The 72,089-nt window shown below is 42.1% G+C and overlaps 1 long non-coding RNA gene across 1 annotated transcript; it reads left to right on the top strand.

The window, feature by feature from the left end:
* The first annotated feature begins 45,911 nt into the window (after positions 1-45,911).
* Positions 45,912-63,894, top strand: LOC117519043. Its single transcript, XR_004563150.1, has 3 exons — positions 45,912-45,922; positions 58,167-58,173; positions 63,816-63,894. It is a non-coding gene; the product is annotated as an uncharacterized LOC117519043 (long non-coding RNA).
* The last annotated feature ends 8,195 nt before the right edge of the window (positions 63,895-72,089 follow it).

The following is a 72,089-nucleotide window of genomic DNA, read 5'->3' as shown; positions in this document are numbered from 1 at the left end:
ATATATATATATATATATATATATATATATATATATAAATATATATATATATATATATATATATATATATAAATATATATATATATATATATATATATATATATATATATATAATATTTTGCGTGGGTTTCCTCCGGGTGCTCCGGTTTCCTCCCACATCCAAAGACATGCGGGTTAGGTGGATTGGAGTCTTTAAATTGTCCGTAGTGTGTGTGTGTGGGTTGGTCTGTGTTTGTTTGTCTGTTTGTGGTCCTGCGACAGACTGGTGTCCTGTCCTGGGTGTACCCCGCCTCACGCCCTATGACTGCTGGGATAGGCTCCAGCCCCCCGCGACCTATAACTGGATTAAGCGGTAGAAGATGAATGAATAAATCAATCAATCAATCAACTTTTTTCTTATATAGCGCCAAATCACAACAAACAGTTGCCCCAAGGCGCTCCATATTGTAAGGCAAGGCCATACAATAATTATGAAAAACCCCAACGGTCAAAACGACCCCCTATGAGCAAGCACTTGGCCACAGTGGGAAGGAAAAACTCCCTTTTAACAGGAAGAAACCTCCAGCAGAACCAGGCTCAGGGAGGGGCAGTCTTCTGCTGAGACTGGTTGGGGCTGAGGGAAAGAACCAGGAAAAAGACATGCCGAGAAGGGGGGCAGAGATCGATCACTAATGATTAAACGCAGAGTGATGCATACGGAGCAAAAAGAGAAAGAAACAGTGCATCATGGGAACCCCCCCACAGTCTACGTCTAAAGCAACATAACCAAGGGATGGTCCAGGGTCACCCGATCCAGCCCTAACTATAAGCCTTAGCGAAAAGGAAAGTTTTAAGCCTAATCTTAAAAGTAGAGAGGGTATCTGTCTCCCTGATCTGAATTGGGAGCTGGTTCCACAGGAGAGGAGCCTGAAAGCTGAAGGCTCTGCCTCCCATTCTACTCTTACAAACCCTAGGAACTACAAGTAAGCCCGCAGTCTGAGAGCGAAGCGCTCTAATGGGGTAATATGGTACTACGAGGTCCCTAAGATAAGATGGGACCTGATTATTCAAAACCTTATAAGTAAGAAGAAGAATTTTAAATTCTATTCTAGAATTAACAGGAAGCCAATGAAGAGAGGCCAACACGGGTGAGATGTGCTCTCTCCTGCTAGTCCCCGTCAGTACTCTAGCTGCAGCATTCTGAACCAACTGAAGGCTTTTTAGGGAACTTTTAGGACAACCTGATAATAATGAATTACAGTAGTCCAGCCTAGAGGAAATAAATGCATGAATTAGTTTTTCAGCATCACTCTGAGACAAGACCTTTCTGATTTTAGAGATATTGCGTAAATGCAAAAAGGCAGTCCTACATATTTGTTTAATATGCGCTTTGAATGACATATCCTGATCAAAAATGACTCCAAGATTTCTCACAGTATTACTAGAGATCAGGGAAATGCCATCCAGAGTAACGATCTGGTTAGACACCATGCTTCTAAGATTTGTGGGGCCAAGTACAATAACTTCAGTTTTATCTGAGTTTAAAAGCAGGAAATTAGAGGTCATCCATGTCTTTATGTCTGTAAGACAATCCTGCAGTTTAGCTAATTGGTGTGTATCCTCTGGCTTCATGGATAGATAAAGCTGGGTATCATCTGCATAACATTGAAAATTTAAGCAATACCGTCTAATAATACTGCCTAAGGGAAGCATGTATAAAGTGAATAAAATTGGTCCTAGCACAGAACCTTGTGGAACTCCATAATTAACTTTAGTCTGTGAAGAAGATTCCCCATTTACATAAACAAACTGTAATCTATGATCAGTTAGCTGTTTTACAACTACCCTCTCAAGAATCTTTGAGAGAAAAGGAAGGTTGGAGATTGGCCTATAATTAGCTAAGATAGCTGGGTCAAGTGATGGCTTTTTAAGTAATGGTTTAATTACTGCCACCTTAAAGGCCTGTGGTACATAACCAACTAACAAAGATAGATTGATCATATTTAAGATTGAAGCATTAAATAATGGTAGGACTTCCTTGAGCAGCCTGGCAGGAATGGGGTCTAATAAACATGTTGATGGTTTGGATGAAGTAACTAATGAAAATAACTCAGACAGGACAATTGGAGAGAAAGAGTCTAACCAAATACCGGCATCACTGAAAGCAGCCAAAGATAACGATACATCTTTGGGATGGTTATGAGTAATTTTTTCTCTAATAGTCAAAATTTTGTTAGCAAAGAAAGTCATGAAGTCATTACTAGTTAAAGTTAATGGAATACTCAGCTCAATAGAGCTCTGACTCTTTGTCAGCCTGGCTACAGTGCTGAAAAGAAACCTGGGGTTGTTCTTATTTTCTTCAATTAGTGATGAGTAGAAAGATGTCCTAGCTTTACGGAGGGCTTTTTTATAGAGCAACAAACTCTTTTTCCAGGCTAAGTGAAGATCTTCTAAATTAGTGAGACGCCATTTCCTCTCCAACTTACGGGTTATCTGCTTTAAGCTACGAGTTTGTGAGTTATACCACGGAGTCAGACACTTCTGATTTAAAGCTCTCTTTTTCAGAGGAGCTACAGCATCCAAAGTTGTCTTCAATGAGGATGTAAAACTATTGACGAGATACTCTAACTCCCTTACAGAGTTTAGGTAGCTACTCTGCTCTGTGTTGGTATATGACATTAGAGAACATAAAGAAGGAATCATATCCTTAAACCTAGTTACAGTGCTTTCTGAAAGACTTCTAGTGTAATGAAACTTATTCCCCACTGCAGGGTAGTCCATCAGGGTAAATGTAAATGTTATTAAAAAATGATCAGACAGAAGGGAGTTTTCAGGGAATACTGTTAAGTCTTCTATTTCCATACCATAAGTCAGAACAAGATCTAAAATATGATTAAAGTGGTGGGTGGACTCATTTACTTTTTGAGCAAAGCCGATAGAGTCTAATAATAGATTAAATGCAGTGTTGAGGCTGTCATTCTCAGCATCTGTGTGGATGTTAAAATCGCCCACTATAATTATCTTATCTGAGCTAAGCACTAAGTCAGACAAAAGGTCTGAAAATTCACAGAGAAACTCACAGTAACGACCAGGTGGACGATAGATAATAACAAATAAAACTGGTTTTTGGGACTTCCAATTTGGATGGACAAGACTAAGAGACAAGCTTTCAAATGAATTAAAGCTCTGTCTAGGTTTTTGATTAATTAATAAGCTGGAATGGAAGATTGCTGCTAATCCTCCGCCCCGGCCCGTGCTACGAGCATTCTGACAGTTAGTGTGACTCGGGGGTGTTGACTCATTTAAACTAACATATTCATCCTGCTGTAACCAGGTTTCTGTTAGGCAGAATAAATCAATATGTTGATCAATTATTATATCATTTACCAACAGGGACTTAGAAGAGAGAGACCTAATGTTTAATAGACCACATTTAACTGTTTTAGTCTGTGGTGCAATTGAAGGTGCTATATTATTTTTTCTTTTTGAATTTTTATGCTTAAATAGATTTTTGCTGGTTATTGGTGGTCTGGGAGCAGGCACCGTCTCTACGGGGATGGGGTAATGAGGGGATGGCAGGGGGAGAGAAGCTGCAGAGAGGTGTATAAGACCACAGCTCTGCCTCCTGGTCCCAACGCTAGACAGTCACAGTTTGGAGGATCCAAAAAAAAAATTGGCCAGATTTCAGAAATGAGAGCTGCTCCCTCTAAAGTGGGATGGATGCCGTCTCTCCTAACAAGACCAGGTTTTCCCCAGAAGCTTTGCCAATTATCAATGAAGCCCACCTCATTTTTTGGACACCACTCAGACAGCCAGCAATTCAAGGAGAACATGCGGCTAAACATGTCACTCCCGGTCTGATTGGGGAGGGGCCCAGAGAAAACAACAGAGTCCGACATTGTTTTTGCAAAGTTACACACCGATTTAATGTTAATTTTAGTGACCTCCGATTGGCGTAACCGAGTGTCATTACTGCCGACGTGAATTACAATCTTACCAAATTTACGCTTAGCCTTAGCCAGCAATTTCAAATGTCCTTCGATGTCGCCTGCTCTGGCCCCCGGAAGACAATTGACAATGGTTGCTGGTGTCGCTAACTTCACATTTCTCAAAACAGAGTCGCCAATAACCAGAGTTTGATCCTCGGCGAGTGTATCGTCGAGTGGGGAAAAACGGTTAGAGATGTGAACGGGTTGACGGTGTACACGGGGCTTCTGTTTAGGGCTACGCTTCCTCCTCACAGTCACCCAGTCAGCCTGCCTTCCCGACTGCACGGGATCTGCCAGGGGGGAACTAACGGCGGATAAGCTACCTTGGTCCGCACCGACTACAGGGGCCTGGCTAGCTGTAGAATTTTCCACGGTGCGGAGCCGAGCCTCCAATTCGCCCAGCCTGGCCTCCAAAGCTACGAATAAGCTGCACTTATTACAAGTACCGTTACTGCTAAAGGAGGCCGAGGAATAACTAAACATTTCACACCCAGAGCAGAAAAGTATGGGAGAGACAGGAGAAGCCGCCATGCTAAACCGGCTAAGAGGTAGTAGCTGCTCTAAGCTAGCGGATTCCCAAAAACACACAAAGTGAATAATGTGCAAATAATCCAGAGGTGATTCAGCAGAAGGAGTGCCCCAATCAAGGCACCAAACAGGCCATGAAGCAGCACAGGCAACGCACGACAACAGCGAACGCACGACAACGGTGCTAAAATAAAAAAAAAAAAGAAAAAAAAAAGCGTTAGCTTGCCAACGCTAATGAAAGTTAGCTGATAAAAGTGCTCCGTCGCGATGTTTCGACCGTTAGAGGTCTTCCTTAGGCGTTGGAGCACAGTAAAAAAGTTAAAAAAAAAAGTAAAAAGGTAAAAAGGTAAAAAAGTCTTGAAAAAGACTGTTAGTTCAAGTCCAAAGCAGCAGGTAGCAGTCTCTGTGTAAACAGTCCCAACAGAGAGCCAAAATTCTGATGCAATCTCACTCCGAAGACCAAGTCAGCTAACAACAGCTAACAATATATATATATATATATATATGTATATATATATATATATATATATATATATATATATGTGTGTGTGTATGTATGTATGTATGTATATACAGTAGGGTAAAAAAGTATTTAGTCAGTCCCTGACTGTGCAAGTTCTGCTGCTTAGAAAAATGAGAGAGGTCTGTAATTTTCATCATAGGTACAGTTCAACTATGAGAGACAAAATGAGAAAAAAAAAAATCCAGGACATCACATTGTAGGATTTTTAAAGAATTTATTTGTAAATTATGGTGGAAAATAAGTATTTGGTCACCCACAAACAAGCAAGATTTCTGGCTCTCACAGACCTCGAACTGCTTCTTAAAGAAGCTCTTCTTCCTCCACCTGTTACCTTTATTAATGGCACCTGTTGGAACTCGTTATCTGTATAAAAACCACCTATCCACAGTCTCAAACAGTCAGACTCCAAACTCAACCATGGCCAAGGCCAAAGAGCTGTCGAAGGACACCAGGAAGAAAATTGTAGATGTGCACCAGACTGGGAAGAGTGAAGCTACAACAGTCAAGCAGGTTGGTGTGAATAAATCAACTGTGGGAGCAATTGTACAAAAATGGAAGACATACAAGACCATTGATAATCTCCCTCAATCTGGGGCTCCACGCAAGATGTCATCCAGTGGGGTCAAAATGATCCCAAGAACGGTGAACAAAAATCCCAGAACTACACGGAGGGACCTAATGAATGACCTGCAGAGAGCTGGGACCAAAGTAAGAAAGGCTACACACTACGCAGAGAGGGACTCAAATCCTGTCCCCCTGCTTAAGCCAGTACATGTCCGGGCCTGTCTGAAGGTTGCCAGAGAGCATATGGATGATCCAGAAGAGGATTGGGAGAATATCATGTGGTCACATGAAACCAAAATAGAACTTTTTAGTAAAAACTCAACTAGTCGTGTTTGGAGGAAGACAAATGCTGAGTTGCATTCCAAGAACACCATACCTACTGTGAAGTATGGGGGTGGAAACATCATGGTTTGGGGCTGTTTTTCTGCAAAGGGGACAGGACGACTGATCTGTGTTAAGGGAAGAATGAGCGGGGCCATGTATCATGAGATTTTAAGCCAAAACCTCCTTCCATCAGTGAGAGCATTGAAGATGCAACGTGGCTGGGTCTTCCAGCATGGCAATGATCCCAAACACACTACTCAGGCAACAAAGGAGTGACTCCGTAAAAAGCATTTCAAGGTCCTGGTGTGGCCGAGCCAATCTCCGGACCTCAACCCCATAGAAAATTTGTGGAGGGAGTTGAAAGTCCTTGCCCAGCGAAAGCCCCAAAACATCACTGCTCTAGAGGAGATCTGCATGGAGGAGTGGGCCAAAATACCAGCTACAGTGTGCAAACCTGGTGAAGACTTACAGGAAACATTTGACCTCTGTCATTACCAACAAATATTATGTTACAAAGTATTGAGTTGAACTTTTGTTATTGACCAAATACTTATTTTTCACCATAATTTACAAATAAATCCTTTAAAAATCCTACAATGTGATTTACGGGAATTTTTTTTTTTGTACCTATGATGGAAATTACAGACCTCTGTCATCTTTCTAAGTAGGAGAACTTGCACAATCAGGGACTGACTAAATACTTTTTTACCCCACTGTGTGTGTGTGTGTGTGTGTGTGTGTATATATATATATATATATATATGTATACAAGTATACACATATGTATGTGTGTGTATGTGTGCGTGTGTGTGTATTAGCGCAAACCAGCAATAGTCATGTACCTGTTCACAAATGTAATACAAACAGCAATCCTTTCTCCTTTAACTGACCACACAGGAGAGATTAAAAAGTATTACATGTTACTGTCCACCTATTTGTTGACAACAAACAGCCATGGGGAGTGGCGTTTGGTTCAGATTTTCTTTGCCTCTGGGAACTGACATTGATGTAACTCAAGAACTTGCAGCAGGTGGTGCTGTTGTTCATCCTTTGTTTGGATCTGATTCTAATCCTGAATAAGTGCAACTCCTCGCTCAGCAAAATCATTAACAGCAGCGTTAATCAGGACCTGCTGTGACAGCTGGAATGGTGGGTCACCCTCCCAATCTGTGAGGTCCTTGATGAAGAAGTCCATGTTGACATTAAATGCCTCAAAAATGCAACCTGATGCAGATGGAACAAAATCTGCCACTAATGAACTAATGTATCCCTTCCATAACTCAAAATGTCAATATCAATGTCAATGTCAATAAATGTTAATATTTTTCAAATCTCCTGAAATTTCACCCAATTTATTTTTCCCCTAAAGGAACCCAAAAAAAAAAAAAAGAAGAAAAAATGACTTCAACTTTTTCACCTTGGGTGGTATGTGTGTTTCTCAAGACCTCTATTACATCCCCTGGCAATAATTATGGAATCACCGGCCTCAGAGGATGATCATTCAGTTGTTTAATTTTGTAGAAAAAAAGCAGATCACAGACATCACACAAAACTAAAGTAATTTCAAATGGCAACTTTCTGGCTTTAAGAAACACTATAAGAAATCAAGAAAAAAAATTGTGGCAGTCAGTAACGGTTACTTTTTTAGACCAAGCAGAAGGAAAAAAATATGGACTCACTCAATTCTGAGGAATAAATTATGGAATCACCCTGTAAATTTTCATCCCCAAAATTAACACCTGCATCAAATCAGATCTGCTCGTTAGTCTGCATCTAAAAAGGAGTGATCACAACTTGGAGAGCTGTTGCACCAAGTGGACTGACATGAATCATGGCTCCAACACGAGAGATGTCAATTGAAACAAAGGAGAGGATTATCAAACTCTTAAAAGAGGATAAATCATCACGCAATGTTGCAAAAGATGTTGGTTGTTCACAGTCAGCTGTGTCTAAACTCTGGACCAAATACAAACAACATGGGAAGATTGTTAAAGGCAAACATACTGGTAGACCAAGGAAGACATCAAAGCGTCAAGACAGAAAACTTAAAGCAATATGTCTCAAAAATCGAAAATACACAACAAAACAAATGAGGAACGAATGGGAGGAAACTGGAGTCAACGTCTGTGACCGAACTGTAAGAAACCGCCTAAAGGAAATGGGATTTACATACAGAAAAGCTAAACAAAAGCCATCATTAACACCTAAACAGAAAAAAACAAGGTTACAATGGGCTAAGGAAAAGCAATCGTGGACTGTGGATGACTGGATGAAAGTCATATTCAGTGATGAATCTCGAATCTGCATTGGGCAAGGTGATGATGCTGGAACTTTTGTTTGGTGCCGTTCCAATGAGATTTATAAAGATGACTGCCTGAAGAGAACATGTAAATTTCCACAGTCATTGATGATATGGGGCTGCATGTCAGGTAAAGGCACTTGGGAGATGGCTGTCATTACATCATCAATAAATGCACAAGTTTATGTTGATATTTTGGACACTTTTCTTATCCCATCAATTGAAAGGATGTTTGGGGATGATGAAATCATTTTTCAAGATGATAATGCATCTTGCCATAGAGCAAAAACTGTGAAAACATTCCTTGCAAAAAGACACATAGGGTCAATGTCATGGCCTGCAAATAGTCCGGATCTTAATCCAATTGAAAATCTTTGGTGGAAGTTGAAGAAAATGGTCCATGACAAGCCTCCAACCTGCAAAGCTGATCTGGCAACAGCAATCAGAGAAAGTTGGAGCCAGATTGATGAAGAGTACTGTTTGTCACTCATTAAGTCCATGCCTCAGAGACTGCAAGCTGTTATAAAAGCCAGAGGTGGTGCAACAAAATACTAGTGATGTGTTGGAGCGTTCTTTTGTTTTTCATGATTCCATAATTTTTTCCTCAGAATTGAGTGATTCCATATTTTTTTCCCTCTGCTTGGTCTAAAAAAGTAACTGTTACTGACTGCCACAATTTCTTTTCCTGATTTCTTATAGTGTTTCTTAAAGCCAGAAAGTTGCCATTTGAAATGACTTTAGTTTTGTGTCATGTCTGTGATCTGCTTTTTTTCTACAAAATTAAACAACTGAATGAACATCCTCCAAGGCCGGTGATTCCATAATTTTTGCCAGGGATTGTAGAGGCCTGGGAGTTTGAGGGTTCACCACAGTATCTTGGCTGTTCCTAGGACTGCACTCTTCTGGACAGAGACCTATGAAATTGTGCCTGGAATCTGCTGGAGCCTCTCTTCCAATTTGGGGGTTACAGATCCTCATGCTCCCATTACCACTGGGACCATATATATATATGTGTGTGTATATATACTCAACAAAAATATAAACGCAACACTTTTGGTTTTGCTCCCATTTTGTATGAGATGAACTCAAAGATCTAAAACTTTTTCCACATACACAATATCACCATTTCCTTCAAATATTGTTCACAAACCAGTCTAAATCTGTGATAGTGAGCACTTCTCCTTTGCTGAGATAATCCATCCCACCTCACAGGTGTGCCATATCAAGATGATGATTAGACACCATGATTAGTGCACAGGTGTGCCTTAGACTGCCCACAATAAAAGGCCACTCTGAAAGGTGCAGTTTTATCACACAGCACAATGCCACAGATGTCGCAAGATTTGAGGGAGCGTGCAATTGGCATGCTGACAGCAGGAATGTCAACCAAAGCTGTTGCTCGTGTATTGAATGTTCATTTCTCTACCATAAGCCGTCTCCAAAGGTGTTTCAGAGAATTTGGCAGTACATCCAACCAGCCTCACAACCGCAGACTACGTGTAACCACACCAGACCAGGACCTCCACATCCAGCATGCTCACCTCCAAGATCATCTGAGACCAGCCACTCGGACAGCTGCTGAAACAATCGGTTTGCATAACCAAAGAATTTCTGCACAAACTGTCAGAAACCGTCTCAGGGAAGCTCAACTGCATGCTCGTCGTCCTCATCGGGGTCTCGACCTGACTCCAGTTCGTCGTCGTAACCGACTTGAGTGGGCAAATGCTCACATTCGCTGGTGTTTGGCACGTTGGAGAGGTGTTCTCTTCACGGATGATGCAAAGGAGATGTGTTGCACTGCATGAGGCAAATGGTGGTCACACCAGATACTGACTGGTATCCCCCCCCCATGAAACAAAACTGCACCTTTCAGAGTGGCCTTTTATTGTGGGCAGTCTAAGGCACACCTGTGCACTAATCATGGTGTCTAATCAGCATCTTGATATGGCACACCTGTGAGGTGGGATGGATTATCTCAGCAAAGGAGAAGTGCTCACTATCACAGATTTAGACTGGTTTGTGAACAATATTTGAGGGAAATGGTGATATTGTGTATGTGGAAAAAGTTTTAGATCTTTGAGTTCATCTCATACAAAATGGGAGCAAAACCAAAAGTGTTGCATTTATATTTTGTTGAGTGTATATATATATATATATATATACGAGGTCTGTTAGAAAACTATCCGACCTTTTTATTTTTTGCAAAAACTATATGGATTTGAATCATGTGCGCTTGCATCAGCCAAGCTTGAACCTTCGTGCGCATGCGTGAGTTTTTTCACGCCTGTCGGTTGCGTCATTCGCCTGTGAGCACGCTTTGAGTGAGCAGTGGTCCACCCCCCTTGTCGGATTTTTATTGTGAGGAAAATGTCTGAACAATTTGGAGCTTTGCTGCATCAAATTTTTCCAGAAACTGTGAGAGACAGCCAGGTGGAAACCAGTCGGAAGATTCAGACGGCTTTCAGGGACAATTCTATGGGGATCACACAGATTAAGGAGTGTTACAACAGGAGTGTTTAAAGACGGCACACAATGGCGGAGGGCGTGCCGCGCTCTGAGTGGCGATCGACAGGCTGAAACGACCAGATCATTTCCAAACTGAACGCTGTGTTGATCCGGGACGTCGTCTGACTACTACAGAAATGGCAGAAGAGGTGGACATAGCACTTTTTCGGCACATTCCACTGTTACAGGAGTTTTTGTCATGGAAAGAGGAGTGGAGGAATTCACCACAGAGCCGCTAATGGTGCGGGACAAAAGCACCTCCGTGTTTGTCTCACAGGACATGTTGTAACATGCCCAGCTCTTGCACCATTCGGAAGATTCAGACGGCTTTCGGTGGCTTTTCAGTCGTGTGACTATCCGAGAAATTGTGAATGAGCTGGACATGCCACAACATGTCCTGTGAAGCTTCACCACAGCGTTGCTTTTTGTCCCGCGCCATTAGCGGCTCCGTCCCGACGCGTGAATTCCTCCGCACGTCTTTTCATGACAAAAACTCCCTTAACAGTGGAATGTGCCAAAAAAGTGGTATGTCCACCTCTTTTGCCATTTCTGTAGTAGTCAGACGACGTCCCGGATCAACACAGAGTTTAGTTTGGAAATGATCTGGTCGTTTCAGCCTGTCGATCGGAGCGCGGCGCGCCCTCCGCCATTGTGCGCCATCTTTAAACCGGTTGTAACACTCCGTAATCTGTGTGATCCCCATAGAATCGTCCCTGAAAGCCGTCTGAATACATACATATATACATATATGTATACATATATACATATACTTATACATTATATACATATACATGTATATAATATACACACACATACATGTATATATAATTACAATGTTCTAGCACACTACAATAATGTCAGAATGTCTGTTTACATAATCCACTGACTGTGTGTGTGTGTGTGTGTGTGTGTGTGTGTGTGCAACACCGAAGAAAGGGTGGGAGAAACGCATACGAGTATTTAACCTTTGCGCTGATTGGTCATAAGCTTTGTAATAACCAATGAAAACATGCGTAAGTAATAGCTTCGACTGAGCTTCAATACCGTCTCGGTTTTTAGGATTTGTTGGAGGGAAAACTACCGAATACAGTGGTCCCTCGTTTATCACGGGAGTTACGTTCTAAAAATAGCCTGCGATAGGCGAAATACACAAAGTAGTCAGCGTTATTTTTTATAATTATTATAGACGTTTTAAGGCTGTAAAACCCCTCACTACACACTTTATACACTTTTCTCAAACAGGCCATAACATTTTCTCACTTTTCTCTCCTGTGTAAATACTCTCAAAGTTCAAACCTTAGTAGAAAAATAAGTCCAGTATTATAGAATGAAACCAATGAAATGAAACCTGTTTTCAGGCCCAAACATTTGTTTGAGAAATAAAAAAGAGAACATTTTCCTATAAATAATTATGATGGCTTTTGGAACTAACAAATTTAATTTTAACAATCAACCTACGAGGTTGGACACATAAGAAATTATTAATAGTGACTCACCAGTATTTCACAGTTCCTCTGATTGCGCCTCTGCGTCCTGGCGCCGCTCCACTCTTTTTCCACTGAGTCACACCTCGCTGCAGGTGTCTTTTTTTCCGAGTGAAGAACACAGTTATGGGTAGTTGTTGGCGCTCTTTTTTCTTCTGGGCGAGAAGCAGAACACAATGCATGTGCTATTTCTTCGCTGACTGCCTCCGGTGTTACCGTTGCGAGACGGATGCGGGACCTGCAAAGAATCCAAGTCATTAAAAAGATACAAACTTCTCTCAGTGGCCACGGAGCTCCGTGGCTGCGGTTACCAAGACCATACAGCACTGCGCATTTTTCTGCAAGAATTCTATAGTATTTCTTCTGTTTTTCTTGTTGCTTAATTCTGATAAATTATACTGTATTTGTTGTCTTTCCAATGCCTGATTCTGTTTTTTCTCTCTATTTGAGGTGCGGCTCCATGTGGTGTCTACTTTTGCAAGCCCCCCCATTCTGTGCACTGTACAGTTGAAATGTCAGCAAGAACATCCTGACTTGGAACGTTGTAGACTGGGCTTAATAAAAGATGGCAAGTTGTGTGAATCTTCAGGAAAACACTCTGAGCCAACTGACCTTTTTGATGTCTGTTAACCTTGTGCCCAAATTTTCTGAATGGGATCCAGACACTCTTTTCCTGTTATTTGGGAAGGCCCTTAAAGTTGTGGCTGATAGTGAGAACTATAACAAAAAGTTAAATCTGCAGTCTTAAAAGCTCCCAATCTCATGCCAGAGGTGAACTCTAAGCGACTGAAGAACCAAATGTATGCAGAGTTTACTTGAGAGCTGTCATTTCTTTTCAACTGTTGGCAAGTTGCGTCAGAAGTTGAAACTTTTCCACAGTTGTGTGAACTTTTTTGTTAGAGCAGTTTAAATCTGCTCTCCCAGAATGCATTGCTCCCTTTTTCAGAATGAAAGTATGGTGATGCAGCAGTTTTGGCAGATGAGTTTTTGTTGATTTGTAAAAGAAATGTGACCTGGAGACACACAGAGCCCTCCAGAGGCTGAGTGTAGTTGAGCCAGAGTCGTCTTCTGCCACATCTGTCGATAGACCACACAGAATCAGTCCAAGATCTGTAACTATTGTTTCGGACATGGTCATTGGAAAAGCAATTGCCCTGTGCTTAAAGCTCTGAGTAAGCCACTTGGAAACCATCCAGGGAAGCCCGTTGTTTTGGCAGCATCTGCTTCTCCAGCTGAAAAGGTGAGGGCCATTGGTACAGTGCAGGTTCAGTTGAGTTGCCTTTAGTTTGACCTGCAGCTTATTGATCCACAGCTACAGGTCATTTGTCACCAGTGGATTTGTGTCCTTGGTGCAGAGTGACCAAAATATACCTGTGAACATTCTTAAGCTGTTGTTACACGAGGACTGATTGAATCAACTGATTCCTAATGGATTCAAATAATTAGTCAATTCAGCTCAATTTATTTCATTTATATAGCGGCAAATCACAACAAAGGCGCTTCACACAACCTTACCAACCCCTAGAGCAAGCACACAACTTTCACTAAAAGACCCAGACTTTAAGTCCGTGTCACACCTTAACGATTTAGCCAGATGCCAACAGTGGGAAGGAAAAACTCCCTCTGATGATTTGAGGAAGAAACCTCAAGCAGACTAGACTCAAAGGGGTGAGCCTCTGCTTGGGTCATGCCGATGCAATTTACAATACAAATATACAGGAAATTTTGGGAGTCCATGCTGGTGTCCAGGACAGGAGGCTTGCAGAAGAAGACACTCACTCCCACTTCTGGATGGAGCCGTACCTCAAACAGAGAGAAAAAAAAACAGAATCAGGCGACAGAAAGACAACAAGTACAGTATAATTTGAAGAATAAAAAGCGCAGAACTATACTATGCCAGTATGCTAGCCATACGAAAGGGAAAATAAGTGCATCTTAAGTCTGGACTTGAAAGTCTCCACAAAATCTGACTGTTTTATTGACGCAGGGAGATCATTCCACAGAACAGGGGCACAATAAGAGAAAGCTCTGTGACCCACAGACTTCTTATTCACCCTAGGGATACAAAGTAGCTGCGGTAAACCAGAAAATAGAACGTTACAGTAGTCCAATCTAGAAGAGATAAATGTATGGATCAGGGTCTCAACATCAGCCATAGACAGGATGGGATGAATCTTTGCTATATTTGTAGGTGGAAGAAAGCAGTCCTTGTAATATCTCTAATGTGGAGGTCAAAGAACAATGTAGGATCAAAAATTACACCAAGGTTCCTCACTTTCTCAGAGCCTCGGTTAAGCATTAGCTGGTCAAATTGATGCCGATGTTTCACTGGACCAAGAACCATCATTTCAGTCTTATTAGAATTTAAAAGTAGGAAGTTTCTAGACATCCAACTTCTCACTGATGCAAGGCAATCTTCTAAGGATTTTGTGTGAATGAGATTACCAGCAGTTATTGACATGTATAACAGGGGCTACACATGTATAATGGGGGCCCCCGTGTGCCCCTGTGGAACCCCAAATTTCATGTCACTAAGGATAGAGGTAGTGTTACTGTACAAAACACAGTGAGAATGACTGATCAAGTATGACGTCAGCCATGCAAGGGCACTCCTAGTAATCCCAAAGTGATTTTCCAGTCTATCAAGTAGAATATGATGATCCACGGTATCAAATGCAGCACTGAGATCTAACAGCACCAGAACCGTAGTGGTGTCCGAATCCATTGCAAGCAGAAGATCATCACCACTTTAGTGAGAGCCGTCTCTGTGGAATGATATTTTGTAAAAGCAGACTGCAGTGGCTCAAAGAGATTATTCTCAGTAAGATAGTCTACGAGCTGCCATGAGACCACTTTTTCCAGAATTTTAGAGCAAAATGATAGATTTGATATCAGCCGATAGTTTTTCAATACACTAGGGTCAAGATTAGGTTTCTTACGTAACGGTTTAATCACTGCAGATTTGAAATTAGGAATTTTGAAATTAGAAAATTTTAGGAACAGATTCAGAAGTTAAAGAAAGATGAATAATTTCCAGCACAGTCAGCCCAAGAGTGGGCCACAGGTCCTTAAACAGTTTTGTTGGTATAGGATCAAATAAAGAGGTTGTGCTTTTTGTTGACATTACGAGTTTCGTCAGCATGCCTAGTGAGATACTATCAAGTTCTGTAAATCTAGGTAATACCTCAGTCAAGGCGCCCACCTCAATAGCAGGGTGTAGTGGCTGGGTTAAGGCATGCTGGGGGATATGTTTAACCTTCTTAAAGTAATCCAGGAAATCTTGTGCTGTAAAAGGAGAGAGGAGGCATACGCAGGCTAAATTGTCAAGGTGTGAGGCCACAACCCGCGCTGTTGACTAATAAAATGAGTTTAAAAGGGTAGGAATAATAGTAACTATACTATGCCAGTATGCTGGCCATATAAAAGGGAAAATAAGTGCGTCTTAAGTCTGGACTTGAAAGATTACAGAATCTGACTGTTTTATTGAAGCAGGGAAATCATTCCACAGAACAGGGGCATGATAAGAGAAATCTCTGTGACCCACAGACTTTTTATTCACCCTTGAGACACAAAGTAGTCCTGCACCCTGAGAACACAGCGCCCGGGCCGGTACGTAAGATTTAATTAGGTCAGCTAAGTAGGGAGGTGCTATTCCGTGAATAATTTTATAGGTTAGTAACAGAACCTTAAAATCTGATCTCACAGGGACAGGAAGACAGTGAAGAGATGCCAAAATGGGTGTAATGTGGTCAAACTTTCTGCTTCCTGTCAAATGTCTGGCAGCAACATTTTGAACCAATTGGAGACCCCCAATGCTGGACTGCTGTAAACCAGAAAATAGAACATTGCAGTATCCGTGGCAAATATCACTTAACCCATCAGTCCCCAGTGGATTTGGGGCTGTCATGGATGGATGACATCACATTTCCTCTGGCAACACCATCCATCCATCCATCCATTTTCTTCCGCTTTATCCGGAGTCGGGTCGCGGGGGCAGCAGCTCAAGCAAAGCCGCCCAGACCTCCCGATCCACACACACCTCCTCCAGCTCCTCCGGGGGAACCCCAAGGCGTTCCCAAGCCAGCCGAGAGATGTAGTCCCTCCAGCATGTCCTGGGTCTCCCCCAGGGCCTCCTCCCAGTGGGACGTGCCCGGAACACCTCTCCAGCGAGGCGTCCAGGAGGCATCCGGAAAAGATGCCTGAGCCACCTCAACTGACTCCTTTCGATGTGGAGGAGCAGCGGCTTGACTCCGAGCTCCTCCCGAGTGACCAAGCTCCTCACCCTATCTCTAAGGGAGCGCCCAGCCACCCTACGGAGGAAACTCATCTCGGCCACTTGTACTCGCGATCTCGTTCTTTCGGTCATGAGCCAAATCTCATGACCATAGGTGAGGATCGGAACGTAGATCGATCGGTAAATCGAGAGCTTTGCCCCCCTACTCAGCTCTCTCTTACACAGCGACCGCATCACTGCAGATGCTGCACCGAACCGTGTGATCCCCCTATAGCTGGAACACACCCTCCGGTCCCCCTTCTTAAACAGAGGGACCACCACCCCGGTCTGCCAATCCAGAGGCACTGTCCCCGATCACCACACGATGTTGCAGAGGCGTGTCAGCCAAGACAGCCCCACAACATCCAGAGACTTAAGGTACTCAGGACTGATTTCATCCACCCCAGGAGCCTTGCCACCAAGGAGCTTTCTAACCACCTCGGTGACTTCGGCCTGGATAATGGATGAGTCCGCCTCCGAGTCCCCAGTCTCTGCTTCCTCTTCAGAAGATGTGACGATGGGATTGAGGAGATCCTTGAAGTACTCCTTCCACCGCCCGACAACATCCCCAGTCAGGGTCAACAGCTCCCCACCCGCACCGTAAACAGTGCTGGTGGAGAGCTGCTTCCGCCTCCTGAGGCGTCGGACGGTTTGCCAGAATCTCTTCGAGGCCGACCGATAGTCCTCCTCCATAGCCTCCCCGAACTCCTCCCAGACCTGAGTTTTTATCTCTGCGACTGCACGGGCTGTGGCACGCTTGGCCTGCCGGTACCTGTCAGCTGCCTCTGGGGTCCCACCTACCAACAAAGATAAGTAGGACTCCTTCTTCAGCTTGATGGCATCCCTTACTTCCGGTGTCCACCACCGGGTTCGGGGATTGCCGCTGCGACAGGCACCAGAGACCTTGCGACCACAGCTACGAGCAGACGCATCGACAATGGAGGTGGAGAACATGGTCCACTCGGACTCCATGTCTCCAACCTCCCCCGGGATCTGGGAGAAGGTGTCCCGCAGGTGGGAGTTGAAGACCTCGCTGACAGAGGGTTCCGCCAGTCGTTCCCAGCAGACCCTCACGATACGTTTGGGCCTGCCAGGTCTTACCGGCTTCCTACCCTCCCAGCGGATCCAACTCACCACCAGGTGGTGATCAGTCGACAGCTCTGCCCGTCTCTTCACTCGAGTGTCCGAGACACGTGGCCAAAGGTCAGATGATACGACTACAAAGTCGATCATCGACCTCCGGCTCAGGGTGTCCTGGTGCCACCTGCACGTATGGACACCCTTGTGCTCAAACATGGTGTTCGTGATGGACAAACTGTGACTAGCACAGAAGTCCAACAACTGAACACCACTCGGGTTCAGATCGGGGAGGCCGTGCTTCCCGATCACCCCCCTCCAGGTCTCACTGTCGCTGCCCACGTGGGCGTTGAAATCCCCCAGGAGAACAATGGAGTCCCCAGTCGGAGCGCTATCTAGTACCCCTCCCAGGGACTCCAGGAAGGTTGGGTACTCTGCACTGCTGCTCGGCCTGTAGGCCGAGACAACGGTGAGAGACCTGTCCCCGACCCGAAGGCGTAGGGACGCAACACTCTCGTTCACCGGAGTGAACTCCAACACTTGGCGACTGAGCTGGGGAGCAATAAGCAATGCGACCCCAGCTCTCTGCCTCTCCCCGTGGGCAATGCCAGAAAAATGAAGCATCCAGCCCCTCTCCAGGAGTTGGGTACCAGAGCTCAGGCTCCTTCCCCCCTAGCGAGGTGACATTCCACGTCCCAACAGCCAGTGGCTGTGAGCATGGACCGGGCCGCTGGGCCACCCGCCCTCAACCGCCACCCAATCCTCTCTGCACCCGACCCCCATGGCCCCCTCTGCAGGTGGTGAACCCACAGGAGGGCGGGCCCATGTCACTTTTTCGGGCTGAGCCCGGCCAGGCCCCATGGGCTAAGGCCCAACCACCAGGCACTCGCGCGTGAGCCCCAACCCCAGGACTGGCTCCAGGGTGGAACCCCGGCTCTGCCATACCGGGCGACGTCATGGTCCTTGATCTTTTACTGGTCATGGAGGTCCTCTGGCAACACAAACATCCAAATTCAGTAGAAGGACTTTCCCAGGACTCCTCCACTTGAGGCAAGTGGAGGCGTTTAAGTATCTAGGGGTCTTGTTCACGAGTCTTCTTTTAACAGTTGCTGGATTTTCAAGATGTTTGAAAATGTTTTTTTTTTTTTGACCCCATATTGTGAACTTTGATATTCTTAATGTCTTGCACTTCCATAGAGTTCTTGACATGCGTGACTTGACATCACTGGGAGCTTTTCCCGAAGTGACAAAGCTGTGCTAAAATGATATGGGCGTACTAATGTAATTTTTGCAAATGTCACATGGGACAAGTCTGACATGTTACGTCAAACACGGGCAGCTGTTGTCTTCACAGGCTGGTTTGTCATGGTTATAGACCATAAACATCTGAAATACATACCTGTGAATGCGGAATGGGGCTGGGCTCACGTGATGTAATTGCGACGAACCATGATATTCCATTACTGTGGCATGGTCTTATTTTAACTATGGTGAGATTTTCAACATGTTTGGAAATTCCTTTTCTGTCACAAACTTGGACTTAATCAGAATCCCTTGTATTTCCATGGGCCACATAATGCTACAGTATACAAATAATGAATGCTTATGAGTTCAGTGGTACCAATATTTCATTCCAGCTTTCACCGAATTACATATTTGTTCCATTGAAAGAATGAAAAACATTCATTATTTGTTTTATATAATGGCTAAGGTCCCTGTCCCAATGGGGAGAGGATTAATTGCGCATGAATTGAGTATACAAAGTACGGGCGTTTGTTGTCGTCCACAACAAAAATGGCCAAAAATGACAAATGTCCCAGTATGAATTACGGATATATTAATAATATATAGTGAATATATGATGAACAATCACGGTTGTATAATGCATGTAGTGAGGAAACGGATCAGATGCATTGCGATTATCACAGCAGTATTACGGGTATATTATGATGCATCGCACACATGTTGCACGTACACAGCATCTGCATTGTGGTCATAAAAGAAGTGCACTCAGGCATTCGGCATCACTATTCACACCAACAATACAGGCTCTTGAGCAACTGCTGGACTTGGACAAGTTGATTGGAGTAAACAAGCAGTGAACAGGGCGAGTGGTGACATCAGCGGATCGCACCAGAGCGCAGCTCGTCTGAATGATTATAACAAGAAGTTAAATCTGTTATAAACACAGGAATAAATACTGTAACAGTTGCAGACAAGAAGGAAAAAACACGCAACTGTTTTATCAGGCCTTGACAATGTAAACAAGTCAAATAATTACCTTTTTAGGCGGCTCAAAATGCCGTTCATGCGCACGCACGCGCGAACGGCCCAGCTGCAGCTCCCTCTGTGATTCAGGAGGTGATTAGAGCCGTTTTCAACAGGCAATTTGCAGAATAAAATGATTAATCCACCAAGAAATAATTATTTTATATAGGCAGCATCCAGCGCAGAGTGCGTGGCAGCCGGTAGAACAAACAACGGAGTCCAGCTGTGAACACAGCGCATCTGATTTGCATCCGCCGCAAATCAGATGCAAAGCAGGCGTAATAAAATACTTTATTCATGGCCAATCTGTATACAGTCGCTACAACTTCTTTTAGTCCGTGATGTGGACATGATGGGCACACAAAATATCCGTTTTACACACTGTCCCAGTCCGCTGTCAAGCCACAAATCCCTGTCAGTTGCGGATATCAGCAGATGACGGCGAATATACAGTGCACAGACTGAGTATGAATTGTGTATGTATTGAGTATGTATGGAGTATGTAAGGCGGATGTCATCTGCAGCCAAAATTTTGTGCAGCTCAAAATTCCTGGTAACGGAAAAACGTGCCTCTGCAGATAATTGCAGATGTGTGCGGGTGTCAGCCGACTCATACAAGCATGTTTCACGCATATTACAGATGTTAAGTGAATATGAGTCAATTTTGTGTACAATCCATACACAAATCCTCCTAAACGCCAGTCGGACAGGGCCCTAAAATAGATCCTTGTCATTTGATATTTTATTAATGTATAAACAGAAAAGGGACTTATATTTTGGTGCGTCACTGGTGCTTTGACTTAAACAGTCCAGCATGAACTTTCAATAGGAGTCCAGAATTGTTCAGTCAACTTGGAAAAACAGTTAGATAGTTCAAAAATAATTCTGACGATGTAGTACATGATGCTGTGCACTAACTTTATGTACTTACCAAAAAATACTGTGTACTTCCTCAATCCAGCGAAAAATCATGTCAGAAATGAGTCCAGCTCTTCATCCTAACAGCTCTTCATGCCTCCAGATGGCTTTCAGTGTAGCAAATTTGTGTGTGTGTGTTAGAAGAATTAGCACTGTCATTTAGTGCCTTGAAATCATAGTCCGTCAGCAAAGCAAACTCCGCCATGTTTAGCTAAACGCTGCCCCCACTAGTGGGCGATAGTCGCAGTGTGCAAGAGTACAAAACGTATGAAACCATATTTGCACACTAACATAAATGGGACGAATAATCCATGTTATGTGACATACAAAGCACCAATCAAATGACAAGGCTCATTCACAACAGTAAAGTGTTCATATTCGACTCTTTCATTGTCCGTTCATTTACGCCCCCTGTTGAGGGTCCGTGTCACTACACTTTCCCAACAAGGGGTCCTTAAAGCTTTAGTTAAAGTCCTTATTCTCTGTGAAGCCCGTAAAATTTTCACCAAAAGCCAGATAACTTTTTCGAATGGTTTCCAGGTGCCAGTCTCTAACAGCTTCTGAAAAAATTCTGATGGAAAAAAAGTCCTTTTCATTCCGCCATTTCCAGACAATGAAAATCCGACGAGGGGGCGGGACCACTCCTTCCACAAGGTGTGCTCACAGGCGAATGACGTCACCGACAGGCGTGGAAAAACTCACGCATGCGCACGAGGGTTCAAGCATGTCTGACGTAAAAACATATGAATGAAATCCATATAGTTATTGAAAAACATAAAAAGGACTGTTACTTTATGGACACACCACGTATGCTTTTTATTTATTTAACCATGTTAGTCCCATTGAGATCAGAATCTCTTTTGCAAGGGAGACCTGGACTATAAGTTTCCACTTCATCTAACCTAACCTTTGACATCATGCGGAGGTTTTCTGTCAGCTCCCAACGTTCTACAGGTGCACTACAGTTGTTTCTGCAGGTCACGTGCTACAAATCTAGAGTGTTACATTATCAAACTGTGTGCTCGATCACCGTGCTCTTCACAAGAAGATACGATCTTCTGGGATGCATATCAGTGAGAGAAAAAACTGGGCTTAAGTCAGTAAAGGAGAAACTTAATTCTGTTCTTTCTCGCTCAAGGATGATAATTCTCTGTGGAGGTGAGTGTTGCACTTACCCCTGCCGTGGAGACATGAGGACTATCAGGATTCCGCCTGCAGTTATTAATGATTTATTCATTTTACAGAGATAATCAATGCTTGGACATCTTGCATGCTCCTCAGATCTGTCAGTGTGCAGGAAATAGCTTAGAAATATTAGAAAAACTGGTCACAGTCGCACAATTGTCGGCAGTCGTCTCTGCAGAAATCATTTAAAAATGGTTTGTTTAGATCCCATTAGCGGAGCGACTGCATCCACCTCATTATGTTTGTGTGTGGATCATGCAGCAGTAACGAGTTTAGGCTGCAGGTAAATGACTGCCCTCCAGTTGGTCCTTGAATACGGTAGTACGTGGAAAGCGGAATAATTAGAGAAAGCATCTTTGTGTTTTTGGATGATACCCCTGCAGTCGTCACATGGCGCTGGCAAAGAATGCTGCTTTTGGGTACAACGTTTCCTCATAGGATATCCCACTTGCCGTTGGAGACAGTTTCAGCTCATCAGGCACATTTCCAATTTGTTGACTGATGAATATTGACTTCTGAATCATAAATCTGCATTAGTTTTAAAACTGACAAAAATGATTGGTAGCGAGGAGGGGGAGAGCGCTGCCTGGCCTTATTAAAAAATCTGTCGCTTCATAAAACATGTGTCTCCATTAGCATCCGTCGGAGCTTCTAACTACAACACGCACACTGGCTGAGCCACAGGTTTAACTTTTGTTTGATATTGGCATAAGATTTGTTTTTATCCATCTACAGCTCAAAAATGAATCATGAGAATGCCGAGCTGTTTGATTTCATCCAGACGGGAATAGCTGAGGCATCATTATACGCTGCAGCTCCCACAGTCCAAACAGGGAATTGCATAAGCGAGCCCACTGCTGAAAAACTTTGCAAAGGGGGGGAAAAAGTTTTATGCCTTTTGGCAACTTTTAAGCTCAAGGGGGACATGTGCTGCTTAAAACCAGACTCAGACGTTCCAGTAAAAGAACACAACATCAGCTATAGCACATATACTTGTATTTAGCATTTTTGATGTGTTTACTTGCATACTTTCTTACTTCTTTTAAACTTGGTAATCGTTCCTGTGGGTGTAAAGACAGTAAGGGCTACATCAATCTGAGATTTGACCTCAGTGACCTTGAACTTCACCCAAATGATTGATTTCTGGCTGACCCTGCAAGAGCACTTCTGGAATCCACCCAAGTATGTGCCACACTTTAACCTCGAACGCTGCCAAAATGAATTCTGTAAGGGCAATTTTGAGGTCAACCTTCACTGACATACCAAGATTAGTATAAATCAGCAAAAGGACATGAGAGGAACAGACCAGCAAACATGACCATTCGTCCAGTAATATGACCTTTGGCAAATTTAATCTCACTCACCTATTTGGTCTACATTCATTTGAAAATCTAATTTCCCTGCCAAAATGAACCCTATGAGGGTGTGACGGGGACCAGCAGGAGTTGCTAGTGTACTAGCCGCTACAAGAGCAGGTCCAGGATAGGCTATCATCTACATACCAAGTTTAGTACAACAGAAGTCCTCTACAGTACCTGGGACATGATTTTAGCCCCACTTATTGACCTTTGGCAAATTCAACCTTGCTGGCAAATACCAGAACCCATCCACATACTGTATGTGTTCCAGGTTTGGAACAAATTGGAGTGAAAACCTTAAATCTTGCTAATGACTCCAATTACTTTAACTCCAATGATTGACCTTTGGAAAATTTGATCTGGCCTGCGCAATTCCAGAATCCACCGACAGATGTGAGCCAATTTTAGTGGACAGCTGTGTGAAAAATTTAATTTTGATCTTTCATCCCTATGACCCTTACCTTTGGCTAAAACAAACCTTTAAAGGCCAATTCTAGGGTTGGCCATCATCCACATATCAGGTTCATAGGTCAGCTAAAGGACGTGGGAGGAGTAGAGGAGCAGAGAAATGGTGCTCAAATTAGAGCAGCAAATTATGGCGGATGAGTGGTTAGCGCTGTTGCTTCACAGCAAGAAAGTCATGGGTTTGATTCCCACCTGTGGCTTTTCTGTGTGGAGGTTGTACGGGTTTGCGCCAGTTTCCTCCCACATTTAAAGACAAGCAGGTTGGGCGAATTGGAAACTTTGTAATTGTCCAGGTCTCCCTTGTAAAAGAGATCTTGATCTCAGTGGGACTAATCTGGTTAAATAAAGGCTAAATTAAAATAGTATAGCATATCCCATGTAGCCTATCCATTTGTTCCCAGGATTACATTTACACCCCTTCAGTTAAATGGTAGGTCAGGTTAAATGGTAAATTGTCTGTATTCTGTCTAATGCAGCCACTCAGAGTGCTTTCCAATGAAGCCTCACATTCATCCATTCACGCACCAGTGCAAAGCGCTCCACTACTTGTGAGCTTCACCTTGCTGAAGGGCACGGTAGTGATGGTTATGAGAGTGTGAGAACAAGTGCTGTTCTTCCACATTTTCCTGTCTAGTCGGGGATTGAACCTACAACCTTTTGGTCACACAACCATGACCATACCTGGTGTTGGAATGTAGCCTTTTGTTTTCAATTTATTTTACAGGAGGGTTAGTGTTTACTTTAGTGAAAGGCTTTGTAATGTGCTGTACAATGTGAGCTTAGTGCGTCTTATGGGCCGTTTATGACCCTGCGTCTTTTTCTGCTGTAATAGCATTTTGCATGCAGTGCTGAGATGAAACAAACTGTATATTTGGGTCCAAGTTCCTCACAGTGTGATTAATGGGCGCACAGACACACAACCAGGCTGCACTGTAATCACCCACAAGGACACAAAAAGAGAGAAAGAGAGTCAGTCAGCCTACTTTTTTAATACAAAATCTAATATGTAATAAAGCTGCAAAGGGACCCCCCCCCAATAAACAAATAAATAAGAAAACAATATTGTCCCAAATGATGGAACTATAATGTGGCATTTTTGCAGTGGTGGGCACAATTCTGCTAATCTCCAAATGACTAATAAGTGAAGGTAATTTTTTATCTGTTAGCTTTTCAGATAACTTCTTAAACCTTTGTTTCCGCTAAATTTATTTCTGCTAACTATAAGAGTGATAACATTTAATAGTCTAAAATGTTTGTAAAGTCCATAGAGCTCAGCAGTGTGCTTCCAGAATCAAAAATCCCAAACAAAAATACCATTCATATAATCCACAGGGATTTAGATTATGGATTAAAAAACTGCAACCATCCAAACCAGAATCACTAAGAGCTACGACGTTGTGTAACAATGGTATGTGCTCCTATAGAAGCCACAAGTCTGCATGATATTAACATTATTTTAACAAAAACTTGTCACCAAAAAGAACTACACTGCCCACAATCCTAAATTGAAACAGTGACATCTCTGATTGGTGGACATCGCTGTTGCCAGGTAAATATTTTTTAAACCCATTGAACTGCTGGGTAACCAAGGCCCGGTTTCATGCAGTCTAATCTTGTGTAGTGGACTAAACTCAATTAGTCAACACATTTTTTGACGTTAGTCGTTGCACAAAGCGCTTCGCAGGCTAAAGTTTCACGTTACCCGACTAAAGTTTTAGTCTGCTACAGAGGAGGCTAATCATATTTTAGCTGACAAAACTTCAGTGTCTTACCTCAAAAATGGCGGCTATCATGTACTACCACTTGATCTAGGAGGAAAGAAGAAGAGACTTAAGGCGGGAGCGGGTGTTCCGGGGTGGGAATAATCCATTGGAGATGTTTACAAGTGCCGCTATCAATGTGAAAATCGCTGACTAACCTAAAACGGCTAATCTACAAGTTTAGCCGTTAATGTGAAACGGGGATTAGACGGATAATGTTTGGTGACTAACTTTAGTCGACTAAGTAAGCTTAGTAAACTAAAAGATTTGACTGCTTTATGAAACCTGGCTTGTGTGCTTGCTCTACGGGTTAGTAAGATTAGACCTTTGTTGTGATATAAATATAATATAAATATATACATATATAAATGAATTTGACCAATTAAGCATTAAGCACAAACCTTGTACAGCAGGTCTGTATAAAATGCTCTAAATTTGTTGCTGTTGTTGCTATTGTTATTATTATTATTATTGCATGCTGAAAAAAGGTATAAATAAATAAATAAATAAACAATGAGCCTGGGCATGCTTTCAATTTGCATCTCTCTCATCAGTCCTGTTTTCTCTCAATAAAAATTGACTGTCCGTGTGTGGGATTTATTGCCAAAAGTCACCATAGATTTTCGTGATGTATCTGCTGTCACTTTGTGCATTAATACTCTGACCTTTTCTTCCTATTTCAGAAGCAATGTGGCCCAAGCTGGTAAGAAAGATGGATACACAGAGGATGAAAAGTGTCGCAAGAAAAGCGATTGAACCGGTGCTTCCTCCTTCTGTGCTGGAGCCGTGAATAAACCGCCACGGCTGCAGGCCAGAAGACTCCACAACCACAAGGTATGATGTAGCACACAGGAAAACCGTGCGTTACATGTGTAGAAATATATTGTAGTTTAAGTGGTCAGGAATTGAAGAGGAAAAGGATAGAAAGGATTAAATGAAAGTGGATTGTACGAGGAGAGGAAAGGTGCTTCCTCGACGAGAAAAAAATGGACTTCTTTCTTCATTTGTGCTCTTTTGTCTGCACTGTAGCACAATCGATCAGCCCAACATGTGGATTGATTGCACTGTCACTTCAAGTGTTATCGCTCCAGAATGAATTTAATATTTGCTTCACTTTGTTATTCATGCTCTCGATTCTTTGCAGTGTTGTTTGGCTCTGCTGTCACCATGCTGCATTGTCCTCGGCGTCATTGGGAGAATGCAGTATCAAAAAAGACCAAAGAGAGTGCAAAAGTGTCTTCACAGTATCTGAATTTCACTTGAATTTTTTTTAAAGCAACAAGGTGTAGGATTTAGTGCCATCTAGTGGTGAGGTTGCTGACTGCTTATACTGTGGGCATGCTTGTTTCCATTCACATTCTTCCTTTTGTGGCAATTGGGATAAACATGGAGCATAGCATTCTGTGTTCCATTTTTACTTGTATACACCTTTAATCAGAATCAGAATCAGAATCAGAAGAATCAGAAGAAGTTTATTGCCATTGCCAGTGAACAGGATTCACAGACTAGGAATTTGCTTCGGTACAATGGTGCAACATTAAGAAGAGATAAAATGCTAAGATAAAATATAACATATGTGTCAAAATAAGATAAAATCTAAGATAAAAAAAAGAAATATGAAATATGAAAGGCTGTGTGCAACAGAAAAACAGAGAAACAGAAAAAAACAGTGCAGTGGGAGGAGTGCAATTAAAAACCGAAGTACATTGTCTAAAGTGACCCGTGATAAGATGATAAAGTGACAGAGTTAAGCTTAAGGTGACTGAGTTATGAGGAGTTCATGAGTCTAACGGCAGAGGGGAAGAAACTGTTCTTATGGCGGGAGGTTCTGGTCCGGATGGACTGTAGCCTCCTGCCTGAGGGGAGTGGTTTGAACAGACCGTGTGCAGGGTGAGAAGGGTCAGCTGTGATCCAACCTGCTCGGCCCAGAGTCCTGAAGACGTGTAGGTCATGGAGAGATGGAAGGCTACAGCCGATCACCTTCTCAGCAGAGGCCACAATACGCTGCAGTCTGTCTGTCCCTGGCTGTGGCCCCGGCGTACCACACCGTGATGGAGGAGCAGAGGATGGACTCGATGATGGCCATGTAGAACTGCACCATCAGCTGGACAGGCAGCTTGGCCTTCTTCAGCTGCCGCAGGAAGTACATCCTCTGCTGGGCCTTCTTGATGAGGGAGCTGATGGTTTACTCCCACTTGAGGTCCTGGGTGATGGTGGTGCAGAGGAATCAAATCAAATCAAATCAATTTTATTTATATAGCGCCAAATCAGAACAAACAGTTGCCCCAAGGCGCCTTATATTGTAAGGCAAGGCCATACAATAATTACGGAAAAACCCTAACGGTCAAAACGACCCCCTGTGAGCAAGCACTTGGCAACAGTGGGAAGGAAAAACTCCCTTTTAACAGGAAGAAACCTCCAGCAGAACCAGGCTCAGGGAGGGGCAGTCTTCTGCTGGGACTGGTTGGGGCTGAGGGAGAGAACCAGGAAAAAGACATGCTGTGGAGGGGAGCAGAGATCAATCACTAATGATTAAATGCAGAGTGGTGCATACAGAGCAAAAAGAGAAAGAAACACTCAGTGCATCATGGGAACCCCCCCAGCAGTCTAAGTCTATAGCAGCATAACTAAGGGATGGTTCAGGGTCACCTGATCCAGCCCTAACTATAAGCTTTAGCAAAAAGGAAAGTTTTAAGCCTATCTTAAAAGTAGAGAGGGTGTCTGTCTCCCTGATCTGAATTGGGAGCGGGTTCCACAGGAGAGGAGCCTGAAAGCTGAAGGCTCTGCCTCCCATTGTACTCTTACAAACCGTAGGAACTACAAGTACGCCTGCAGTCTGAGAGCGAAGCGCTCTATTGGGGTGATATGGTACTATGAGGTCCCTAAGATAAAATGGGACCTGATTATTCAAAACCTTATAAGTAAGAAGAAGAATTTTAAATTCTATTCTAGAATTAACAGGAAGCCAATGAAGAGAGGCCAATATGGGTGAGATATGTTCTCTCCTTCTAGTCCCCATTAGTACTCTAGCTGCAGCATTTTGAATTAACTGAAGGCTTTTCAGGGAACTTTTAGGACAACCTGATAATAATGAATTACAATAGTCCAGCCTAGAGGAAATAAATGCATGAATTAGTTTTTCAGCATCACTCTGAGACAAGACCTTTCTAATTTTAGAGATATTGTGTAAATGCAAAAAAGCAGTCCTACATATTTGTTTAATATGCGCTTTGAATGACATATCCTGATCAAAAATGACTCCAAGATTTCTCACAGTATTACTAGAGGTCAGGGTAATGCCATCCAGAGTAAGGATCTGGTTAGACACCATGTTTCTAAGATTTGTGGGGCCAAGTACAATAACTTCAGTTTTATCTGAATTTAAAAGCAGGAAATTAGAGGTCATCCATGTCTTTATGTCTGTAAGACAATCCTGCAGTTTAGCTAATTGGTGTGTGTCCTCTGGCTTCATGGATCGATAAAGCTGGGTATCATCTGCGTAACAATGAAAATTTAAGCAATACCGTCTAATAATACTGCCTAAGGGAAACATGTATAAAGTGAATAAAATTGGTCCTAGCACAGAACCTTGTGGAACTCCATAATTAACCTTAGTCTGTGAAGAAGATTCCCCATTTACCTGAACAAATTGTAATCTATTAGATAAATATGATTCAAACCACCGCAGCGCAGTGCCTTTAATACCTATGGCATGCTCTAATCTCTGTAATAAAATTTTATGGTCAACAGTATCAAAAGCAGCACTGAGGTCTAACAGAACAAGCACAGAGATGAGTCCACTGACTGAGGCCATAAGAAGATCATTTGTAACCTTCACTAATGCTGTTTCTGTACTATGATGAATTCAAAAACCTGACTGAAACTCTTCAAATAGACCATTCCTCTGCAGATGATCAGTTAGCTGTTTTACAACTACCCTTTCAAGAATTTTTGAGAGAAAAGGAAGGCTGGATATTGGCCTATAATTAGCTAAGATAGCTGGGTCAAGTGATGGCTTTTTAAATAATGGTTTAATTACTGCCACCTTAAAAGCCTGTGGTACATAGCCAACTAATAAAGATAGATTGATCATATTTAAGATCGAAGCATTAAATAATGGTAGGGCTTCCTTGAGCAGCCTGGTAGGAATGGGGTCTAATAGACATGTTGATGGTTTGGAGGAAGTAACTAATGAAAATAACTCAGGCAGAACAATTGGAGAGAAAGAGTCTAACCAAATACCGGCATCACTGAAAGCAGCCAAAGATAATGATACGTCTTTGGGATGGTTATGAGTAATTTTTTCTCTAATAGTTAAACTTTTATTAGCAAAGAAAGTCATGAAGTCATTACTAGTTAAAGTTAAAGGAATACTCGGCTCAATAGAGCTCTGACTCTTTGTCAGCCTGGCTACAGTGCTGAAAAGAAACCTGGGGTTGTTCTTATTTTCTTCAATTAGTGATGAGTAGTAAGATGTCCTAGCTTTATGGAGGGCTTTTTTTTATAGAGCAACAGACTCTTTTTCCAGGCTAAGTGAAGATCTTCTAAATTAGTGAGACGGCATTTCCTCTCCAACTTACGGGTTATCTGCTTTAAGCTGCGAGTTTGTGAGTTATACCACGGAGTCAGGCACTTCTGATTTAAAGCTCTCTTTTTCAGAGGAGCTACAGCATCCAAAGTTGTCTTAAATGAGGATGTAAAACTATTGACGAGATACTCTATCTCACTTACAGAGTTTAGGTAGCTACTCTGCACTGTGTTGGTATATGGCATTAGAGAACATAAAGAAGGAATCATATCCTTAAACCTAGTTACAGCGCTTTCTGAAAGACTGCTAGTGTAATGAAACTTATTCCCCACTGCTGTGTAGTCCATCAGAGTAAATGTAAATGTTATTAAGAAATGATCAGACAGAAGGGAGTTTTCAGAGAATACTGTTAAGTCTTCAATTTCCATACCGTAAGTCAGAACAAGATCTAAGATATGATTAAAGTGGTGGGTGGACTCATTTACATTTTGAGCAAAGCCAGTTGAGTCTCATAATAGATTAAATGCAGTGTTGAGGCTGTCATTCTCAGCATCTGTGTGGATGTTAAAATCGCCCACTATAATTATCTTATCTGAGCTAAGCACTAAGTCAGACAAAAGGTCTGAAAATTCACAGAGAAACTCACAGTACCGACCAGGTGGACGATAGATAATAACAAATAAAACTGGTTTTTGGGACTTCCAATTTGGATGGACAAGACTAAGAGTCAAGCTTTCAAATGAATTAAAGCTCTGTCTGGGTTTTTGATTAATTAATAAGCTGGAATGGAAGATTGCTGCTAATCCTCCACCTCGGCCCGTGCTACGAGCATTCTGGCAGTTAGTGTGACTCAGGGGTGTTGACTCATTTAAACTAACATATTCATCCTGCTGTAACCAGGTTTCTGTAAGGCAGAATAAATCAATATGTTGATCAATTATTATATCATTTACTAACAGGGACTTAGAAGAGAGAGACCTAATGTTTAATAGACCACATTTAACTGTTTTAGTCTGTGGTGCAGTTGAAGGTGCTATATTTTCTTTTTGAATTTTTATGCTTAAATAGATTTTTACTGGTTATTGGTGGTCTGGGAGCAGGCACCGTCTCTACGGGGATGGGCTAATGAGGGGATGGCAGGGGGAGAGAAGCTGCAGAGAGGTGTGTAAGACTACAACTCTGCTTCCTGGTCCCAACCCTGGATAGTCACGGTTTGGAGGATTTAAGAAAATTGGCCAGATTTCTAGAAATGAGAGCTGCTCCATCCAAAGTGGGATGGATGCCGTCTCTCCTAACAAGACCAGGTTTTCCCCAGAAGCTTTGCCAATTATCTATGAAGCCCACCTCATTTTTTGGACACCACTCAGACAGCCAGCAATTCAAGGAGAACATGCGGCTAAACATGTCACTCCCAGTCCGATTGGGGAGGGGCCCAGAGAAAAAGGAAGAGGAAGAGGAAGCGGTGACAGACCACAGTGGTGATGGGGCTGTTGGTGAGGGCGAGGGAGGGTGGGGGGGGCTGTGGCTTTCCTGAAGTCCACGATCATCTCCACTGTTTTCTGGGCATTGAGCTCCAAGTTGTTGCTGGTGCACCAGGTCACCAGCTGGTCCACCTCCCTCCTGTAGGCAGACTCATCCCCATCCGAAATGAGTCCGATGAGGGTGGTGTCATCCGCAAACTTGATGAGCTTTACAGAGTCGTGGCTGGAGGTGCAGCAGTTAGTGTAGAGGGAGAAGAGCAGAGGGGAAAGGACACAGCCCGGTGGAGATCCTGTGCTGAGAACCCAAGTGTTTGAGACATTTTTTCCCGGCCTCACACGCTGACTCCGGTCTGTCAGGAAGTCTGTGATCCACCTGCAGGTGGAGTTGGGCACGTGGAGCAGAGAAAGCTTGTCCTGGAGCAAAGCTGGAAGGATGGTGTTGAATGCAGAGCTGAAGTCCACAAACAGGATCCTAGCATAGGTTCCTGGAGAGTCCAGGTGCTGCAGGATGGAGTGCAGGGCCAGGTTTATGGCATCATCTACAGACCTGTTGGCTCTGTAGGCAAACTGCAGGGGGTCCAGGAGGGGGTCGGTGATGGACTTCAGGTGGGATAAAACCAGGCGTTCGAAGGTCTTCATGACTACAGACGTGAGAGCCACAGGCCTGTAGTCATTAAGTCCAGTGATGCGTGGTTTCTTGGGAACTGGAACTATGATTGAGGACTTGAAACAGACTGGAACATGGCATGACTCCAGGGAGGTGTTGAAGATCCTCGTGAAGACTGGGGCCAGCTCATAAGCGCAGTGTCTCAGGGTGACAGGAGAGACACAGTCTGGGCCCGGGGCCTTACGTGGATTCAGGCTTTTGAAATGTCTCCTCATGTCCTCCTCTTGGACCGATAGGGCAACAATGGGAGTGGGGAGGGCAGCAGTGAGAGGGGGGAGGTCCAGAGTGTTTGAATATCCAGTTGTGTGGGGGGTGGGGAGGTGTGAGTCCTTGTCTTCAAACCGTGAATAGAAGACGTTCAGGTCGTTGGCCAGCTTGAGGTCGTCAACAGAACGAGGTGCTCTGGGCTTGTAGTTGGAGATCTCTTTCAACCCCCTCCACACAGAGGCCGAGTCGTTGGCAGAGAACCTTTGCTGCAGACGTGAACTGTACATGGATTTAGCCTTTGCCACCTCCTTGCTAAATCTGTACTTTGCACCTCTATAGCTGTCTCTGTCTCCTTCTCTGAAAGCCACCTCTTTCTGATGACGGAGCTGCTGGAGTTTAGGTGTGAACTAGGGCTTGTCATTGTTATATCTCACCCTGGTACGCTGTGGGATGATGCTGTCTTCACAGAAATGAATATATGACGTCACAGTGTCCATGTAGTCATCTAGACTGTCTGTTGAAGCCTCAAACATATCCCAATCCGTGGTGGCCAAGCACGCGTGTAGCTCCTCTACAGCTTCATTGCTCCACACTTTAGACGTCCTCACAACAGGTTTAGAGAGTTTAAGTCTCTGTCTGTACGTGGGGATCAAGTGGACCATCACGTGATCTGAGAGTCCCAAAGCTGCACGGGCTACCGCGCGGTAGGCGCCACTCACTGTCGTGTAACAATGATCTAACGTGCTCCCTTCTCTGGTCGGGCATTTAACAAACTGTTTGTATTTTGGTAATTCCTGACTGAGATTCCCTTTGTTAAAATCACCGAGAATTATAACAAGAGAGTCCGGAAAGTCTCTCTCCACGCTCATAATCTGATCCGCGAGCGCGCGCTTGGCCTCGTGCACGTCTGCGCTCAGTGGAATATACACATAGCAAAATATGAAAGAGTTAAACTCACGTGGAGAGTAGAACGGTCTGCAGTTTATGAGGAGATATTCCAGAGAGGGACAGCAGTGTTGGGAGATCACAGTCACATCGGAGCACCAGGCGTTGTTGATATAGAAGCAGAGTCCACCCCCTCTAGTTTTTCCACCAGAGAGTGCTCGGTCTCTGTCTGCGTGGAGGAGTTGGAATCCCTCTAGTTGGAGCGCGCAGTCCGGTGTCTGTGCATTTAACCACGTCTCCGTGAAGCACAGTACACAAGATGAGGAGAAATCTCTTTTCTTCTTCATCAGCAGTGCCAGCTCATCCATCTTGTTGTGGAGTGAGCGGACGTTGGAGAGAAATATCCCAGGTAGGGGCGTGAGCGTGCCCCTTTGTCTGAGGCGCACGAGAGCTCCAGCGCGTTTCCCTCTCTGCCGTCGTCTCACTTTTTTGGCCAAAAAGTGAACCAGTTCAACTGCAGGCACCAAAAAAACTGGCGTAATGTCCGTGGGTGTTGATGATTTGATGTTTAGAAGCTCCTCGCGGGTGTAGGGACACGATGACACACGATTCACGCACAAATACAGACAAAACAGGGAGCACCAGAATACCAGGGTGCCTTCATGTGGCGCCATCTTGGAAGGGTTACTGTTAAATCTTACACAGCGCAGCTTTATCATTTTCAAAATGTGATTTCAGAGTTAGAATAAATTGTGGTTGCTTATACAATTAATTTTTATGATTAAAAAATGAAAACGACCTCTAACAGTGGTGGGTCCAGATTATTATTGTTTTTTTTCCCTTGGAAGCAGTACTTAGGGACATGATTTAAGGGTTGGGTAACAGAATTTGGCTTGAATGTGCAAATATTAACCCTCAGGGGTCCGTGAATAATTTTAGCAAGTCCAAATCAATGGATTTTATGTTTCTGGGCCCCTAAGGATTAAAATGAATTCATGATCCTACTATAAATGAATGATGTTAGTTCACACATACAATTCTGTCCTATACAGACACTGAGGTCCATTAGTACGCCTGCTTATCCCTGGGTTCCATAGGGTGCAGTGGATGCCAGGTGAACACAGGTTACTTCCCCAGTAAAGGCTGGTACCTATTTACAGATGGGTGGGCTGAAACAATGCAGATTATGTGACTTGTACGAGGACTCCAGAGGGGTAGTGTGACCTTGATTCTAACCCAGGTCTACATATTTGTAGATCAACTCCTATTCCACTGGGCTACCTACACGACAACATCATGTGTAGTAAATGTTAAAATATACAGGTTGATGTGAATCAGCATCTGAGGTCTTGCGGACACTGTACCAGATGGTTGTAGTGAACAACAAGCTGAGCCAGAAGGTGAGACACTCAAATTTACTACTCATCTTTTACACTCCTACCCTCACCCTATCCCCTATAGCCATGAATGTTGGGTAATGATTGAAAAACAAACCGTGCAGATTCCTCTGTTGGGTATCTGGGCTACACTTTAGGACATGGTGAGAAGCTTGAATATCTGGGAGGGACTCGGAGTAGAGCTGCTGCTTCTCTGCATCGAAAGGAGCTAGCTGAGGTGGTTTGGGCATCTGACCAGGATGCCTCTTGTTTCTTTCCCTGGGAAGGTCTTCCAGGCACGTCCAACTGGGAGAAGGCCCCGGGGAAGGCCCAGGACACACTGAAGGGATTATATTTCCCAGCTGGCTTGGAAACACCTCAGGATCTCCTAGGAAGGTTAGAGGACTTTGCTGAGGATGAGGAAGTGTGGGCCACCTCGACCTGGACGCGGAAAAGTGGCAGAAAATGAATGAATACATGTTGCTAATGTTGCTATTCTTGTGCGTATTCATTTGTCAGTCCTGTTTGTGCCTTTATATTTAGGGTTTGTATTTAGTCCTCTGTCTTGTTTCTGTGTGTTCACTGTCTGCTGCCTGCACCCCTGTTTGTGTTCAGCATGTGTCCTTCTGTGTCTGTCATTCGTGTATGTCCTCCTTATGGTTTGTCCTCCGTCTTTGTCCTTGGTCTGTCTTCCCATTTGTCTTTGTGATCAGTCCCCTGTCTATGTCTTGTTTGTCATCTTTTATTCTGGTTATCTGGTTTGTTCCCCCATTCTCACTTTGTTCTCTTTTGAACTCCACATTAATTTTCTGCTTTTGGGTCTTGAATTAGTGTTGGTTAGTTCCTGTTATAGTTGATTAGGTGTTGTTTCCCTTTTTATTCTCAGTTTTCTTGTCCGTCTGTCCACTGTTGCACTGTGTACACTTTTGAGTTCCATGTTTGTTTTTGGCATTGTGTACTTGGATTTGTATTTTGGGTTGGTGATTTTCTTCTGCTTAGGTTATGTTTTGTTATTGTATGTTATATTCCCACTTACCCTTAGATGTTTGTTTAAATTTTAGTCACCTTTTGGTTGGTTGTTTGTCTCTTGACCTTTGACCCTGTCACACACCTGTCTTTCATTTGTTCATCAGTTGGTTTGGTATGTAAGTAGCACCTGTGACTTGTTCATTTGCTGGATTCTTCACACTGGTCCCTGCTGAGTTTTGTAAGTACCTAGAGAGTTTGATTGTCATTTTCTTTTGAAGCTGCTGTATTTCTTAGTTTTGTGTTTTGTTCCATCCTTGTGTAATCCATGATTGGATCTCTGTTTGGACTCTTATACCCACGTTTCTTCCCTGACACTTGTTTGGACTGTTTCTCACTCTGGTAATGTTAAATCACCTTGGATTTTGCAGATTACCCTCTGTGTCATTGCTGCCTGCATATTGGGTTCACTCAGACTTTGTTGAATTGCAACAGATATGATATGGAGAGAGGAGTTGTGGTATTGTATGAGGAAGTCTAGAGTGGCAGAGACGTATGTAATGATTGCGCAGGATATTAAGAATGGTGATGAAGTGTATGACTGGTTCAAACTGGAGATGACATTGCTCTGAGCGCTTTCTTGTTTGAAATGGTGAAGAGATGTTGATGTATGAGGTATGAGATCAGATAGGAGTCTCTCTGGATTATACTTGTGGATGATCCTGTGATGTGTAGTGAGCAGGTTGATTTGAGCCTGGAGAGGTGGGTGTATGCACTGGAGAGAAGGGGAATGAAAATTTGAAGAAGCAACACAAAGTACATATGCATGAATGAGAGAGAGAGGGTGATTGAACAGTGGGCTGTAAGGAGTAGATGTCCTTAAGGGAAATGAGTTTGAAGACTTCAACTTAGTGGAGCTTGTGGTAGAGAGTTGAAGAGCTGACTGCAGGCAGGGTGGAGTGGGTGAAAAAGAGTGATGGAAGTGATTTGTGATAGAAATCTGCAGAAGTGAAAGAGAAATTTACAAGACTGTACTGAGATCAGCTGTGTTGCATGGCTTGGAGGTGCTGATGAAAAAAATGAAAACAGTGAGAATTGTCAATGTGGTTATAATAATAATAATAATAATAATAATAATAATAATAATAATAATAACATATTTTGAGGAGTATCAGTCACCTTTTTTTTTTTTTTTTTTTACTAGTTTGGGAGGTCCAGCAACATATACTCCATCCATCCATTTTCTATACCCGCTTACTCCAATTTAGGGTACATATACTCCAGTGCAGTATATGCACACAGTCTGCTCTGTGTAAGCCTGATCCCATCGGATCTCAGAAGCTAAGCGGCGCGGGCCCTGGTTAGTACTTGGATGGAAAACCTCTTTGGAACACCAGCGGCTGTGTGTGTTTCTCCGGGTTACACTGGAGTTGTGTCAGGAAGCGCATCTGGCGTAAAACCTGTGCCAAATATCAATGCGAATCAGGCTGTATCCGCTGTGGCGACCCTGAACAAAAACAGGAGCAGCCGAATGGATAACAACAACAATATACTCCATGCAGCATATATATATATATATATACCAAAAAAAAAAGTAATAGTAAAAGTAATAGTTTTACTAAGTCTTTGTATAGGGTTTTCCCCAGGAATCAAAGCACAAAACAAACCAAATTAAAGAGTTGATGATACAGAATAAACGGTGCAACTGATACTCCAGTGTATTTTTTTCCATCTTCAAGAAGCATTTTAACAGGTGTGACTTATACTCTGGAAAAATATTACTACTAATAATCCCATATACTGTAAAGCATCCAACGTGTGTCTGTCTGTCCTTGTGTGTGTGTACTGGGGGGGTTCCGCAGCCCACATATCGATAAAATGGTGGAGTCTGTGCAGGACAAATGGAACTTGAACACCGACAAGCTCAGCTGACATTCTAACCACGACTTACTGTGTTTATTAAATCATATTTGTGGGGGTTGAGTGATGGCTTGCGTAATGGTTTTGCTTTTGCTTTGGTGTGGGCATTAACAATTATGAGCCACTTGTTTTCTCAGTAATCATGGGTTAATGACCTAAGGTTACGAAGCTGCCAATAGCTGCTATGAATGGTAACACTGTTAGCATCCAAAATTACATCACGACATAGAATTCATCATAGTACAGAAACAGCATTAGTGAAGGTTACAAATGATCTTCTTATGGCCTCGGACAGTGGACTCATCTCTGTGCTTGTTCTGTTAGACCTCAGTGCTGCTTTTGATACTGTTGACCATAAAATTTTATTACAGAGATTAGAGCATGCCATAGGTATTAAAGGCACTGCGCTGCGGTGGTTTGAATCATATTTGTCTAATAGATTACAATTTGTTCATGTAAATGGGGAATCTTCTTCACAGACTAAAGTTAATTATGGAGTTCCACAAGGTTCTGTGCTAGGACCAATTTTATTCACTTTATACATGCTTCCCTTAGGCAGTATTATTAGACGGTATTGCTTAAATTTTCATTGTTACGCAGATGATACCCAGCTTTATCTATCCATGAAGCCAGAGGACACACACCAATTAGCTAAACTGCAGGATTGTCTTACAGACATAAAGACATGGATGACCTCTAATTTCCTGCTTTTAAGCTCAGATAAAACTGAAGTTATTGTACTTGGCCCCACAAATCTTAGAAACATGGTGTCTAACCAGATCCTTACTCTGGATGGCATTACCCTGACCTCTAGTAATACTGTGAGAAATCTTGGAGTCATTTTTGATCAGGATATGTCATTCAAAGCGCATATTAAACAAATATGTAGGACTGCTTTTTTGCATTTGGGCAATATCTCTAAAATTAGAAAGGTCTTGTCTCAGAGTGATGCTGAAAAACTAATTCATGCATTTATTTCCTCTAGGCTGGACTATTGTAATTCATTATCAGGTTGTCCTAAAAGTCCCTAAAAAGCCTTCAGTTAATTCAAAATGCTGCAGCTAGAGTACTAACGGGGACTAGAAGGAGAGAGCATATCTCACCCATATTGGCCTCTCTTCATTGGCTTCCTGTTAATTCTAGAATAGAATTTAAAATTATTCTTCTTACTTATAAGGTTTTGAATAATCAGGTCCCATCTTATCTTAGGGACCTCGTAGTACCATATCACCCCAATAGAGCGCTTCGCTCTCAGACTGCAGGCTTACTTGTAGTTCCTAGGGTTTGTAAGAGTAGAATGGGAGGCAGAGCCTTCAGCTTTCAGGCTCCTCTCCTGTGGAACCAGCTCCCAATTCAGATCGGGGAGACAGACACCCTCTCTACTTTTAAGATTAGGCTTAAAACTTTCCTTTTTGCTAAAGCTTATAGTTAGGGCTGGATCAGGTGACCCTGAACCATCCCTTAGTTATGCTGCTATAGACGTAGACTGCTGGGGGGTTCCCATGATGCACTGTTTCTTTCTCTTTTTGCTCTGTATGCACCACTCTGCATTTAATCATTAGTGATCGATCTCTGCTCCCCTCCACAGCATGTCTTTTTCCTGGTTCTCTCCCTCAGCCCCAACCAGTCCCAGCAGAAGACTGCCCCTCCCTGAGCCTAGTTCTGCTGGAGGTTTCTTCCTGTTAAAAGGGAGTTTTTCCTTCCCACTGTAGCCAAGTGCTTGCTCACAGGGGGTCGTTTTGACCGTTGGGGTTTTACATAATTATTGTATGGCCTTGCCTTACAATATAAAGCGCCTTGGGGCAACTGTTTGTTGTGATTTTGTTATGTGTCGGACGCAGCCCGGAGAACCGACCAGCGTTTGAAGGACCCAGTATGAAATAAGCAGAGCACGGTACAAAGGATAACTAAATTTAATTACATAACAGTGATGTGGAAAATATAACAAAAGAGTGCGCGGTCTGGCGTGGTGGTGAAACGGTGTTTCTCCCAGCAGCACTAACGGTCCGGAGCCAGAAACTGTTCAGACCCAAGGACCCCGCCAACACCCCCCAGGTGGCCGCGACAAACCGAGTCTGTGAAAGAAGAAATCATCATGTGAGTCCACACTCCACACACAGAGAGACCGCTCAAAGGTGTTCACAAACAGCAAACACTTCCTGGCTTAATTACTAATCAGCTTCCCACCCTGCAGGCATGGAACACCCTGTTCACAAACTCAACTGCAGTGGAAGCTGATTAAACAACTAACATAACAGCTCAATACAATAAGGTGTGAGGGACACCACATTTACTGACTGTATAAATGTTAGTCACAAAACCTAACGTACCTCAGGAAGTGTGCTGACGAGCGTGAGACCTCACCCCCTCCTCTTTCACAGACCATGCATCAAACCTGGACATTCTCTGCATCCACTGATGATGAGATGGCTCTCGAGACGACGATCTCACCCGTCTGGTCTGAAGGTCGAGTCTCTGGCAAATACACACTGTGTACTCCAGACTTAAATGCCACCATGCTCCAATCCGTGTAGATGCACCACAGCTGTGAGTCCTGATGAGCTGCACTTGATCAGCCTCAGGTGATCAGGGTGAGGTCCTGAAAACTCAGCCACACAGCCACTCAGTCCTAAACGCGTACCACCTGGAAGGAAAAACAAAAGACAGCACAGAAGACAGAAACAAAGGCAGCCAGGCACCCCCAGCCACAACAGCACCCCACCCTCACGGGAAGCCTCTCGGCGACCACACAAACCTGGCCCAGGAGAAACACCCCCCCTCCAGGGACCATAGCTGGAAACCGTATCTGCATTCATCTTCCAACAGAATCTTCATCTAACAGAATGGTTGATGTCTTCTCCTCTGGCTGCATCTTTGCCTTTGTTTCTGTCAATCAATTAGCACAGGTGTGGCCAGGAGTTCTTGAACCTGTGCGGTCAGCCTTTGTCCAACCATGTGTAACGTCTGATTAGTCATAAAACAAAAAAGACAAACACAAACAACCAAACCACCCCCCCCCCCCCCCAGAGGACCGTCCCATCAAACCCCGGGAAGAGGAGAAAAGAAAAACAACCCAATCTTAAGCTAGCAAATAAAAACGCTAACACCCCCCCCCCCCCCGACGACATGTAGGGACCAACACCCCCCAGAGGACATCCTGCCAGCTCCAGGAGTAATAACCACAGCCGAGGTCCCTCTGGGATCCAAAGTCACCCACGGGGACTCCCAGCGCCTCCCAGAGGACCGTTCCATCAACCCCAGGAGACGCCCCCCCCCTCATGACCAACGGACCCAGCCCCGGCCGTCTATGGCTAGATGGACCCACAGCCCTTTCCCCCCAGAGGACACCACAGTCACACCCTGAGGGCAGAAACTGGGGGAAAAAACAAAAGGAGAGAAAAAAACAAACAAACAAAACAACCCCAGTCCCACCCCCTCGGCGCAGTGGAAACTGGAAGCACGTCCAGCGTCACCAACCATGACTATACCCCAGAAGTCCACCGGGAGGAGTGGAACAGCGGTTATGGCAGACGGCACAAAACGGCGCCACCCCTCCGACTTCCAAACCAGCCACCAACTGCGGGTATATTCCACTGCCCCAAACCTCAGCCACGCCGATGGCAGACGGCTCAAAGGCGCGCTGAAGCCGGAGGTGGAACAGGGAATCAACAAAAAAAACAACACCCCGAACCCCCCCCCCCCCCCCCCCCCCCCCCCCCGGTGCAGAGGTTACCTGGGAAATGCCCAGCATAACCAAACTGCACCACTCCAGCAACGCCGACAACCTACGGCTCACACGGCTGGAGCCAGAGGAGAAGAGAGGGCATAACAAAAACAAAAAAAAAGAAAAAACAACCCAATTACCCCCCCATCACCCCCTAGAGGACCGTCCCATCAAACCCTGGGAGGTGAAACCAAAAGAAATAAAAAGAGACTAACAGACTAACATAAAGTTACTTGGGTCTTTTTTGTATGCTCCAGACAGACTGCAGGGTCACGACCCCAGACACTAATAGTGTAAAAAATCTCCCACAAAAACCAACTCAAAACACCCACAAAAAAAATGAACCAACACAAAACTAATAAGTGACGTATACCGTTAAGCTCAAACAAATGGAACACACCTGTTCCATCTTAAGAGCATTAACGGTACTGTGACTCAGTCACCAACAGAGGGAGCGAGAGTGCTGAAAATGAAAAACCCCCTTTGGTAACAGAGAAACCAAACTCGTGCTGCTTTTCTGTGCGCAGCTGTGTGCAAACACACAACCAAAAATGTGATTCAACTAAATTACGCCGGAGCTGAACAACAGACGCAGTAGCTATCTTTACCCGGGGAAACGGGGCTACAACTGTAACAACAGGAAGCACAGCGACCCGTGCCACAGAGCTCCGCCGTGCGCATTCACCCATTACAGACCCACTCATGCAGCTCCCGTTTAAACCTCTTATCCGGTCGAAGTGTGACGCGAAGCCGTCGCCAGTCACACTCTACCATGACCCACGGATAAGGCACACACAGGAACATGGCTGCAAGAGCGCTCAAAGCAGTATTCAGTAATGGGTTCTCAAACACGCACCATCCGGGCGGAGAGCACCCGCAACTGATCCGGATAACTTCTGAACGTCTGCTGCCGCCTTCCCGGCACGTTACCGCCTCTGCTACCGCTGGGTCCGTGATGTTTGGCCAGAGACTACTGTTATGTGTCGGACACAGCCCGGAGAACCGACCAGCGTTTGAAGGACCCAGTATGAAATAAGCAGAGCACGGTACAAAGGATAACTAAATTTAATTACATAACAATGATGTGGAAAATATAACAAAAGAGTGCGCGGTCTGGCGTGGTGGTGAAACGGTGTGCTCCCAGCAGCACTAACGGTCCGGAGCCAGAAACTGTTCAGACCCAAGGACCCCGCCAACACCCCCCAGGTGGCTGCGACAAACCGAGTCTGTGAGAGAAGAAATCATCATGTGAGTCCACACTCCACACACAGAGAGACCGCTCAAAGGTGTTCACAAACAGCAAACACTTCCTGGCTTAATTACTAATCAGCTTCCCACCCTGCAGGCATGGAACACCCTGTTCACAAACTCAACTGCAGTGGAAGCTGATTAAACAACTAACATACAGCTCAATACAATAAGGTGTGAGGGACACCACATTTACTGACTGTATAAATGTTAGTCACAAAACCTAACGTACCTCAGGAAGTGTGCTGACGAGCGTGAGACCTCACCCCCTCCTCTTTCACAGACCATGCATCAAACCTGGACGTTCTCTGCATCCACTGATGATGAGATGGCTCTCGAGACGACGATCTCACCCGTCTGGTCACAAGGTCGAGTCTCTGGCAATTACACACTGTGTACTCCAGACTTAAATGCCACCATGCTCCAATCCGTGTAGATGCACCACAGCTGTGAGTCCTGACGAGCTGAACTTGATCAGCCTCAGGTGATCAGGGTGAGGTCCTGAAAACTCAGCCACACAGTCACTCAGTCCTAAACGCGTACCACCTGGAAGGAAAAACAAAAGACAGCACAGAAGACAGAAACAAAGGCAGCCAGGCACCCCCAGCCACAACAGATTTGGCGCTATATAAAAAAAAAATTGATTGATTGATTGATTGACATTTCAGTCCCTATGACCCTTAACTGGAGTAAGTGGGTATAGAAAATGGATGGACGGTTGGATATTTGAATCATTGCAAACACAGCGCACACACACATGCTAGATGATCCATCAGACAGTTATCCACGACACAAGCCGTATTATTACAGATAATTGTAATAAAACACTGGCTGATTCTCTGACTGACCACAAATGTAACACAAACAAAATGAGACAAAACAAACAAACAAAAACAAGCATCAACACAAGCTATCACTCACACCCCCAATGTATTAGGATAACCGGTCTTTAGTGAATGTGAGAATGAATGTGACTATGTTTTCTGAAAGACAATAAATACATATTTAAATGGTATCCCTGGCTTTGGTCTTACAGGCTTCTGTTTTCCCACTAAAAACAAAACAAAACAAAATGACAGCACCCACGGCCAGTATTTACAGTGTTTTTTTTTTTTAATTCTCTGAATAATAACTCGAGCACCGTGCTTGTAGAACGCAAACCTCCGCCACCACGAGTTTCCAATTCTACAAATTTTTACCTTGGAACAAAAAAAAAAAAATTCAAGATCAATATCCTGTTAGAAGTGTTTTTTCATAAGATAAAATATAATAGGTTAAAAGGGCTTTTCAATGCTAATATCAAATATCTGCTAAATCTGCAATACGGATCAGATGCATTCTATTCAATGAGAGTGCCGGTTGCACCTCATTGTCAAATATGAGAGTGTTTGGGGCACGTTTGGTTACAAAATCTGTAATCTGGATCAGATCTGGATCAAATGTTGTCAGTCAATAAAAGAAGATACCATCCTGTAGAACCTTCTCAAATATGAAAGAAATTAGATCTTTTTTGACAGTTATGAATTTTTGAAAATTTGTTTAACGTTAAAGACAGGGGTTTTTCCTGACTTTGAATTATGACCTTGAAAACTGAATCAGTTCTTGCCTATCAGGGTATAAATCTTCAGTAAAAGAGACATTCCAGAATTAGAGGACATTTGCTGTCCCCCACCTGATATTTAAAATACTTTAGTCCAAAATAACAAAATATATCACATAACTTGCCAATTAAACTGTCATAAAGCAAAATATAATAATTTGCTGGAAAGAAATTGTGTCTTTACATAATTAAATATACTGAATAGGTGTAAAATACCCCCAAAAATGAAGTTTTTCTCTTGTCCCCGCCTCCTGGTGACAGGCTTTTACATCATTTTTAATATCTAAAATAAGTCTTTAATTGTCTTCTGTTGTATTTTCATTACATGATTCTATTGTACCTGTAAAAAACAAACAAAAAAATGAATAAAACATATTTTGAATGCTATTTATTGTGCTATGAACTTGTGTCCCTGAATGTGCACACAACCCTGTTACCCATACCATTTTTGCCTGGCTGATGAAGGGTTAAAATATTATGTCATATTACAAATAGGAGATTTCATCATCAAAACATTTTCAAAATCCATGGGTAGACCAAAGGTGAGTGTCCTCTTGTATCTTTGATATATATTTTCAAACTTTTCTGGTGTGCGTAAAGCTAAACTCAACCCTGTTACTCATAGTTTAAGAATAATGTTGAATAATTTCAATTTTTATTTTCTGTATTTGTAAATCTACATTGGTCCTTGACCTCAGTAAAATAGCTAAATTAAGCAGCCAGCTTTTGTTCATTAGGTAGATGCTGTGTTAGCATTGATTTGCAACCCTGTTACTAAAATTATATAACATGGTTATTATCATAGTTAACAGGGTGTTTATGGTTAAAGATGCTTAATTAAATGATAAAAATGAATTTATTTGTGTACTTTAATGTATTTACATATGAATATCTTTTATATTATTAAAATATTTACATATTTTACATATTTAAAATAAATAGCCAGAATTTACATGTTTCTTCAGTTAGAACAGCGTCAATAGTGTGCCACAATACATGTTGAGATCAAATAACATCTGAAAATAAATTAATTTTGGTTAGATTGTTGTGATTATTTGCTATTATTATTTGCAATAGCTAGGCCTAATATGAATATTTCTAATGGATTCCTACAGGTAGATTCCTACAGGTAGAGCCGCTGAGAAGCAATGGTTCTACCGTGCCAGACGTGATGCGGTTGAGAACAGGAGACAGGAATACCTATAAAAACAGAGAGAAAAGTGCAAGAGAGGCCCATAAGAGGAGCAAAGACAGGAAAAACACATCTCAGGGCATAAATATCTCTCAGGGATTAAACACCTCTCCACCCAGGACTTCTTTGAGGTCAGAGGAGATGTTAGGGTGCAATTTAGCGTAAGCATATAGTGAGGTCATGAAGAATTGCAGTGAAGTAAGCATGGACACAGCGTCTATTAAGCATGCGTTATGTTTCATATGTATATCAACAGTCTTGCCTAAAATTATACGACTATTCAGGGTAAACTTACTTCCTTTATTGAATAAAATCGGATTTACTGAAAAATATTTTGAAATATCCTTTTTCCAGACCATATTGTATTTGTAACAGGGTTGCACGGATATATACACACAGCAAATAAAACATATGCGGTGGAAAAAGTACCGTTGATGGCTGAGCTTGACAAATCAAATAATTTAGTAGTTTATGACCCATATTTCTTAAATATATAACATAAGATGCTGAAACTGAAGATTTATTAATTTCATAATGATATATGAAAAATTGTGGGCTCCAAGCTCTTCACAAACAGACAAACAAAGAAACAGGGGTAAAAACATAACCTCCTCCAAAAAATGGTCATTGTATTTGTTTAATTTCATTTTTAGTTTTTGCATTATGCATTCTAACCAGGGGATATTTCTGCTAGTAATAATAACTGAGTCCAGTTCCCTAGTTCATGCTTCTGAGTGAAATTTACCATAGCAAAGAAAAGCTTTGCACACCAACACAAATGGATGAGCAGGAAAATATACTATTGTGATGAATACATCACAGATATGGAATCTTTACTTTATGATGAATAATGAATGTGTTTTGATCATTCCATGCCATGGACAACATGCCAAGAGGGAAATGCTGAACTCTTTTCACTGCAGCAGCTTTCTCCCTTTTTTTCTTCCTCCGCCAAGCCTCAGAGACTCCAACGTTAAACCCACAAGACACGGATGTGTGAGGAACGCGAGCACATGCTGCACCCAGTGTTTTGGAAACCTGAAATCCTTGGCATAGGCGTGCTGGAACGGATGCACGACCCCACAGCCCTCTGAGAGGTGAACTGCATGCTGGGTTAGCAGAGCACTGGCACGCTGCAGGATTGTGTAGCTGTAGCAGAACCGTCGAAGCTGGGAGGTAAAGGCGCCTGTCTTTTCAGATGACCTCCATTCGCTGTGTGAGGATGCCAGCAGTCGTCACAGTATCCGACAGGAAACCTTTCCAGTCAGCTCAGAGTCAGAAGGGAGAAAAGATTCAACAACGTGAGCAGGAGTGACGGGCAGAGGCGGAGCTGAGAGAGAGAGACAGCCACCGCGAAAAGCCCTGCATCAGGCTGTTTAAACAAGATGTGACACATGCCTCATTCCCTTATGCCGGCACATGTTCAGTGATTGTACTTTCATAACTCATGCAGCACACTTTTAAATATATTTCCATATTGTTCTGCTTCATTATTTTGTCATTTGAGACTGTGATAGCTTTTGCTTATCGCGCTCCTCACCTGAAATTGTATTTCGTATGGTCCATTTTGTGAACACATGCATCAATCAGCATTAGCCTCCAGAAACGCACACCACCATGTTACTAAAAGTATTTGGGAAATGCATGAGCTGTGAGCCGGAATTTCAAATGTGATCTTATAAGCTGTAATTCATATTTGATGGTGTAATAGAATGTGAATTTCTCACTTGGCAAAGAGGGGAAGAACATATGCGGAGTTCGTATTTGTATTACATTTCGATTTCAGGGGCTCCGTAGTGTGCAAACACACTGGCGTACACAAGTACGTGAAACCAGCAAGGCAAAAAGATGAAATGGTGCACACCAAAAAGAAACAGTTTGATCAAATGGTGCATGCATACCTGCACCCAGTTTCCTCTTTATAAAGAACTTTAACTTGGAAATGTGTGCATGGACACTTTAACATTCTTGCAAATTACTGTGCAGTTAATGCCCAATCCCAAGCACATCATGAATATTGAAATACCCACGAATCAGATCCAGAAATTATCATGGCCAATTCAGCACTGCATGCATGACACATAACTGCCAAAACATTATTTTTAAAAGAACATGTGGGACAAAGCAGACCAAGAGATTGAACACTAATTACTGCTTATGTTTAATAGCCAGAATAAAAGAGACTATATTGTACTGTGTGATCCAGTGGGTCTGTTTTCAGAAAAAAAAAAACAGATGAAAAGAAATGGAGCCACAAACGGTGGACAGATAACGATATGCAGAAGATTTTTACACTGTGTGAACAAACGTCCAAGTTTCAGTCTGTAATGAAGCTGAGTGAACACAACAACTCAGCTATAAGGTTTGTATCAATTCAATATACATCAGCAAATTGCAGCAGAAGTCACCCTGACGCGCTGTACACGAGCGAGGTTTAAACCATACCCACCGAGTGAGCAAACACACTGGAGACAGTGGCAACCTCTCGTGCCGAAAAATGAAGCCAATGCGGAAGTGCCAAAACTTGCAGTTCCTCCATTGGCCACTTGAGGCTGGCTGTCAAAGCAAGTCCCTGCAATAGACTGGTGTCCCATCCAGGGTTTAACTCACCTCTTGGTTTATGACTGACAGGCAGCACCTCTCAAGCTCCATCAGGATAGTAGAGAAGCTTGAATCTTCGACTGGACTGGGTTGCTTGACGCGAGGACGTTTCGCTTCAAATCACAGAAGCTTCCTCAGCTAAAATTCTTGCTCTGGTGGTCTGACTTCTGTCTTGACTCTTGTAGAGAAGAATAATCAAGAAGTCACAAAAGCTGGAGTTTTAAACCTAACCAGACCCCTCCTACCGAGAGGCAGACTGCTATAGGCTGGTGACTAAACAATAGCTCTAATTAGCACCTATTGTGCTCTAGTTAGCACCCTCCTAATGACAGGGCAGCTGTCCCTCTCCTGATGGCTCCCTTGACGACTCTGCTGATGACGTGAATGACTCATTACCATGAACAAAAGACTGAAACTGCTTTGACCTGCGTACCCCATTGTAAACAGGGGATAAAGCGTGTCTCAGACCCCCTCCCCGGTTAAGGCTGGGTTTCAAATGTTTCACAAAGAATGCCTCCTTGACCCCTCTCTCAAACCATTTCTTCTCTCTGGCTAATATTTTAACTTCCTTGTCCTCAAACGTGTGGTTAGTGTCTTTAAGGTGGAGATGAACTGCAGACTGAGGTCCACTGGCGCCCTCTCTGCGGTGCTGGTATAGCCTTTTGTGTAAAGGTTGCTTAGTCTCACCTATGTAGTGTTCATTATAGTTTTCCTGACATCTGATAGAATACACTACATTGCTCTGTTTGTAACTAGGGATCCTGTCCTTAGGGTGAACTAATTTCTGTCTCAAGGTGTTAACCGGTTTAAAGTAAACTGGGATGTTGTGCTGTCTGAAGATCCTCTGTAGTTTTTCCCCTACTCCTGCTAAATAAGGGAGAGACACTCCGCTTCTTCTTGTCTCCGTCTCCTGTCTATCTGGTCTCTTTGTTCTCTGGGACTCCTGCACTTTGTCCAGGGACCATCGTGGGTACCCACATACTGTGAGGGCTTTCCGGACAAGTTGTTGTTCTTTAGCCCTTCCCTCTGCAGTTGTGGGCACCTGTAGGGCTCTGTGTTGAAGCGTCCTGATCACCCCGAGCTTGTGTTCAAGGGGGTGGTTTGAGCCAAAGAGCAGATATTGGTCAGTGTGAGTTGATTATTCTTCTCTACAAGAGTCAAGACAGAAGTCAGTCCACCAGGGCAAGAATTTTAGCTGAGGAAGCTTCTGCGATTTGAAGCGAAACGTCCTCGCGTCAAGCAACCCAGTCCAGTCGAAGATTCAAGCTTCTCTACTATGGAAACCACCTGGACAACTGAGAGCCTACACAGACTCCATCAGGATAGACAGGGAGTGTTGGTGCACAGCCATTTTCAGATCTCTCCAGAGATGTTCAATCAGATTCAGGTCTGGGCTCTGGCTGGGCCACTCAAGGACATTCACAGAGGTGTCCTCAAGCCACTCCTTTGATATCTTGGCTGTGTGTCCTGCTGAAACATGAACCGTTGCCCTAGTCTGAGGTCAAGAGCTCTCTGGAGTAGGTTTTCATCCAGGATGTGTCTGTAAATTACTGCATTCATCTTTCCCTCAATCCTGACTAGTCTCCCAGTTCCCGCACTGAAAAACATCCTCACAGCATGATGCTGCCACCACCATACTTCACTGTAGGGATGGTGCCTGGTTTCCTCCAAACATGACGCCTGGCATTCACACCAAAGAGTTTAATCTTTGTCTCATCAGACCAGAGAATTTTGTTTTCGTGGTCTGAGAATCCTTCAGGTGCCTTTTGTCAAATTGCAGGTGGGCTGCCATGTGTCTTTTACTAAGGAGTGGCTTCCGTCTGGCCACTCTACCACACAGGCCTGATTGGTGGATTGCTGCAGAGATGGATGTCCTTCTGGAAGGTTCTCCTCTCTCCACAGAGGAATGCTGGAGCTCTGACAGAGTGACCATCGGGTTCTTGGTCACCTCCCTGACTAAGGCCCTTCTCCCCCGATTGCTCAGTTTAGACAGGCGGCCAGCTCAAGGAAGATTCCTGGTGGATCTGAACTTCTTCATTTATGGATGATGGAGGCCAGTGTGCTCATTGGGACCTTCAAAGCAGCAGAAATGTTTTTGTACCCTTCCCCAGATTTGTGCCTCAAGACAATCCTGTCTCAGAGGTCTACAGACAATTCCTTTGACTTCATGCTTTGTTTGTGGTTTGACATGCACTGTCAACTTTGGGACCTTATATGTAGACAGGTGTCTATTAGGGATGTGGAGATTAATCAGTACGAATCTGTATATAGATACAAACGTGCGCGATGCGAGTGTGTTTCATTCAGTGTGCATCGATTCAATTGTCATCTGAAATTGTGATGCATCGGTTGCTGCATGCTTGCGTTGATTTTTTTTTTTTTTCCCCAAGGCACATTGAATGCACCATCACTCCTTCGGCCATTGACAGAAGCCTGAAATCACATTTCTTCCGCAACAAATCTATTTCAAAATGGAGGCCCGCGAGAACAACAGCAAGCAGTTGGAAGATGTTTTTGACGCACCTAAAACAATTAAATCAGGTGTTTGGAGATATTTTGGCTTTTTTTTTAAAGATGGGAAACTTGACAAGATGCATATCATTTGGAAAGAGTCTTGCCGGTAAGAAAGCATCTCAAATTACTTTTGCCAAGGCGGTACTGTCTCAATGAGTGACTCACTTTAAGTCACTCATTGAGAGCGACATTTTACTGTTTACTGTTCTAAGTTCTGACAATGTCATGAAACAAGTTCCACATATGAGGGAACTGATTCTTGTTCCTTAATGTTACATCTGGTAAATTTGCTGCTTATGAGGAGTAAAACAAATCCTCTGCCTCTATTAGAATCAGAAGAAGAAGGATACCATAGTACCATACTGAACTGCAGCTTCTTATTTTCTATTTCAGTTTTTTGTATAATTTCTTTGTATCATGTTCAATTGCATCGTATCGCATTGTCAGGAATTGAATGACCATCAAGTCACATCGAATGGGTAACGGGTGAATCTTATCGCAGGTAGCGTCATGTATCGCAAGATGTAGTGTATCGAGATGCATATCAAATTGTTGTCAGTGATGAGATTCACATCCCTAGTGTCTATACAACCTCAATTAATCTGTAGAAATATCTCAAGGATGATCAGTGGAAATAGGAAGCACTTGAACTCAATTCTGAACTTCATGGCAAAGGCTGTGAATACTTACGTACATGTGATTTCTTAGGGTTTTTTGTTATTATCTTTAATAAATAACAAAACTTTTTCTGCATTGTCATTATGGGGTATTGTGTGTATAATTTTGAGGAAATAAATGACTTTGATCCATTTTGGAATAAGGTTGTAACATAAAAAATGTGGAAAAAGTGCAAAGCTGTGAATACTTTCTGATTGCACAGCATATGCTGGATATAGCTTTTATTACTGCACACAAGCCACCCAGTATAAGAAACATTACCCAGTCCTCAAATATATGCATCATCAAACACCTGAACCAAAGTTTAACCGAGCTTGTTAGCCTTGTGAAGCTTGGTAACATTGAGATAGGTTTGTATGTCCAGGCTTCAATCGTCTTGCACAAGTCGATCTGCAATTGTCCATGCCCCACCCCTTTACCTATTTATGGATTAGTCAAGAGTTAGGCAGAGTCAAGTACAATCAAGGTGGCAACATCTAGAGCTGCCCCATTTGAGCTTCAGACCTGCTCTCCTGAAAACGTACGGGAGACGTCACTGAGGGTTTGTCCAGTAATATATACAGCCCAAAGATTCCTCAGACATTTTTAGAACATAGGAAGACACCTCAAGCTGACCAGAATCAGTGGGGTGATGATCTGCTTTGGTAATACTAACAAATATACCAAAAATAAATAAATAAATAAATAAATATCAATCAATCAATTTTTTTTTTTTTTTTTTTATGTAGCGCCAAATCACAACAAACAGTTGCCCCAAGGCGCTTTATATTGTAAGGCAAGGCCATACAATAATTATGTAAAACCCCAACGGTCAAAACGACCCCCTGTGAGCAAGCACTTGGCTACAGTGGGAAGGAAAAACTCCCTTTTAACAGGAAGAAACCTCCAGCAGAACCAGGCTCAGGGAGGGGCAGTCTTCTGCTGGGACTGGTTGGGGCTGAGGGAGAGAACCAGGAAAAAGACATGCTGTGGAGGGGAGCAGAGATCGATCACTAATGATTAAATGCAGAGTGGTGCATACAGAGCAAAAAGAGAAAGAAACAGTGCATCATGGGAACCCCCCAGCAGTCTACGTCTATAGCAGCATAACTAAGGGATGGTTCAGGGTCACCTGATCCAGCCTAACTATAAGCTTTAGCAAAAAGGAAAGTTTTAAGCCTAATCTTAAAAGTAGAGAGGGTGTCTGTCTCCCTGATCTGAATTGGGAGCTGGTTCCACAGGAGAGGAGCCTGAAAGCTGAAGGCTCTGCCTCCCATTCTACTCTTACAAACCCTAGGAACTACAAGTAAGCCTGCAGTCTGAGAGCGAAGCGCTCTGTTGGGGTGATATGGTACTATGAGGTCCCTAAGATAAGATGGGACCTGATTATTCAAAACCTATAAGTAAGAAGAATAATTTTAAATTCTATTCTAGAATTAACAGGAAGCCAATGAAGAGAGGCCAATATGGGTGAGATATGCTCTCTCCTTCTAGTCCCCGTTAGTACTCTAGCTGCAGCATTTTGAATTAACTGAAGGCTTTTTAGGGAACTTTTAGGACAACCTGATAATAATGAATTACAATAGTCCAGCCTAGAGGAAATAAATGCATGAATTAGTTTTTCAGCATCACTCTGAGACAAGACCTTTCTAATTTTAGAGATATTGCGTAAATGCAAAAAAGCAGTCCTACATATTTGTTTAATATGCACTTTGAATGACATATCCTGATCAAAAATGACTCCAAGATTTCTCACAGTATTACTAGAGGTCAGGGTAATGCCATCCAGAGTAAGGATCTGGTTAGACACCATGTTTCTAAGATTTGTGGGGCCAAGTACAATAACTTCTGTTTTATCTGAGTTTAAAAGCAGGAAATTAGAGGTCATCCATGTCTTTATGTCTGTAAGACAATCCTGCAGTTTAGCTAATTGGTGTGTGTCCTCTGGCTTCATGGATAGATAAAGCTGGGTATCATCTGCGTAACAATGAAAATTTAAGCAATACCGTCTAATAATACTGCCTAAGGGAAGCATGTATAAAGTGAATAAAATTGGTCCTAGCACAGAACCTTGTGGAACTCCATAATTAACTTTACTCTGTGAAGAAGATTCCCCATTTACATGAACAAATTGTAATCTATTAGACAAATATGATTCAAACCACCGCAGCGCAGTGCCTTTAATACCTATGGCATGCTCTAATCTCTATAATAAAATTTTATGGTCAACAGTATCAAAAGCAGCACCGAGGTCTAACAGAACAAGCACAGAGATGAGTCCACTGCCCGAGGCCATAAGAAGATCATTTGCAACCTTCACTAATGCTGTTTCTGTACTATGATGAATTCTAAAACCTGACTGAAATTCTTCAAATAGACCATTCCTCTGCAGATGATCAGTTAGCTGTTTTACAACTACCCTTTCAAGAATTTTTGAGAGAAAAGGAAGGTTGGAGATTGGCCTATAATTAGCTAAGATAGCTGGGTCAAGTGATGGCTTTTTAAGTAATGGTTTAATTACTGCCACCTTAAAAGCCTGTGGTACATAGCCAACTAACAAAGATAGATTGATCATATTTAAGATCGAAGCATTAAATAATGGTAGGGCTTCCTTGAGCAGCCTGGTAGGAATGGGGTCTAATAAACATGTTGATGGTTTGGATGAAGTAACTAATGAAAATAACTCAGACAGGACAATTGGAGAGAAAGAGTCTAACCAAATACCGGCATCACTGAAAGCAGCCAAAGATAACGATACGTCTTTGGGATGGTTATGAGTATTTTTTTCTCTAATAGTTAAAATTTTGTTAGCAAAGAAAGTCATGAAGTCATTACTAGTTAAAGTTAATGGAATACTCGGCTCAATAGAGCTCTGACTCTTTGTCAGCCTGGCTACAGTGCTGAAAAGAAACCTGGGGTTGTTCTTATTTTCTTCAATTAGTGATGAGATAAATAAAACACAGAATTGTTCTTTACCATGTAGTGATTGAAATACTGCACCTAGCCAACCATATACAACCCCTGGCAATAATTATGGAATCACCAGCCTCGGAGGATGTTCATTAAGTTGTTTAATTTTGTAGAAAAAAAGCAGATCACAGACATGACACAAAACTAAAGTCATTTCAAATGGCAACTTTCTGGCTTTAAGAAACACTATAAGAAATCAGGAAAAAAAAAATTGTGGCAGTCAGTAACGGTTACTTTTTTAGACCAAGCAGAGGGAAAAAAATATGGACTCACTCAATTCTGAGTAATAAATTATGGAATCACCCTGTAAATTTTCATCCCCAAAACTAACACCTGCATCAAATCAGATCTGCTCGTTAGTCTGCATCTAAAAAGGAGTGATCACACCTTGGAGAGCTGTTGCACCAAGTGGACTGACATGAATCATGGCTCCAACACGAGAGATGTCAAATGAAACAAAGAAGAGGATTGTAAAACTCTTAAAAGAGGGTAAATCATCACGCAGTGTTGCAAAAGATGTTGGTTGTTCACAGTCAGCTGTGTCTAAACTCTGGACCAAATACAAACAACATGGGAAGGTTGTGAAAGGCAAACATACTGGTAGACCAAGGAAGACATCAAAGCGTCAAGACAGAAAACTTAAAGCAATATGTCTCAAAAATTGAAAATGCACAACAAAACAAATGAGGAACGAATGGGTGGAAACTGGAGTCAACGTCTGTGACCGAACTGTAAGAAACCGCCTAAAGGAAATGGGATTTACATACAGAAAAGCTAAACGAAAGCCATCATTAACACCTAAACAGAAAAAAACAAGGTTACAATGGGCTAAGGAAAAGCAATCGTGGACTGTGGATGACTGGATGAAAGTCATATTCAGTGATGAATCTCGAATCTGCATTGGGCAAGGTGATGATGCTGGAACTTTTGTTTGGTGCCGTTCCAATGAAATTTATAAAGACGACTGCCTGAAGAGAACATGTAAATTTCCACAGTCATTGATGATATGGGGCGGCATGTCAGGTAAAGGCACTGGGGAGATGGCTGTCATTCCATCATCAATAAATGCACAAGTTTACATTGATATTTTGGACACTTTTCTTATCCCATCAATTGAAAGGATGTTTGGGGATGATGAAATAATTTTTCAAGATGATAATGCATCTTGCCATAGAGCAAAAACTGTGAAAACATTCCTTGCAAAAAGACACATAGGGTCAATGTCATGGCCTGCAAATAGTCCAGATCTTAATCCAATTGAAAATCTTTGGTGGAAGTTGAAGAAAATGGTCCATGACAAGGCTCCAACCTGCAAAGCTGATCTGGCAACAGCAATCAGAGAAAGCTGGAGCCAGATTGATGAAGAGTACTGTTTGTCACTCATTAAGTCCATGCCTCAGAGACTGCAAGCTGTTATAAAAGCCAGAGGTGGTGCAACAAAATACTAGTGATGTGTTGGAGCGTTCTTTTGTTTTTCATGATTCCATAATTTTTTCCTCAGAATTGAGTGATTCCATATTTTTTTCCCTCTGCTTGGTCTAAAAAAGTAACCGTTACTGACTGCCACAATTTTTTTCCCCCCGATTTCTTATAGTGTTTCTTAAAGCCAGAAAGTTGCCATTTGAAATGACTTTAATTTTGTGTCATGTCTGTGATCTGCTTTTTTTTCTACAAAATTAAACAACTGAATGAACATCCTCTGAGGCCGGTGATTCCATAATTTTTTCCTCAGAATTGAGTGATTCCATATTTTTTTCCCTCTGCTTGGTCTAAAAAAGTAACCGTTACTGACTGCCACAATTTTTTTTTCCTGCTTTCTTATAGTGTTTCTTAAAGCCAGAAAGTTGCCAATTGAAATGACTTTAATTTTGTGTCATGTCTGTGATCTGCTTTTTTTCTACAAAATTAAACAACTGAATGAACATCCTCTGAGGCCGGTGATTCCGTAAGTTTTGCAAGGGGTTGTATAGCTGAGTGTTCATGATGACAAGTGGCCAAAAGGTGAAGATCAGGGTCCCAGCTAAATAGACGGCACCAATAAATCAGTGATTTCATCAATGCCAAATCAGTCACTGAAACTGGATGTTGCCGAGTTCTCACCCCAACCCTGATCCATCTTCAACCCACTGAAATGATACAGGTCTATGTTATAAGGTGCACTGACATGCACATGACTTTGATTCACGCATGTCATGATGATCCCACCCACTGTGTTCCCAGCTGGATGCCGTGCTTCATTCCACTGCCTGCCACGTGCTCTACGCTGGATGCTGCATATATAAAATAATTACTTTGTAGTGGATTAATCATTTTCTCTGCAAGTTGTCTGTTGAAAACGGCTCTAATCTTTTCCTGAATCACAGAGGACTGCTCCATCAGCTCTGTTCGCTCGTGTGCTGAATGAGCTGGAGAAAGCATTTGGAGCTGTCTAAAAAGGTAATTATTTGTCATATTTACATTGTCATGGCTTTGTAAAACAGTTGCATTTTCGTTCCTTCTTGTCTGCAGCTGTTAAAGTTTATGATAGATTTAACATCTCGTTATAATCCTTCAAACGAGCTGCGCTCCGATGCGATCTGCTGACGCAACCACTCGCTCTGTTCACTTCTTCTTTACTACACTTGACAAGCTGCACGTCGTGTTGGTGAGCAGATCACGTCACGTAGCATGGCATTTATGCATGAAGGATTTTTTTGAACATTACAAAATTCTCTTTGCACAATTGCACATGCCGGCACCCCTCTCATGTTCAGTCTGCACCTGTTAAAGATGAGTTTACTCTCCTGCTCGACACAGGTCGTGCAAGTGCGTGACTCAAAGTCATGCACGTGTCAGTGCACCTATAGGCCTTTTTGGGAACAGGTCTAATAAGTATAATCACTAATACTCTCAATCTGTGATTTCACTTATGCACTATAGTGAGAGTATGAATCCTATCCTAACTTAAGTTCTGTTTACCTGGTGATACTTCTTTAAGAAGTATTGCGGACAGAGCATTTGTTTTCAGATACCGGCACATAAATGGAAAGTAGCCAGAGATTGTCTGCTATGAGGAAGCTGCCCCAAAATTGTTTTAAAAAAGAAAAATTTATATCCAGGCTGCTTATCACCCAGAAAATGTCGAGCAGTATTAATATGTAACATCCTGCAGGACTCTCCGGGACACTTGCCATAGCTCCAAAGAGGGAGCGAGCCCGCTGTTATCGAGGCTTGGCAGTGTGACTTGGTGATAGTATCAGCCCTGCTGACTGGATTCCATTAGGCAATGCCCACGTCTGTGTCGACTGAACATATTGGCTCACAGTGCGGGGGAAGCACAGTGAGTGATAGGCCTGCAGTTATGACACATGAGCTATCAACCCCAATGCAGGAAGCCATATCAGTACGTATACATTAGTTTACTGCAGACCTGAAGCTGCGGCGGAAGAATTTTTAGGACGGCTCTCTCCCTCACTCAATTACATCATTCTTGGATAAAAAAGAAATAAAAAAGCATCCTTTTCCCTTTCTGCACCCGCCATCCAACTTTTCCAAACGTACCCCCCACCCCCCAACACAGATTTGAAAACACAAAGCTGCTGATTTTGCAGCAGATTTGCATTACAAAGATAATAATAGAACAATTCCAAACAGGGCATAATGAGACAGCAGATAAAGGATAAATAATGAGAGCCGGTTTCCTGTTAAATAAAGCGGCCCTTGGAGGTCGGGACGCAGATTTGAATATGCTAAGTTGTGCATCTGCATCAAACTGTCATTTTAATGAGCCTCACAAAGTCATCAACAATTAAATACAAATCAATGGCTTTATATTAATTCAAGTCTCAAATCCACCCAAAGCTGTCTATGAACAGAAAGAGGCTTGATGCTGCAGTCTCATTAGGGACTGACAATGCAGATTTAGCCATTAGCAAAATGGGAGGGGCTAGAAGCTTGGTGATATAGTGACTATATCCAAATACTTACGCAAAAGTTAGTATGTCACAACAGGGGTGGATCCAGCAATTTTTTTTTTTTTTTTGGGGGGGGGGGGACTGAGCCATCACAATTAGGCAATCCACTCATTCCTGGAAAGACATCATAACATTGTCACTTATATTAAAGAATAAATAAATGAATAAATTATTGTAGAAAATAAGTATTTGGTCAATAACAAAAGTTCAACTCAGTAATTTGTAACATAATCTTTGTTGGCAATGACAGAGGTCAAATGTCTTCACCATGTTTGCACACACTGTAGGTGGTATTTTGGCCCTTTCCTCCATGCAGATCTCCTCTGGTGCAGTGATGTTTTGAGGCTGTCACTGGGAAATACAGACTTTCAACTCCCTCAACAAATTTTCTATGGGGTTGAGGTCTGGAGATTGGCTTGGCCACTCCAAGACCTTGAAATGCTTTTTACGGAGCCACTCCTTCATTGCCCGAGTGGTGTGTTGGGATCATTGTCATGCTGGAAGACCCAGCCATGTTGCAATCTTTAATGCTCTCACTGAAGGAAGGAGGTTTGGCTTAAAATCTCATGATACATGGCCCCATTCATTCTTCCTTTAACACAGATCAGTTGTCCTGTCCCCTTTGCAGAAAAACAGCCCCAAAGCATGATGTTTCCACTCCCATGCTTCACATTAGCTATGGTGTTATTGGGATGCAACTCAGCATTCTTCTTCCTCCAAACATGACTAGTTGAGTTTTACTAAAAGTTCTATTTTGGTTTCATCTGACCACATGATATTCTCCCAATTCTCTTCTGGATCATCAATATGCTCTTTGGCAAAATTCAGACGGGCCTGGACATGTACTGGCTTAAGCAGGGGGACACGCCTGGCACTGTAGGATTTGAGTCCCTCTCTGCATAGTGTGTAGCCTTTGTTACTTTGGTCCCAGTTCTCTGCAGGTCATTCATCAGGTCCCTCCTTGTAGTTCTGGGATTTTTGCTAGCCATTCTCATGATCATTTTGACCCCACGGAATGACATCTTGCGTGGAGCCCCAGATCTAGGGAGATTATCAATGGTCTTGTATGTCTTCCATTTTCTTACAATTGCTCCCACAGTTGATTTATTCACACCAACCTGCTTGCCGATTGTAGAGTCACTCTTCCCAGCCTGGTGCACATCTACAAATTTCTTCCTGGTGTCCTTTGACAGCTGTTTGGTCTTGGCCATGGTTGAGTTTGGAGTCTGACTGTTTGAGGCTGTGGATAGGTGTCTTTTATACAGATAACGAGTTAAAACAGGTGTCATTAATACAGGTAACAGGTAAAGGACAGAAGAGCTTCTTAAAAAAGTAGTTACAGGTTTGTGAGAGCCAGAAATCTTGCTTGTTTTTGGGTGGCCAAATACTTATTTTCCACCAGCAGCCAAAGATAACAATATGTCTTTGGGATGGTTATGAGTAATTATTTCTCTAATAGTTAAAATTTTATTAGCAAAGAAAGTCATGAAGTCATTACTAGTTAAAGTTAAAGGAATACTCAGCTCAATAGAGCTCTGACTCTTTGTCAGCCTGGCTATAGTGCTGAAAAGAAACCTGGGGTTGTTCTTATTTTCTTCAATTAGTGATGAGTAGAAAGATGTCCTAGCTTTACGGAGGGCTTTTATAGAGCAACAGACTCTTTTTTCCAGGCTAAGTGAAGATCTTCTAAATAGTGAGACGCCATTTCCTCTCCAACTTACGGGTTATCTGCTTTAAGCTGCGAGTTTGTGAGTTATACCACGGAGTCAGGCACTTCTGATTTAAGGCTCTCTTTTTCAGAGGAGCTACAGCATTCAAAGTTGTGCTCAATGAGGATGTAAAACTATTGACGAGATAATCTATTTCACTCACAGAGTTTAGGTAGCTACTCTGCACTGTGTTGGTATATGGCATTGGAGAACATAACAAAGAAGGAATCATATCGCTTTCCGAAAGACTTCTACTGTAATGAAACTTATTCCCCACTGCTGGGTAGTCCATTAAAGTAAATGTTATTAAGAAATGATCAGACAGAAGGGGGTTTTCAGGGAATACTGTTAAGTCTTCAATTTCCATACCATAAGTCAAAACAGATCTAAGTATGATTAAAGTGGTGGGTGGACTCATTTACATTTGAGCAAAGCCAATTGAGTCTATTAATAGATTAAATGCAGTGTTGAGGCTGTCATTCTCAGCATCTATGTGGATGTTAAAATCGCCCACTATAATTATCTTATTTGAGCTAAGCACTAAGTCAGACAAAAGGTCTGAAAATTCACAGAGAAACTCACAGTAACGACCAGGTGGATGATAGATAACAACAAATAAAACTGTTTTTTGGGACTTCCAATTTGGATGGACAAGACTAAGAGTCAAGATTTCAAATGAATTAAAGCTCTGTCTGGGTTTTTGATTAATTAATTAGCTGGAGTGGAAGTGGATATTGATGTATTTTTTTCTGTTATGGTGCCTAAATTTATGCACTGCCTAATTTTGTTTAAAGAATTATTGCACACTTTCTGTAAATCCTATAAACTTCATTTCACTTCTCAAATATCACTGTGTTTGTCTGCTATATGAAATATTTAACTGAAATTACTGATCCAAACAACCAATGATTTATAAAAGAAAATCATGAAAATTATCAGAGGTGCCCAAACCTTTGCATACAACTGTACATAGTACAGTATTGATTGGGTACTATGTTCCTATCTGATGTTAGTACACAAAAAAATGCTTCATTTGTATAACTTCAATTTAATAATATTTTCAGCATAAAAATGTTTTTACAAGTTCACACTTTCGTGAGATGTAGATTAAAAAATGGTTCATGGTTTAAAAATAATTGTACATAGGCTGACAACAGAGTTGTATATAAGAACTAGAGCACAGTCGCAATGCTGCATACTTAACTCGAAAGTGCCGTCAAGGAGAGAGAACCGCCATTTTCAAAGCAGGCAAAATACTGACAGGCCTCACACAGGCCTCTTTAATTAATTCCACATAGTAAACAGTGGTGGGCACACTTCCGGTAATCCGATAACAGATAATTATCGAAGATAATGTTTTCGTTATCGGATTATCTTTTTAGATAACTTTAAAAACATTATTGGACTAATTATCTTCCGATGAATTGTCCTCCGATAACTTTTAGACCAATAACACAGTAAATGCAGCTGAACAACAAACATTTTTAAAATTGGTTGAGACCTACCTGTTAAAAGTTTCTTAATAGATGTATATAGTTCTACCCTCTGCAAACAGTAGAGAGGTACTTCCAGGAAAAACCACTCTACCTCTGCAGACAAAGGAGTACTAGTCACCCAAAAAAATAAATAAATAAATAAATAATTTCCTTTAACATCATACTGATACGCTGGCAATATCACCCAAGTCATCCAGAGGCATACATTTTTAACTTATGGTTCAAATTTTAAAACTAATTTTGTTCCAGTTATTTAAAGTACTGTCATGTCTGAAGTTTTATAAAGTGAAAATATCTGATATATGTTTTAGTTTTAAAATAATGTGCTAATTTTTAAGGTTTTGTGAAAATGGGCTCAGCACATGCTGAGCCCAGCAGTGCATTATGGGTAGGACAGGGTGTTCACGACAGGACAAATGCATTTCAGACACTCTGTTCAGGCTCCATGGACAGCAGCATTAAACTCTAGTGCCTAAAACTCTCGTGAATATATTCTCTGGGTTTATAGACGTTATTGGATTTGTGTTTGTTAAATTCCACGCATCTTAATGTAGCAGACGGATTATCTGGGTTTTGTTTTGGAAAGATTTCAAGGCCTCTGCTGCCATCTACTGGCCAGTGTTGTTCATGGCAGTATTCGCCCTAACTGCTAAGCATCTGGGCACCAGTAGATGGCAGTGTTGTCAAATCAACTTTTTGGCTTTGCAAATGGCTTTTTTTTTTTTTTTTTACAAATTAAGTTTAAAAACAAAACAACAACAACAACAACAAAAAAACATTACAAGACAGCTCTGCGGTGTTTGCACAGGCACAGTGTGAGCGGTTGGACACTTGATTTTCATTCGACCATACGATCGGTGATCAGGAGGTGGTCGTCAGATGTTTAACGCAGCTTGTTACTCCATGTACACTACACAATGCAGGACGTGTGATTAACCTGAAACTCGGTCCAAAAAATTCTCTCGCACAGTGTAAAGCCAACATTTATGTGTCAACAATATTGAGTGCATGTTTACAACATCATAAACGTGCGCACATTCTCTCCACATGTAAAACATTTGCGATGACACGTCCAGGGCTCCGTAAAAATGCCTGTTTTTACAAATAAAAAATGGAATATTTTACAAAAGCACATTTATCTCAATTATCTGTAAACACAAACACACGACCAGTGTTGTGGAAAGTAACTTTGACAAGTTACTTTTTAGTTACTTTTTTAGTTGCTTTATACAGGGTGCTTTATGCAGTTACTTCATTAGCAGCTTTAGGCAATTACTTTATTAGAATCTGCAGAAACTTGCAACTAATAAGTAATGTAACTAATAAGGTAACGAGTAATCTAACTTGGTTATTCGTAAAATAGAGCAGTCAGAAAAGTAACTAATCAGCAAAGTAACTAATAGTTACTTTTCTGAGTACTAAATCTTAAAAATAACCAAATTAGATTATGAGTAACTTTATTAATTCCATTCAGCAGCTGCCGACAAGGTGTCCGCAGCTGCTAATGAAGTAAATGTAAGAAGTAACTGTAAAATATAACTGTATAGATTAACTAATGAAGTAACTTTCCAAAGTTACTTTCCCCAACACTGCACACGACACGTCACATTAACGTGTTGGTTTACATAATGAATGATTGAACCAATCAGTGTTTAGCAGAGGCACATTTTACCCAGAATCCTTTGCGATCTGTCTATGTTTGTTACAAAACCTCAGAATTAGTGCATTATTCAACATTAAAAGATATATGTTATATTTTAACTTTGTACAAATGACAGAAATTGACATTAATGGAGTTATTCTATCAGTATTCACACAAAACCATAAGTCAGGATGCCTTTATTTTTCAAGACCTCCGCCTGACTGGAGAGTTGTGATTGGTAGAGAGCTGGCTTTGCGACTGATCTCAGGGTGTGTCAGTGCTGTAGCTGTGCTGCTTCCAGTAGGAAGCAGCATGTACAAACATGAAAATGCTGACTCATTGTTTGAGTCTTTTGTCGCTTCCAAAAGCGATCGTGGTGTTAAAACTCAAATTCAGTTTGTTAGTAGTTGCAAATGTACCAGAGACAACATTGGAATTTATCGGTTATCTGTAACTTATGATACATTTTGGGTGGTTTATTGGTTTATCTTATCAAAGATAACTTTTCAGTTATCTGATTATCTGTTATCGAAGTTAAATTTTTGGTTATCTGTGCCCACCACTGATGGTAAATCCATTTTTGTATCGTACTGAATTAATTCAGTTTTGTGTAAAATTCCATTCCAGGTAGTTTCTAAATCCTCAGATTGGGTACAGGCCCTTCAAAAGTTACAGTAATAATCCAATAATCAATTATTTTGCGTATGATCATTCATGAGTCACATTTTATTTCAGGCACTGCCAGACAATATTGCATATACATGATACACAACTTCATATTCATGCATTGCACAGGCATGATGCTCTGTGATACACCAGTTTATCGCCCAAAACTCACAGAAAAAGTAACAAGAAAAACCAAAAATACTTACTTATGGAAAGAAATGTCTCCATTCTTCTTCTGGTTGTGGCATTGCCAACATACGCAGCTTTCCGGCATTTTTCAGCTGTTTCTTGACAAGATGTATGAGCAACGTCAGTGTGCGCTAGCCACTGAGTTGCCCGGTTTCAAAATGGCGACCATGCCTCTTTGCTGGCAAGCATCTCAGTGCGACTGCGCTTTCTCTGTCTTATATATGGCTCTGTGGTTGACAATAGTTTTATAATCAATGGTCTAATCGGAAGCTGGAATTAAAATGTAATTCATTTTTACTAAAGTGAAATAAGCTGAAATCTAAAAAGCCAAAAATAAATAAATAAATAAATAAATAAATAAAATAAAATAAAACCCACCTCCCCCCACCGAAAAAAAAGGTTACGATTTGCACATTTCTAAGTAGAATGGAGGCAAAATAAAGAGGTTACAATTAATTAAGTGGGTTCAACCTACAGTTTTGGTGAGATGTTTCCATGCACTCATCATGGGTATGAATGCCATTATAATTTGAGCTTTAATGATGTCTTTGAATAGTTATTTTGCCAGGGTGGAATGATTGTATAGCATACATCATCCATCCATCCATCCATCCATCCATTTTCTTCCGCTTTATCCGGAGTCGGGTCGCGGGGGCAGCAGCTCAAGCAAAGCCGCCCAGACCTCCCGATCCACACACACCTCCCCCAGCTCCTCCGGGGGAACCCCAAGGCGTTCCCAAGCCAGCCGAGAGATGTAGTCCCTCCAGCGTGTCATGGGTCTTCCCCGGGGCCTCCTCCCAGTGGGACGTGCCCGGAACACCTCTCCAGCGAGGCGTCCAGGGGGCATCCGGAAAAGATGCCTGAGCCACCTCAACTGACTCCTTTCGACGTGGAGGAGCAGCGGCTCAACTCCAAGCTCCTCCCGAGTGACCGAGCTCCGCACCCTATCTCTAAGGGAGCGCCCAGCCACCCTGCGGAGGAAACTCATCTCGGCCGCTTGTACTCGCGATCTCGTTCTGAGGTGAGGATCGGAACGTAGATCAATCCGTAAATCGAGAGCTCTGCCCCCCTACTCAGCTCTCTCTTCACCACGATGGTCTGATACAGCGACCGCATCACTGCAGATGCTGCACCGATCCGTCTATCGATCTCACTCTCCACCCGTCCCTCACTCGTGAACAAGACCCCGAGATACTTAAACTCCTCCACTTGAGGCAAGGACACTCCACCACTCCACTCCATACATCATACATTGTTTTGTAAAACAACAAGAACTGGGTGCACCAGTTTCAGCTTATTGTTGGTCTTCTTTTGGAATTACTTAAGAAAGACACATTTTTTTTTTTACAGTTTTTCTCAGTTGCTTTGGAGCATTTCTCAGATCAGAATGAAACTCCTCATAACTATTAGTTCAACCTCCACAACATCATTTGCGCGCATCATCATAGCAGTTTCTCATTCCCTTGAACAAATTGCAAATGCTTTTGGACGTGCCATACAAGTCTCTGCTGTTTTGTAACATCATCATCTGCTTTTGTCATGTCAGTCAAGAAGAACTATACTTATGAATCAATCAATCAATCAATCAATTTTTTTTTATATAGCGCCAAATCACAACAAACAGTTGCCCCAAGGCGCTTTATATTGTAAGGGCAAGGCCATACAATAATTATGTAAAACCCCAACGGTCAAAACGACCCCCTGTGAGCAAGCACTTGGCTACAGTGGGAAGGAAAAACTCCCTTTAACAGGAAGAAACCTCCAGCAGAACCAGGCTCAGGGAGGGGCAGTCTTCTGCTGGGACTGGTTGGGGCTGAGGGAGAGAACCAGGAAAAGACATGCTGTGGAGGGGAGCAGAGATCGATCACTAATGATTAAATGCAGAGTGGTGCATACAGAGCAAAAAGAGAAAGAACAGTGCATCATGGGAACCCCCCAGCAGTCTACGTCTATAGCAGCATAACTAAGGGATGGTTCAGGGTCACCTGATCCAGCCCTAAACTAAAAGCTTTAGCAAAAGGAAAGTTTTAAGCCTAATCTTAAAAGTAGAGAGGGTGTCTGTCTCCCTGATCTGAATTGGGAGCTGGTTCCACAGGAGAGGAGCCTGAAAGCTGAAGGCTCTGCCTCCCATTCTACTCTTACAAACCCTAGGAACTACAAGTAAGCCTGCAGTCTGAGAGCGAAGCGCTCTATTGGGGTGATATGGTACTACGAGGTCCCTAAGATAAGATGGGACCTGATTATTCAAAACTTTATAAGTAAGAAGAAGAATTTTAAATTCTATTCTAGAATTAACAGGAAGCCAATGAAGAGAGGCCAATATGGTGAGATATGCTCTCTCCTTCTAGTCCCCGTCAGTACTCTAGCTGCAGCATTTTGAATTAACTGAAGGCTTTTTAGGGAACTTTAGGACAACCTGATAATAATGAATTACAATAGTCCAGCCTAGAGGAAATAAATGCATGAATTAGTTTTTCAGCATCACTCGAGACAAGACCTTCTGATTTTAGAGATATTGCGTAAATGCAAAAAAGCAGTCCTACATATTTGTTTAATATGCGCTTTGAATGACATATCCTGATCAAAAATGACTCCAAGATTTCTCACAGTATTACTAGAGGTCAGGGTAATGCCATCCAGAGTAAGGATCTGGTAGACACCATGTTTCTAAGATTTGTGGGGCCAAGTACAATAACTTCAGTTTTATCTGAGTTTAAAGCAGGAAATTAGAGGTCATCCATGTCTTTATGTCTGTAAGACAATCCTGCAGTTTAGCTAATTGGGGTGTGTCCTCTGGCTTCATGGATAGATAAAGCTGGGTATCATCTGCGTAACAATGAAATTAAGCAATACCGTCTAATAATACTGCCTAAGGGAAGCATATATAAAGTGAATAAAATTGGTCCTAGCACAGAACCTTGTGGAACTCCATAATTACTTTAGTCTGTGAAGAAGATTCCCCATTTACATGAACAAATTGTAATCTATTAGACAAATATGATTCAAACCACCGCAGCGCAGTGCCTTAAAAATCCTGAATAGTCATTCCCTATTGACTATTCAGGAGGCGTTGCATTGTTTGTAAGGTCAGATTATAACTGTAACTCTTAACAACATGTCATTTTACAGTGGACAACATCATGGAATGTGTTACCATAGAAATTACATCTATAAACTCCAAAAACATAGTTGTTAGTTGTATTTACAGAGCTCCTGGGACAAATATTGACACCTTTGAAGACATTATCTTAGGAATGTACAACAAAATCAACAGAAATAAGCATTTATTTGTCTGTGGAGATTTCAATATAGATTTTTTAAACCCTCACAATCATCCACAAATCACTTCATTTATAAACACCTTGTACTGTTTAGGACTGTTTCCAACCATCATTCATCCTAGCAGAATAACTATGGATACAACAACTCTCATTGACAATATTCTAACTAACGCTATATCCGGTAATCTTAGTAGGGGACTACTGGTCAGTGATATCAGTGATCACTTGCCAGTTTTCTCAGTCTTTGCATTGGAGGGTTGTTGTAAGTATTGAAGCAATATCAAATTCATGAGTAGAAAAGTAACACCTGAAACAATTGATAATTTAAGGGAGGATTTATCAAGTCAGAATTGGTCGGATGTTTTTGTTGATGATGTTGACAGGTCATATGATGCTTTCATTTCCATTTTTTCCAGTTTGTATAATAAACACTGTCCATTTGTTGACAAAATATATAGAAATCAATATAGCATCAAACCATGGATAACTAAGGGGCTTCAGAGGGCATGTAAAAAGAAAAACGTACTATATAAACAATTCATAAAACTATGAACTAAGGAAGCTGAAAGTAAAAATAAAACATATAAGAAAAGTTAATATCATGAGACTCAGTAAAAAAGATATTATAATGAGTTACTTGTCAAAAATAGAAATAACATCAAAAACACATGGAACATATTAAATGAAATAGTAAAAAAGAATAGAGTAACTAGAGATTATCCTTCATTTTTTCAGAGTAACAACTACATCACGATTGATAACGACGAGTCTATTGCTGAACACTTTAATGAATACTTCGTTAATGTGGGTAAAAATCTTGCCAGTAAAATTGACTCATCAACTAAGAACTTCTGCATAAATAATTCACCGTTTAGCAAATCTGTTTCAATGTTCATTGATGGTACTCATGAAAGGGAAATACTTGATCTGGTTCATGGTTCAAAAAGTAAGAAATCGACTGATTTTAATAATTTGGATATGGCTTTATTAAAAAAAAAGTTACTGATTGTATAGTAAAATTTTGCAGTATGTCACTAAGTACTGGTAAATTTCCTTCTCAAATGAAAATAGCCAAAGTAATTCCTCTGTTTAAACTGGTGACAAACACACATTTTCTAATTATAGACCTATATCACTCCTGCCACAATTTTCTAAAATTTTGGAAAAAATATTTGCTAAAAGATTAAATGATTATTTACTGAAGCATAACATCATTTGTGAAGAAGAATATGGATTCAGAAGGTCTCGAACTACATCACATGCTTGATGGACTTTGTGGAAAGTATAGCAACTGCAATTGACAATAAACAATACACAATAGGTGTTTTTTTTTATTTACAGAAAGCGTTTGACACAATTAATCATGGAATACTATTAACTAAACTGCAGAAATATGGAATCAGAGGTCTGGCAACGAATGGATAGCTAGTTATTTACAAGGCAGATTTCAGTATGTTCAATTCAATAATACAAATTCTGAACTCAGGGAAGTCACATGTGGGGTGCCGCAGGGCTCAGTGCTGGTCCTTTGTTGTTTATAATCTATATAAATGATATAAGTTGGGTGTCGAGTTCACTGAGATGTGTCCTTTTTGCGGATGATACAACTGTGTTCTGTAGCGGTGAAACATCTTGAACAGCTTCTGGACATAGTGGAGAAAGAACTGGAAAAATTTAAGGTTTGGTTTGACGCTAATAAGTTGTCACTCAACCTTGGGAAAACTAAATGTATTATATTTGGAAATAACAGGCACCCAAATGTAAAACTTTAACTGTAAACAATAAGGAAATTGAGTTAGTAACAGAGAATAATTTTTAGGTGTTATAATGATAATAACTTAGCTGGAAACCACATATAAATTATGTGAAATCAAATTGTCAAAAACTATAGCCATTTTGTATAAAGCCAAAGACCTACTGCCGCAGAAGTGTTACTTACTTTATATCATTCTCTGATGGTATCATATATGACATATTGTGTGAGTCATGGGGAAACACTTACAAATCAAATACCAATCCAATATTCCTTTTGCAAAAACGAGCCATACGAATCATCTGTAATAAACATTATCGGGAACCAACTCATTCTCTATTTGTGTCTTTAAATTTATTAAAATTCATAGATTGGTCAATTACATTACAATTCAAACTTTGTTTTGAGCAAAAAAACCAAGCCTTACCGAGACATGTCCAGAGTCTGTTCCGATTGAGGGAATCCAGATATAGTTTAAGAGTTTGTGCAATTTTTATGAAACCACCAGTAAGAACAAATGTAAATGGTTTTTGTGCATCTGTGGTTGGGGTGAGGAAATGGAACAAATGTTCAACAGAGGTTAGAATGAGTGGTACCTTAGTAAGATTTAAGAAACTACTCAAAAAGAACATCATGTCTAAGTATCATAAAGAAGCAAATATAATTTGATTTATAGGGAATGTTCAATTTATAAGTGGGACTTATTGTCTTGCTTATTGCTGCACTAATACCTTCAACATATTCATTGATACTGTGCTTATTTGTTCGCAGACTCTTGCTTGCCTCTACTGGTGGTTGGCTCTCACTGCGGTATTGTATCACTTCCTGTTCCGGAGCACAGCGGTGTTTTTCTGTATCTGTAGCTGTTTAATCTGCGCAGTTAGATTGATCTAGTTATCTAGATTACGATTTGTTTCCCAGTGTAATCTTTACGTGCCTTAACTAAAGCACTCCTTCTGCTGAATCACCTCTAAATTATTTACACATTATTCACTTTGCGTGTTTTTAGGAATCCGCTAGCTTAGCGTAGCTACTAGCTCTTAGCCGATTTAGCATGGCGGCTTCTCCTGTCTCTCCCGCACTTTTCTGCTCTGGGTGTAAATGTTTAGTTATTCCTCGGCCTCCTTTAGCAGTAATGGTACTTGTAATAAGTGTAGCTTATTCGTAGCTTTGGAGGCCAGGCTGGGCGAATTGGAGACGCGGCTCCGCACCGTGGAAAATTCTACAGTTACCAGGCCCCTGGAGTCGGTGCGGACCAAGGTAGCTAGCCGCCGTTAGTTCCCCCCTGGCAGATCCCGAGCGCGAAAGCAGGCTGACTGGGTGACTGTGAGAGGAGACGTAGCCCTAACAGAAGCCCCGTGTACACCGCCAACCCGTTCACATCTCTAACCGTTTTCCCCACTCGACGACACAACCCGCCGAGGATCAAACTCATGGTTATTGGCGACTCTGTTTTGAGAAATGTGAAGTTAGCAACACCAGCAACCATAGTCAATTGTCTTCCGGGGGCCAGAGCAGGCGACATTGAAGAAATTTGAAACTGCTGGCTAAGGCTAGCGTAATTTGGTAAGATTGTAATTCACGTCGGCAGTAATGACACCGGTTACGCCAATCGGAGGTCACTAAAATTAACATTAAATCGGTGTGTAACTTTGCAAAAAACATGTCGGACTCTATAGTTTCTCTGGGCCCCTCCCCAATCGGGACCGGGAGTGACATGTTTAGCCGCATGTTCTCCTTGAATTGCTGGCTGTCTGAGTGGTGTCCAAAAAATGAGGTGGCTTCATAGATAATTGGCAAAGCTTCTGGGGAAAAACCTGGTCTTGTTAGGAGAGACGGCATCCATCCCACTTTGGATGGAGCAGCTCTCATTTCTAGAATCTGGCCAATTTTCTTAAATCCTCCAAACCATGACTATCCAGGGTTGGGACCAGGAAGCAGAGTTGTAGTCTTACACACCTCTCTGCAGCTTCTCTCCCCCTGCCATCCCCTCATTACCCCATCCCCGTAGAGACGGTGCCTGCTCCCAGACTACCAATAACCAGCAAAATCTATTTAAGCATAAAATTCAAAAAGAAAAAATAATATAGCACCTTCAACTGCACCACAGACTAAAACAGTTAAATGTGGTCTATTAAACATTAGTCTCTCTCTTCTAAGTCCCCTGTTGTAAATGATATAATAATTGATCAACATATTGATTTATTCTGCCTAACAGAAACCTGGTTACAGCAGGATGAATATGTTAGTTTAAATGAGTCAACACCCCCGAGTCACACTAACTGTCAGAATGCTCGTAGCACGGGCCGGGGCGGAGGATTAGCAGCAATCTTCCATTCCAGCTTATTAATTAATCAAAAACCCAGACAGAGCTTTAATTCATTTGAAAGCTTGTCTCTTAGTCTTGTCCATCCAAATTGGAAGTCCCAAAACCAGTTTTATTTGTTATTATCTATCGTCCCCTGGTCCGTTACTGTGAGTTTCTCTGTGAATTTTCAGACCTTTTGTCTGACTTAGTGCTTAGCTCAGATAAGATAATTATAGTGGGCGATTTTAACATCCACACAGATGCTGAGAATGACAGCCTCAACACTGCATTTAATCTATTATTAGACTCTATTGGCTTGTTTCAAAAAGTAAATGAGTCCATCCCACCACTTTAATCATATCTTAGATCTTGTTCTGACTTATGGTATGGAAATAGAACACTTAACAGTATTCCCTGAAAACTCCCTTCTGTCTGATCATTTCTTAATAACATTTACATTTACTCTGATGGACTACCCAGCAGTAGGGAATAAGTTTCATTACACTAGAAGTCTTTCAGAAAGCGCTGTAACTAGGTTAAGGATATGATTCCTTCTTTATGTTCTCTAATGCCATATAACAACACAGTGCAGAGTAGCTACCTAAACTCTGTAAGGGAGATAGAGTATCTCGTCAATAGTTTTACATCCTCATTGAAGACAACTTTGGATGCTGTAGCTCCTCTGAAAAAGAGAGCTTTAAATCAGAAGTGTCTGACTCCGTGGTATAACTCACAAACTCGTAGCTTAAAGCAGATAACCCGTAAGTTGGAGAGGAAATGGCGTCTCACTAATTTAGAAGATCTTCACTTAGCCTGGAAAAAGAGTCTGTTGCTCTATAAAAAAGCCCTCCGTAAAGCTAGGACATCTTTCTACTCATCACTAATTGAAGAAAATAAGAACAACCCCAGGTTTCTTTTCAGCACTATAGCCAGGCTGACAAAGAGTCAAAGCTCTATTGAGCTGAGTATTCCATTAACTTTAACTAGTAATGACTTCATGACTTTCTTTGCTAACAAAATTTTAACTATTAGAGAAAAAATTACTCATAACCATCCC

Source organism: Thalassophryne amazonica, chromosome 1, assembly GCF_902500255.1.
Source record: "Thalassophryne amazonica chromosome 1, fThaAma1.1, whole genome shotgun sequence".
Lineage (NCBI taxonomy): Eukaryota > Metazoa > Chordata > Actinopteri > Batrachoidiformes > Batrachoididae > Thalassophryne > Thalassophryne amazonica.
The sequence above is the reverse complement of the archived record's forward strand: the minus strand, read 5'-3'. Positions and strand labels throughout refer to the sequence as shown.